The 72,089-nt window shown below is 43.2% G+C and overlaps 1 protein-coding gene across 1 annotated transcript; it reads left to right on the forward strand.

Moving 5' to 3' along the window:
* Nucleotides 1-16,349: 16,349 nt before the first annotated feature.
* LOC311226556 (uncharacterized protein) lies at nt 16,350-37,364 on the forward strand (the record flags this gene model as incomplete). The annotated part of the gene is made up of 9 exons (XM_084311976.1): nt 16,350-16,408; nt 17,891-17,917; nt 18,006-18,038; nt 24,068-24,103; nt 31,581-31,613; nt 32,234-32,269; nt 33,147-33,176; nt 36,989-37,024; nt 37,162-37,364. The coding sequence occupies exons 2-9, from the start codon at nt 17,908-17,910 to the stop codon at nt 37,362-37,364; spliced, it is 417 nt and encodes a 138-aa protein (XP_084168102.1). The 5' UTR covers nt 16,350-16,408; nt 17,891-17,907.
* Between the last annotated feature and the right edge of the window lie 34,725 nt (nt 37,365-72,089).

Here is a 72,089-nt window from a genome sequence, read left to right on the forward strand (position 1 = left end):
TGGCCATGTGTCCCCCGCCTGGGATAACCTGGACACAAAGAGAACAGGTTATCACGGTTCTGAGGGATCGGCTGTATTAGATGGGCACGCCCTAAAAAAACGTTGCCATCTAGCTGTGTCTAGCACGCTCTCCGGTCACTCCCCCCAGCTACACTACGGGACTCAAGGCTCTGATTTGTCGCCTCTGGCTGTGGGCCGCGTTCATCCAGTGAAGCGCAAGCGGCCCCACATATCACTTCTCATGGAGACATGGGCTGACACCCAGCTGCTAGCTAGGCCTGGGTCTGTCTATGAGAATGTTGTACTGTCAGGAGGCTCCCACACCACACGTCCTGCGTCTGTGTTTGATGAGCCTGGTGTTGTATCTGACGACGGAGCAGGGTTCCCTGTATCTAAAAAAAATTGTCAGAGGGGGAACCCTAGGCCCAGGAGGTCGCAGCGCGGGTTCCCCCAGCCCCGCCCTCACCAGGCTGGGTATTACGTTAGTGCCTCCCCCATCCGGACTTCCAATCCTAGCAGCAGTAGTGAGTCAGGCACGCGTAATTTGGGTGGTAATAATATCACTACAGGGCTACGGTGTGTAGGGACTCACCCTATCGGGCAGCGTGGGGACCACACCATGCATGTCCAGCTGCAGAGCAGGCTGTCCCCAGCAAGCTAAGCCGGGAAGATGCTTAGCGGGGGAGCCTCGTTCACCGGGGGTGATGGTCGCTCCCCCCGTATCAGACCGCCCCTTTTTGTCAGGGTCCCCCCTTGAGTGCGATTGCCTCGTTGGTAGAGTCAGGGTGCATTATCCCGGCTCCGCGAGACACCCTGCTCGCGCGGTTGGTGAGACCAGGGTTTGCAATGCACAGCGGGAGGGACCGGGCCACCTTTCTACAATTCCTAGCGGACCAGCGCCAGTCGCGGGCGCTTTGGGATTATCACCACGTATGGTTACAGAAGTGCCATATGTCGGCGTGGATGGAGAGAACGCTGAGGGCGGGGCTTGTGTTGCAGTTTGCACACCCCCACCCTCCGTTTTTGGGTTTGGTACAGACTCTATTGTCACGGTCCGCGGCAGTGACAGCCCTGGCCAAAGAGCTTCGTTCTCTGGTGGCGAAGCAGGCCATCGTCGTGGTCCCAAGGGAGGACGCGATGAGTGGCGTTTACTCCCGGTATTTTCTGGTGCCCAAGAAATCGGGAGGTGTCAGACCCATACTGGACCTGTCTGCATTCAATCAGTTGATTGTGGTAAGAAGGTTCAGAATGTTGTCCGTCAAACACCTGTTAAGCGCTGTCAGAGTGGGAGACTGGTTCACCTCCATAGACCTGAAGGATGCGTATTTTCACATCCCGATCTTCCCTCCTCACAGGAGATACCTACACTTCCTGTTTCAGGGCATAGCATACAAGTACCAGAGGCTGCCGTTCGGCTACTCTCTGGCTCCTCGCACCTTCACCAAGTGCGTGGAGACCGCCTTGGGACCTCTGCGTCGTCAGGGGATATGAATTTTATTCTACCTCGACGACATTCTGGTCCTCAGCCGGTCAGAGGAGATCGCCAGGTCTCATACCAGGCAGGTGGTGGAATTCCTCACCAGTCTGGGTTTTGCTGTGAACTGGAAGAAGAGTACCCCTCTTCCCAGTCAACAGGTGGAGTACTTGGGCTTAATTCTAAGCTCAAGGTCTATGAAGGCAACCCTCTCAGAGAGGCGGCGAGAGGATATTCTCGGCGCGCTCGGGAGGTTCCGTCCTGGCAGGACGGTTGCGGCGCTGTCCGTGATGCGCCTGCTCAGTATGATGGCATCTGCTCAAACTGTGGTCCCTCTTGGCCTCCTCTTCATGAGGAGGATACAGAGGTGGTTTTTCAGTATGAAAATAGACCCTGTGAGAGGCAAGTGAAAGCAGCTGATGGTTCCCGTGTCAGTACTGGGGGATCTCAACCACTGGGGGCGGCCTGGGGCCCTCACCAGCGGGGTCCCCATGGGCAGCAGGCTATCACACGTCACTGTCTTCACCGACGCCTCCCTCGTGGGATGGGGGGAGACGTGTCGGACCGACGCAGTAGGGGGCAGCTGGCAAGACCATGCTGCCCGGTCTGCACTACATATCAATGTGTTGGAATTGAAGGCAGTGCTTCTAGTCCTCAAGCAGCTTGGCCACCTTGTGGTGGGCGAGCATGTTTTGATCAGGACAGACAGCACAATGTCAGTGTCGTATATCAACAGACAGGGAGGAGTACACCGGGTGGCGGTCGAACTCTGGCTATGGGCGTCTCTCAATCTGCGCAGCCTGACTCCACATCCCCGGCAGGGAGAATGTGGGTGCAGATGTGATGTCGCGGGGCGGTCCTCACCCGGACGAGTGGGGACTACGTCCAGACATAGTCAGACAGGTCTGGGACCGATTCGGGGAGGCCGCTGTGGACCTGTTTGCGAGCAGTCAGTCCTACCAGTGCCCCTTGTGGTTCTCGGTCATCCGTGGCCGCCCGGGATTCTGTACGCGTTCCCCCCATACACCTGATAGCTCAGCTGTTGGAGCGGGTACGTCGGGAGCGCAGGACTTTGATCCTGGTCGCGCCGGACCGGGGCACGGCTGTGTGGTTCCCGGCCCTGATTCAGCTCTTGGTGGCCCCGCCGTGGCCTGTTCCGTGGTCCCCGCGAGCCCTCTCTCAGGCACGAGGAACACTGTTTCTGCCTTCTGTTCTGGGGCAGCCTTTGATGGTTTGGCTGCTGAAAGGGTGAATCTGGAGGGGATGCGTCTTAACCCTACTGTGGTTAACACCATCCAGAACGCGTGCACTCCGTCCACTACCGCGGTTTACGCAGGGAAGTGGCGTATGTTTCAAAAGTGGTGTGAGGTTGGGGGCCTGGACCCGGTGTCATGCCCCCTGGACTCTGTTCTTTCCTTCCTCCAGTCTATCCTGAATAGGCTGTCGGCCTCAACGGTGAAGGTATACGCCACAGCTATATCTTCTTGTCATGTGGGCTTCGTGAGACGTTTCCTGCTTGGCGCACGGCGGCTCAAGCCTGGAACGTGCTCTGTCTCCGAGTTGGGACCTCCAACTGGTCCTGGGATGGTTGTTGGGGGCCCCGTTTGAGCCTCTTGAGCAGGCGCCATTTTAAGACCACGTTCCTTTTGGCCATCACCTCCGCTAAGCGTGTGGGTGAGCTGTGTGCTCTCTCGGTGCGGTCAGAGTGCCTGTCTATTCGGGCCAATAGCAGTGCAACTCTGAGGCCTAATCCGGCCTTCGTGCCAAAGAATATCCGGAGCTCTTATCGCTCCAGGGATATTGTGCTTCAGGCGTTTCACCCTCCTCACGCTAGTGAGTTGGAGGCGAGCCTTCACCTGTTGCGTCCTGTCCGTGCGCTGAAGGTTTACCTTAGTCGCACGCAGGATCTCAGCGCTACCGATCAACTGTTTGTTTGTCACGGTGGCTCTCACGTGGGTAAGGCGCTGTCCAAGCAACGCCTGTCACATTGGTTGTGTGAGGGCATTGCCCTTTGCGACACTTTGGCTGGACAGGTTCCCCCGTGGGCATCAGGGCACACTCCACTCGTGGAGTGGCGGCCTCCGCTGCCCTGTTTGGGGGGGCCTCAGTGGAGGACATCTGCGCTGCGGCCTCCTGGTCCTCCCCGGGTCCTTTTGTTAGGTTTTACCCCATGGACATGACTGGGGGCTCTGTCTCCCAGGCAGTCCTGAGGTCCGGGACCTCTCCTGCATCCCGCCATCAGGTGGGCTAGCAGGTGTGTGTGGGTGTGGGTGTGGACCGTGGAGTGCTGTGTCACACGTGGTCCAGCTTGCACTGTGCGTTCTAGGGTGCCTGGTTCCCTTTTTCGCACATTGGTTGTAGTTGACTGCCTCCCCCCCTTCGTTAGGACGGGCGGGTGGACGGGACTCCCCTCCTCCCTGGCAGGGGCTTATGGGCCCTCAGGGGGTGCATTTGACGTGGCCACGCGTCCGCTCTGCCCCTTTTGATCTCATAATGGCAGAGCAAGACGCGATTGGCCAGTATGAGTATATAATGAAGGTTATCCTATAACCCTAGTTATATGAATACTGGCTGAGCGTCTCGCTCTTCAGCGCCCTGAGGTCCCTTGGATGTTTTTCACGTATGGAATTCAAACTTGGAAGGGCGTGGACGTGACCACTTCCTGTGTCTTGTAGGCAAGCACGGGAGTAGGCGTGGTCACGTGCAAGTGACGTGCATGTGCAATTTTTTCACGCGCACAGTAGGTGCAGGAGATAACATCTCATAATGGCAGAGCGAGACGCTCAGCCAGTATTCATATAACTAGGGTTATAGGATAACCTTCATTATTACATGGCGTTTTCACATTCGCCGAAATGCTTGCTTGTGATTGGTCAATAGCGCTCGTCAGAGGTCCGATATTACTCGATAACGGACCTCTGCCGAACAATAATGACCGCTGTGCGCAGCTGGACCAATCAAGCCCACTACACACACTGTATCAGTGCTGCTCAGCATATGCACAGCTGCACTCAGTCATGCAATCAGACCACAGACCTGCCGGCTGCCGATAATAATAATCACTTTATTTGGGCTGACAGAGCCACAGAACAACTGCGTCTGCATTTGATCTCGTCTTGTCGATGAATTAGGTATATTGTTAGTAAGTTAGCCATAATAAGCGGGATAATGTATAGCCTATACTCGGTCATTGTTGCAAAATAATTGACCTTCACTGACATTTAAAACACCTCGGCTGCGCCTCTGTGTTCTAAACTCCGTGTTGGTCAATTATTTTGCGACAATGACCTCGTACATTATCCCTTACTTATCTAGTGCTTCACCCTGAGTACTGTAGCCATTATCTGTATAGTTATCTAGTGCAGTGGTTCCCAGGGGGGTCGCGAGCCGCCGCGGGGGGGTCGCCAGATGATTTAAAAAAAATATATAATAATCTTTTTCTTTTTTTATGCAGTCAGGCCACTGAACTTAGAAGCAGGCCAGGCCAGTGTTTCTAGTTGCAGCAGCTCAATAGTTAGATAGCCTAGGTGGGGAGCAACCAGGAGATCACTGCAACTCACACAAGTTGGAGAACTATCTCTCTCTCTCTTGCTCTCACACACACACAAAGAGAGCCGCATGTGATTGGTGGAGGCGGGACCCTTACAAAAAACTGTTGTTGCTAATCATTGACACATGCTAGCCTGTAATAATCCCCCCCAGAAAAATCTACTTTGCATTTGATATATTGCAAATATATGCCATCACACACACTGGCATTTAAATGGTTAGAATTATAAAATGAATATGTGGTGTTATGATCAGGGCTGAAGTTGAATAAAAGATTGTATTTCTTTTCAATCTGACATTACAAAAAAACAGAAAATCCATCTAAATCAGTGTTGTTGCTAATCATACATATGCTAGCCTGTTTTCTTTTTTTCTTTTATCTTTTTCCCCCTCCTTTTTCCGATTTTTCTCCCATTCCACTGTTAGTCGTTATGCCAATTCCCAACCCCCTTCCTGGTTGTTGCGCACTTTCCCCTACTGTTGGTCCGAGAGGCCGGAGACTGTCGCATGCTTTCCTCCGACGCATGTGCAGCCAGCCGGCAGCCAGCCTGGACGCGCAGATTCTCACTGGGAGGGTGTAACGTGTGGGAGGCCTCACTACCTCTCTCCAGATCCTACCCTCGCTGAGCAGGCGCCCCAACCGAACTGTAGGGGTCGCTGTCCACAACGTCCAGGACCCACCCACCAGCTTTCCCCACCCCCTAATACTGCCAATTGTATTAGTGTGAACGGCCAGCCAAGCTGGTGACAACGCCGGGAGCTGGATTCGGACACGCGAACCCAGCGTCTCCAGCGTTGGTGACGAACGCAATCTCCGCTACGCCACCTGACCGCCCTGCTAGCCTGTTTTTTAACAATATTAACAATTAACAATGCCATCACAAACACTGGCATTTAAAGGGTACAAATAAAAAATATCCTGCACCAGAATGCAGGAAATTAAGTCTTTGTAACAAAAAAAGTCCTGGTGGGGGACCCCCAGACCCCCTGCTTAAAAAGTGGCCTGACTGGGGCTATATTGTGCACTATATTTCCTGGCCTGAATGATTTCCCCAGTCCGGCCCTGGTTAAAAGCCTCCAATGCTTATTAGTGTGTGTGCGTTTGAACGTTTGCATGTTTCAACCATACATTTCCATTTATAAAAAAAATAAATAAAAAATATTTTAATAAAACATTTTTTACCTCTTATAATAGTGGGGGTTGCGGCTATCTGACACCGTTATTTGTGGGTCGTGGCCTGAAAAGTTTGGGAACCCCTGATCTAGTGCTTCACCCTGAGTACTGTAGCCATTATCTGTATAGTTATCTAGTGCTTCACCCTGAGTACTGTAGCCATTATCTGTATAGTTATCTAGTGTGCTTCACCCTGAGTACTGTATATTATCTGTATAGTTATCTAGTGTGCTTCACCCTGAGTACTGTAGCCATTATCTGTATAGTTATCTAGTGCTTCACCCTGAGTACTGTAGCCATTATCTGTATAGTTATCTAGTGCTTCACCCTGAGTACTGTAGCCATTATCTGTATAGTTATCTAGTGCTTCACCCTGAGTACTGTAGCCATTATCTGTATAGTTATCTAGTGTGCTTCACCCTGAGTACTGTAGCCATTATCTGTATAGTTATTTAGTGCTTCATCCTGAGTACTGTAGCCATTATCTGTATAGTTATATAGACTCTAGAGGCAAAGCTGAAATGTGTATAAAGTTAGTGTATAGTTTTAATCGGACATACAGTATACAAGTTATGGCTTTTCAAAGTTGTACAATTAGAAATGTGATCATAGCGCCATCATCTGGCCGCTTGGTGGGACATTTGTTGTGAGGCATTGGCACATTAATATTTATCAGTATGGCAAATGTTCAAATATCATGTCTCTATCATATTGTAACGACATATTGTTAGCCCTTGGCTAACGGGTCGGACCCTTTAGTTGACTGGGTCTGGGTTGGTTAGCGCTGTGGTCTGGGTGACCCGGGTTTCATTCCCGGCTGCCCCCTGAATTCGCTACAATATTACTTTTGTAAATAGCGCCACCGTGTGACAGAATGACACCTCTTCCCTATCATGGAGCAAATAGAACAAAGTGTTCAGGAGTAACACTGCACTTCCTGTTTGGAGGTCATAAGGTTTGGGTTAGTCACTTTCTGAATTCACTGAATGCCACTCAATTAGTTTAGTGAGAATCAGGAAAACAGCTCAGGATGAGTAGGAAAAAGGTGATTTTCGAAAAATGCTGAATGGAAATACAATATGGCGGACATGAGTGTCCCAGTGGTTAAGTTGTAGAGTAAGGATATGTCTTATGTGTATAAGTTACAGTATGGCTTCTCAAAGGTTTTATAATAACACCATCACCAGGCCAATTAGTGTGATATTTAGTGATATTTATTTATCTATCATTGTGGCAAATCTCTAGCACTTACAATGTCATGGCAAACAACATATATTTTTTAAGGTTTTTGGGACAGACCTAAATAATAAACATATTCAATCTTCATTATCAAATAATGATGGAATCTGTGAGTGTGGTTGAGATTTAGAGAACGGTACTAATACTGCCATGGTTAGGGGTTCCATTCTCATTGAGAACACCATAAGATACTGAAAATAATTGTTTGCATTCACCAAAACACATAGTGTGTCGTGTCGTGTTATGTGAGTGGATATGACGTGATATGAAGTTCAAATACCTAGCCAATATGATATGTTACCCTTTAGGAATTCCAGAATCTCTCTCTCCCTCCCTCTCTCTCTCTGTACAGTATGTGTGTGTGTGTGTGTGTGTGTGTGTGTGTGTGTGTGTGTGTGTGTGTGTGTGTGTGTGTGCACGTGTGCGCATGTGACCGTAGCCCCTATTAGCGATGCAGAGTCCAGATGTCCCATATGCATGTTATTACTGTGACTGCCACACAACACCCTGCCTGTATCCACCCGCATACTATGCTACTACTCTCTAACCATAATACCATTAAAACCTGTGTCCTCTATCTCAAATACCATTAAACAACATACAAAGGCCAGTCTGGCCTGGTAATCCACACTACATTCAGAAGAACCCCATTAAACGGCCCTAATGGGTCCCTCCATTCACTCCATGTACGTTCATCTGTACCTGCCTTACATTAAGCAGCGGAAACCCAAAACCGCCTCACCTCCTCTCCTCTCCTCTTTTCCACTGTGTCTTTCAAAGGAAACTCCACAATAACACTCCCCTCCTTCCCTCCATCCCTCCTTCCCTCCATCCCTCCTCCCCTCCATCCCCGCCCGAGTGGCATTTAGAGGCGTATAAAAACACCTGGGGCCAAGTGGCGGAGAGAGAGAGAGATAGAGAGAGAGAGAGAGAGAGAGAGACTGAGGAACACCGCAAGTGCAATATTCCATTAAGTACTGTAAACTTCAACTGTACTACTCTACTCCATTATATTCTACTCTAGTCTTCTGTACTGATAAAGCAACCTGTAACTCTACCTGTCTACTGTTGACCAGTACCTCTGTCAGTCAGTCTCAGTATAATTGAAGCTAGGAGCGACTGTCTGACCTCACATCGCCATGCTGACCAGGTAAGTCCCTCTTCACCAACTTTGGTTTAATTAACCTGTTCAACTGTTGCTTTACTTCATTTAATCCTTATTACATTTATTTATTAAAGTTATTCTGCAGCAGGTTTATTGTTTATTGTTTATTTATCCCCATTAGCTGCCACCTAAGTGACGAGCTAGTCTTCCTGGGGTCCACACAGAAAGACAACACAAAACACAAAACATAACAATACATGAGATACATATGACAATCACAATTCACTTAATTAACAATGATAATCTAAAAACAGTAAAACATTGTAGACATCAATATAAACATCAGAATATTTTGCTCACATATTTAAGTAGTGCATTCTCAGGTAGTATTTGAAAGACACTTTGCTATTCAATTTACTTATGTTCAGTGTTCAGTGGGTTCAGGTTGAATGATGAATTAAAGGGGCACTTCGTAAAAAAAACCAATGCTGGTTTATTTTGCACATGATCTCACACACATCCCAAAAACTATAAATTTAGTTTGGCAGTTATTGAGAGTTGATGAGTTTGAATATATGGCCACCAGCAGTGATGTCATCGGGGACATTGAACGATTGTATTGTGTTAATTACAGCTCAATGAAATGATAAGGTAGCAGTCCCTATAAGACAAGGTATCGCTATTTCTTCATCTACATCATTTCATGGTACTGTAATTAACACAACACAGGGATTTGATATCCCAGATGACATCACTGGTCACTAATTTACTGTCAATAAACTGTTGAACTAAATGAATGTGTGCAAAACGGTTTACAGTTTTTGAATGTGTGAGCCTGTGTGCAAAATAAATCAGCATTGTTTTTTGGTGAAGTGCCCCTTTAACTATTTCCACCTGTATCCTAGGTCAATGCTATATGTACGCATTCAATATCTGGTTCTAACGTGTCACATGAGGTATAATGTCTGGAATGAGCAACATAATCACACCTTAGAGGCCATCTTGTTATGTCATTGTTACCTCACCTAAAAAACAAGGATGTCTCTTATTATTCCTTGTAATCAGGGGCTCACAATCAGGGGTTGTTTTAGAATAGAATAGAAATTGTATGTAGAATGTTCCAAGAAAAAAGACAAAAAAAAACTTCTTACTGTCTTTTACTATTATGTACTATGCTACTATTTCTGTAGTACTATCTACTATGTACTATGCTCTTATGCCCATACTACTACCTACTATGTTAATATGTCTATACTACTATACACTCAACAGCAGCACTGCTAGACGAACAATACCACATACCTTTAGCTGCCAGAGACGTACCTCTCCCGCTTACTTGTTGTACACAATTTGCAAGTCACTTTGGATAAAAACATCAGCTAAATGACTCAATGTAAATGTCGGATGCTCAATGGATCCTAAGTTTGTTTTTGAGACTTTTCTGTAGTGGCAAAAGTGATGAAGAGAAGTACCTGCTATGTGTAAACAAGCCTTTACATCTCCACTACTACTTTTTCATGAAAGAATAATAGCAAACTAAATCACACAGTTGGGCCAAGGTGTGCTGAACAAGAGAAACCCGTTTCTACATTGATGCATGGAATGATGAAATTGCCTATAAAGGTTATTTTATGACCAGTATGAATAGTATGACCAGTATGACTAGTGCCGCAAAATCCATAAAATGTCCCCTAATTGGACTTTCAAATTATTAAATAATAATACATACTAATACATATAAAGATGGGGCATTGATTGACAGCTTTTTGGACAGTTACCCACTTAAGTGTCCTGTTTGTACTGCCACTTTTCGATTGACAGCTGTATCTAGCCCTCATCAAATATATAGTTTTCACCTATTTTTATGTCTGTTTGGACTTTCATTTGGTTGTGATGGAATGTTAAGGTGGAATGTAAAATATAAAACAGTGTCCAAAGTTACATTGCTAGAAGAAACATATTTTTTGTTGCTATTTTCTCTTACACTCTGTTTAAACAAGGGTACCATGAGTTTCTCTTACACTCTGTTTACCTCTCGTGGCCACAGGGTACCAATCTTCCATAGTGCAGCAACACAGCTCTGAGTCTGCCTTCAGAATGCAACAGCCAGGTCCAACTAACACCATAGCATCAAGGTTGCTTTGAGATCCGTTAAATCATCATGTAGCTGTACAATCTGAAACAGAGGGTCACCTGAGTGGAGACAAAGCCCAACATAAAATTTATTTATAGTTTACACTTATACACTTGAAATATAAACTCCTTCAGTGTTAATTTTGGCAGCTATTTTCATTTTAGTCTTAGTCCTTTTTCGTTTTCATCATATTTAGTCATCTTCATTTATTTTTCGTTTAGTCAGTTTTAGTCAACTAAATGTCTGAGCATTTATTTTAGTCTTAGTCAGTTTTTGTCTCAATTTTGTCTTTTTTGTTTTAGTCTAGATTTAGTCGACGAAAACGGATGACATTTTTGTCTATTTTTAGTTAATGTACTAAAAATAAATTATATTATAAATTATAAAACTTTTTTTTTCTTTTCTTTTTTACAGCTACTGTTTTATATATACTGTTTTTAGTAATAACTAGAAAGTAATGGTATTTATTCAACAACAGGTGATTGTATAGATTAGTATTAGTATCATTAAAAGTTCTATGCTCAACTATGCTTCACCCACGGAAAGGTTGTTGGCACATTAGTTCCACATGGACATTATACGTTGTTGCTTGCTTCCAGAAGGCTCCGTTTAGGTTAGCTAGTAGCAGAGGCTCTGTTGTGATTTTTAATGCACAATAAATATTCAACATTCTCTTTTGAGACTCCGCCTCAAACTCTTATCATTTGGCACTAAAAGCTAAACATTGTCACCGGTATGGCTGTCCGCAACATGTCATTAATTGTGTGCGAGAGGTCGATCAGTTAGCCACATTAGCGTGAGCTAGGTTAGCCACTAGTTAACGCGAGATAGATGGAAATACAAACAATGTAACGTTACTGGTGAAAAGGTGATTTACCTTGGAATACTCCTTTGCCAACTTGCTGTACTTTGCTTGCAGGTCTGCAGCTGGATTATGAATAGTCCCAACTTTAGCCAAGGTAACGTTAAGCTAAAACTAGCTTTTCAAATAGCTCCTAAGCTAATGCTAATAACAGAGCTCCCCATCACACTGCTCTGTCGGGACGATGTCATTAAGAAAAGTTATAATTATTTTGTCTCGTCTTGTTTTAGTCAACAATATCAACATACATGAAGAGAAATTTCGTCCTGTTTTTTGTAAATTACATTTTTGTGTCCTCAGTTGTGGTCAACGATATTTAATAAACGATTTAGTCTTGTTAGTGTCACATGGTCTTCAATAACGTGACGTCACGTCTCGTTGTCGTCATGAAAAAAACCTTCGTTGACGAACATCTTTCGTCATCATTTTAGTTGACAAAATTAACACTAGAGGTGGAAAGTAATGTAACTACTGGTCCTTTTTCTCTCGTTAATGTAATTCTACAGTATCTTCTATTTCTTTTTAGTATTAAAAAAATTAATTAATAATAATAACAATAAATTCAAAACAAGGTTACAAAGTGCTTCATAGAACAGAATGAAACAGTTAAAAATGCACAAAAAAACATGCTAAGAGGAATAAAAAGAGATACAGATAAAACCAATACAATAAGAGCAAAAAAGAAAGAGAGAAATGTATTAACAGAAACAATAGCAAAATAATACTATGAAAAAGCTTTTAGGAGTGAGTTTTGAGAAGAGATTTAAAAGACATCACTGATTTTGCTAGTCTGACATTCTCAGGCAGGGGGTTCCACACTTGAGGGGCGCAGACAGCAAAAGCCTGGTCATATTTTGCGATAAGGTGTGTTTTAAGACCAACCAGGAGACCCCTACCTGAAGATCTCAGGCTCATAAGGGACTAACAGGTCTGACATGTAACTCAGAGCCTGACCTTGTAAAGCTTTAAAAGCTATCAGTAAAATCTTAAAATCAATTAAAGGCAACCAGTGAAGAGAGGCAAGGATGGGTGAAATATGGTCTTGTCTCTTAGAGTTAGTTCTGTGTCTAGCAGCAGCATTTTGTACCAGCTTGAGGCAGGACATGGCTTTAAGGAGTTACAGTCATCTAAATGTGAAATAATAAAAGCATGCACAACCTTTTCAAGATCTGTAAATGATAGGATGGACATAATTTTTGCGATGTTCTTCAGCTGGAGAAAATACGACTGTCTAGTTCCTTGACCATGGAAAGAGAGATTACCGGCAGCAGACTTAACACGGGTGCAGGCTGGCAAGATTAGACTGCAGGGAGCTGATAGCATTTGTTGGCCAAATAGAAACATCTCAGATTGTGGTTCATTAAGCTGGAGGAAGTTCTGACACATAATCGGACACATTAATATCAGTGAGACACAACATACAATGGGGCCATAGTCCGACCTGCCTCTCCAGGCTTAAAGGGACAGTTCACCCAAAATAAAAAAATAAACATACCCGGATTTCTATCTATCCATCCAGATGTACATACACTCAACGTACCAAAAATACACATTTGAAAAACTTGAAAGCAAAATGTCAAGCAATCATGAGTAGTATAGTTCAGTAGAAAATCCTCCCCTTCCCCTTCCCTACTTTCTCTCCGTCTCCTGTCCCCCCCCCCCCTTCCCCTCGGTTTCCTTACTTCCCTGATTGTTCCCCTACTGGGTTTTGTATTTGTTACTTGTGGTTTTATGTATTGTGTATTCATACTGTTGCTTATTCCCTGTGGTTCTATGTTTCTCTGTTTAATTTGTTTTCCTTATTGTCAGTGTCTTTGGGTTCTTGAAAAGCGCTATATGAATAAAATGTAAAAAACATAATTGTTCCTACATGAAACTGCTCTACTTTTTTACTCTTTTTCCAGACAAGTCTCACTCCTCTCTCTCACTCTCACTCCTAACAGAGTATGTCTACTTGAGTAATATATTTGACTGAAGTAACAGTACTTCTATTTGAGTAATAGATTTGACTGAAGTAACAGTACTTCTATTTGAGTACTATATTTCAGTACTATTCTTTCCACCTCTGCTTCTGGTGCTAAGAAACCTGCCTGGATAGAATGTAAAACGGAACCCAGACATAGATAGACAGAGGTATTGATACTGTTTGTGACCTTGTTTGATATAAGTGATATACTGAGTGATATACTGTCTGATATAATAACACATGATATACTGTCTAATATAATAAGTGATATAGTCTGATATAATAATAATAATAATAATAATAATAATAATAATAATAATAATAATAATAATAATAATAATAATATGTGATATACTGTCTGATATAATAAGTGATATACTGTCTGATATAATATGTGATATATTGTCTGATATAATAAGTGTTATACTGTCAAATATAATAAGTGATATACTGTCCGATATAATAACAAGTGATATACTGTCTGATATAATAATACATGATGTACTGTTTGATATAATATGTGATATACTGTCTGATATAATAAGTGTTATACTGTCAAATATAATAAGTGCTATTGTTATGCACCCCAGTAAGGGGATGCAACACAAGGCCACAGACACGTTAGGTGAGGGTGCAGTGACACAAAACCACGGAAAGATTAGCAAAATAATAGTATTTATTTCACAACCAAAAACAGCAACACAGAGATCAAGGAGGATTATCTAGTGGCACCAAATTAAATACAAAAGGAAATGAAATCCCACCCTCCCCTTTACAGGCGCTGAACGCCCAAAAGTACAGGTGGTGGTGCTCACTCTAAAGCTAGTGTCTTTAACATCAGGTCACCTATGTGATGCAAAATGTAGACCCAGGGTATCTTCCTGTCCTCAATGTCCCTGTGTGCGAAACAAAAGATTAATACACAAGAAAGAATCACCATAGGCTGGGTGACACAAGGGAAACAAATATACAAAGGGTTAATACAGAAATGTACAACAGACTATAAAGAACACCAAAACACAATGAAATGAACCAGAGCTTTCACCAGCTTTACCAAATGTACCATGAAGAACCAGAGCTTTTACTTCTGAAGAGCTACTGCTCTATATACCCAAGAACCAAAGCTTTTACCAGCTTTACCAAATGTACCATGAAGAACCAGAGCTTTTACCTCTGATGAGCCACTGCTCTATATACCCAAGAACCAGAGCTTTTACCAGCTTTACCAAATGTACCATGAATAACCAGAGCTTTTACCTCTGAAGAGCCACTGCTCTTTACCAAACGACACACAGAGAATTATCACCAAAGACACAGAGAGACACCCACCACCACAATGAGCCAAAAGAGCTAACTAACACTGCACAAAATGGGATATATAAAGGGAGAGTGGATGTTGATTGCAGATCAGCTTCAGCTGCCGTTGCACTGGGGTGAGTTGCTGATTGACCAGCTGGCTGCTGGAAGCTGGAACTGAGGCCATGTCCTCACGTATATGGATCTTTTGCCAAACGCACATTTTATTCCACGATTGGGCCTCTCATCCACACGTAAAGGGTGTTTTCAGAGACATAAACGGAGACTTTCTTAAACGCATTTTAAAGTGAAGATTTTCCAAAATATCCGTTCAGTGGATCCGTGCAGCCACTGTAAACGCATAGTCTAGATAAACGATGACGCCACAGCTCACTACGCATGCTCAGACTGTTGTTCCATCCATGGCAATACAATAGGCGCCCGTAGCCTTGAAGCGCACAGAGGCAATAAGATGGACAGCGCCTGGTGCTGAAATGTCATTCAAACTATCCTTACTTATATATGCGACGGCACGTGAACAGTACAATGCAATTAATGAATGTCTTGTTGTAATTAGTATATATAGTTTGTGATAAGGACTCGCCATATTTAGTTTCAGAATCCGTTGAATACATTGACATTGTATCTCTCCGTCGCCCAGTGCGCAGAAGTAAAGCATTAAATCGTGACATATCTAGATTGGTTGTTTCCTCTGGACTGCATCTAATCCATCGCTATATCTATCTATTTATTATCTACTGTATGTCAATATAGCCAATGGAAATGCTAGGAGTGGTGAAGTGGGCTGGGTGAACCAATAATTTCTCTGTCGTCCTGACCGCTCGTACCACCAATGGTATTAGGGATATTGCTTATCGCCACCTGCTGGCCCGCATGCTTGTTGGAGCAATTCATATGCGTTTATGTGTTTGTGTCTGGATGGGGATTTTTTTTTAAACACTGTGGTGTGGACGGGGATTTTACTTTAAACGGAGCCTGAGAATATCCGTTTGGCAAAAGATCCATGTACGTGAGGACATGGCCTGAGAGACACCTGAGAAATAGATATGTAGGGACAAGAGGGAGACAAAAGACAACAACCCAAAACATGCCTATATACACAACAAATAACATACATAACTCCCTATATATATACACACATAAGGACACCGTCCGTAACAGATATAATAACATATATATACTGTCTGATATAATAAGTGGTATACTGTCAGATATAATAATAAGTGATATACTGTCTGATATAATAAGTGATATACAGTCTAATATACTAATAAGTGATATACTGTGTGATATAATAAGTGATATACTGTCTGATATAATAAGTGATAAACTGTCTGATATATTAAGTGGTATATTGTCTGATATAATAATACATGATGTACTGTCTGATATAATAATAGGTGATATACTGTCTGATATAATAATACATTATATATTGTCTAATATAATATGTGATATATTGTCTGATATAATAATAATAAGTGATATTGTCTGATATAAAAATAAATTGTACATTTCTGTTGCAGGAATATTCTCATTATCTGCACGCTGGCAGTTCTACTAGTGGAGGGTGAGCTTGATGCCAATGGTAAGGGATGTTTATATATACTTTAAATGTACTGTAATACAATATATAAATACTACATATTTTAACTATATTGTAATACAATATATACATACTACTGTACATAATCCTACTGTACTGTAATACAATATATAAATACTACATATTCTTACTGTCCTGTAATTCATTATATAGATACTACATACGCTATACAGTAATAATATATAAATACTACTTACACTTTTTTTTGGTTCATTTCAACCTTTATTTAAAATCGTAAGCATCTGAGGTTTCCCTCATTTACAGAAACGACGATTGTACAAAATGTAAACAGTACATAATACAAACAATATTCACATAAATTTAAACACCAGTAAAAATAAAAAACGTTTAAAATAATTAAAAAAGATCAGCTAAAACAGTTACAGGTACACAATGGTCTGAAATCATACGTTTAAATATTCCAAGGGAAGGGAGAATCTCCAACTTCAGAGAGAGTTGAAGGACATTCCATGAGTTAGAGGCATCAAAGGAAAAGGCTGACTTCCCTAGATCAGAACATACTTGAGGAACCCTAAGAACCATCCAGTCATTCCATCGAGTTGAATAGGTTCCAATATTCCAATCTAACAGTGACGAGATATACTTACTATACTGTAATAGAATATACAAATACTACAAACTATAAATGCACTGTAATACAAAATACAAATACTACATTCTCAACTCTGTTTGACACAGTGTTCTGTCTTCTCTCCCATGCCCTACAAACACATTTTGCCACAAAAAACATCTTCTCTGAAACACAGCTAAAGTCTTACTCTATATATTTTAACTAAAATAAAAAATCTGAAGATATGTGTTGTCTGATGTGACTTATTCCTGACCCATAGCTGTCTATACTGTAGGTGGGGAGAGTGGAGACACCATTGGAGAGTGAAACCTATGGTTAGAGCAATCACTCTTAGTCAAAGTCAAAGTCAACTTTATTGTACATTTTCAAGACAAACAGAAATGAGAAATTGTGTTCTCCCATTTCCACGGTGTACTGTATATAAAAAAAAAGATATAGACAATATAAACACAAAAGTATTTTATGGTAACATACAGTATATGACACACAATATACAACACACAATATACAGGACTGCGAGATATGTACAATATAAACAGTAATTAATTTAAATGAGCTAAAATGAGCTTACTGCAAATATATTCTAGCAGCAGTAGTACACAGTAAAATAAAGTGGCAGTGAGTGACGTAAAGTGGCAGTATGTGTATGTGGGATGGTGTGTGTGTGTATCAGTGGGGGGGGGGGGGTCCTAGTCCAGAGTAAGAGGGGGGGGGGGGCTGGGAGATATAGTTCATCTTATATACTGGGCTAAGGGCTTAACTTCCAATGAATGGAATTGTGAAATTAAACTATTCCCAATTGTTCTGGGTGTCCCCTGGAACCACTGCTTTACTGTAAGATGCAAACATGTGTTTGTCTGTTTGTTCTTCAGATGGGGGTGTCCAAGCCATGTCCACAGGTAAATACTATTTGGAGTTTCTATCCAATCAGATACTGAATGGAGAAAATGTTCTGAACCTCTCTCCCCCCTCTTCCCTTCCCACCAGATAAGGACTCCACCTCTGACGAAGCTCCCACAGGTGAGACGTGTTTTATTAATTTATTCATGACCTCTAAAGTATCTTCTATTGAGGATCTTTTGAACCTTCATTATTCCAATTATTTTTTTGTATTGATCTTTTTCCCCCCTCCATTTTCCTCCGATTTTCTCCCATCCCAATGTTAGTCGTTATGCCAATTCCCAATCCCCTTCCTGGTCGCTGCGCACTTACCCCCCACAGTCGTCTGGGAGAGTGGAGGCTATCACGTGCTTCCTCCGACACACGTCCAGCCAATCACCGCTTCTTTTCACCTGGCAGCGCGGATTCTCATTGAGAGGGCGTAGCGTGTGGAAGGATCACACTATCCCACTCAAGTCCTATCCGCGCTTAGCAGGCGCCCCGACCGAACTGTAGGAGTCGCTGTTTACAACGACCCGGACCCACCCCGCCAGCTTCTCCCACCCTCTAATACAGCCAATTGTATTAGTGTGAACGGCCAGCCAAGCTGGTGACAACCCCGGAGCTGTGAGCTGGATTCGAACAGGCGAATCTAGCCACTCCGGTGTTTGGTGACGAACGCAATCTCCGTTACGCCACCTGACCGCCCTATCATTATTCCAATCTTAAAAATATACATGATGTGCAGACCTCCAGTTAGAAAAATCTTAAAAAGATACATGATGTGCAGACTTCTAGTTGGATGACAAAAAAGTTTAGATGATAGATTAATAAACACGTTTTTGGGGTAGAGATATTGTATCCAACAAGGCTTGATTAACACAACACTCTTATAAATTGTATATTTTAAATACTATTGCCACGCCCATTTGGGGTTCAAAACGTGCACCCGTTGCAATTGCTTGGCTCCCAGTATTGCTGGCTGTTCAGAACATGTACACGTTGGGAGTGGGGTGATTGCTTGGCCCCTGGGAGTGCTGCTCACAGCGTTATAGAGGTATACCATATCAGCAATACACCCGCCAAGTGTGAAGTTGATCAAATTACCGATCCTGGAGATATGTGTAAACCCGCCAAGTGTGAAGTTGATCAAATGACCGATCCTGGAGATAATGTGTAAAGCTTGTAAAGGCCACCATCTGGCCACATTCGATACTGCACTCCCCTGAGTCCTCAGCAATACACCTGTTGCGCGTGACGTCAATCAGATGAACGTTCTCAAGATATCAAAGACCACCATCTGGCCAAATGGCACCTAATTCGACACCAGACCCTCCTGGGTGATCAGCAATACACCTGCCAAGCCTAAAGCCAATTGGAGGAGTGGTTCTCGAGATATGCGACAGAGAGAGACAGACGGACAGACAGACAGACAGACAGACAGACAGACAGACAGACAGACAGACAGACAGACAGACAGACAGACAGACAGACAGACAGACAGACAGACAGACAGACAGACAGACAGACAGACAGACAGACAGACAGACAGACAGACAGACAGACAGACAGACAGACAGACAGACTTAGGCTTCAAGTTTTTCATCCACACCATGTATCAAAAAGTATTACTGTGGTATTGATATAGTAGGCCTATGTAAGGTACAGGTATTGATATTGGTATCTGAATTGGTATTGATATTGGTATCTGAATTGGTATTGGTAAGGATATTGGTATCTGTATCTGTATTGGTATCCAAATTGGTATTGGTATTCTTATCAGTATCTGTATTGGTAGTGATATTGGTATCTGTATTGATATTGGTATTGTTAGCAGTATCTGTATTGGTATCTGTATTGGGTATCTGTATAGATGTGTTTCTCGTCCACGTCAGACTGAGTGTGCGTGCACATCAAGGCGGCAAAAAGGAACGTAATCCTGGTCAGAACAACGGGGCGGACTACAATATATTTGCATTTGTTAGCCATGCTAGCGACCTAAACAATCAATCCATGCCAAAGCTAGACGTGTAAATGGTGAAAGACTCACACTCACAGCCATGCTGATTTTGGCAAAATGACATCCAGCCGTTTTCGCTTGAAACAATTTTTTAGTCAGGTGAGTGTCATGGTTTCTCCATAGAGCCCAGTTGTACTTCATTTGTCGCAGCAGCTCGCGCAGGTCCGAGGAGGCTTAGTCACGTGACTCAGTTGGTATTGCTGATTGGCTCGACGACGGTATGTTTATAAACAAGAAACAGGTCTATTGGTATTGGTATTGGTATTTGTATTGGTATTGATATTGGTATTGGTATTTGTATTGGTATCGGCATTGATATTGGTATCTGTACTGGTATTGGTATCTGCATTGATATTGGTATATGTACTGGTAGCTGTATTGGTATTGTCATTGGTATCTGTATTGGTATCGACATTGATATTGGTATCTGTATTGGTATTGGTAATGAAAATGATCGAACAATACCCAGCCCTACTGGCTACTCATATGTATTGTATCACCACTTGTCCTCAAATCAACAACCTTCTGCTCTCCAGCACCATGTAGCCAATGTCTTATCTCGCATCCATCACCTCAACAGGATCCTATTCAGAGAACAAAGCAGGGCATTGTAACATAGCAGTGAGTTTCCAAGGGATTATTATCATGTGGTATGAAAAACCATGTCACATTAACATTGTGGTGTCCATGATATTGATCAACCTGTGTTCTATTCCTCCTAGCTCTACAGTGTGCCTGTGCTACCTCTGTGTGTTCTATTCCTCCTAGCTCTACAGTGTGCCTGTGCTACCTGTGTGTTCTATTCCTCCTAGCTCTACAGTGTGCCTGTGCTACCTCTGTGTGTTCTATTCCTCCTAGCTCTACAGTGTGCCTGTGCTACCTGTGTGTTCTATTCCTCCTAGCTCTACAGTGTACCTGTGCACCTCTATGTTCTATTCCTCCTAGCTCTACAGTGTGCCTGTGCTACCTGTATGTTCTATTCCTCGTAGCTCTACAGTGTGCCTGTGCTACCTCTGTGTGTTCTATTCCTCCTAGCTCTACAGTGTGCCTGTGCTACCTGTGTGTTCTATGCCTCCTAGCTCTACAGTGTACCTGTGCACCTGTATGTTCTATTCCTCCTAGCTCTACGGTGTGCCTGTGCTACCTCTGTGTGTTCTATTCCCCCTAGCTCTAGTGTGTGCCTGTGCTACCTGTATGTTTTTATTTATTTTTATTTATTTGTTTTTGTAGATTTGTATTGGTTTGTACTACCGGGCAGTCCGGTAGAGAGAGAGGGAGAGGAGGAAATGGGAGACAGGGCAGGGGAAGACGCGCAATTTTTTTTTCGTAGCCGCATTTTGCGGAGACGCTCTCTGATTGGCCACTGACTGACGCTCTCTGATTGGCCACTGACATGTGCGCCCAATCGCGTGACGAGCTGTGTCTTTGCCCATTTCCGGGTCTAACAGCCTGCAAACTACCTAACGCTTAGTTTATCACTGGTTAAGCTTAGTTTATCGAAGTTGGTTAAGGTTAGAGTTTGGAATCAGGGCTGGTGTTCTATCGCCCTGCTCTAAGACAAACTCTAACCTTAACACATTAACTGCCACGCTTATATCCATCAATGTTTGATCACTGCCACCAGTCTAAGTCTATGGAGATGTTTACCTTCTTTGCAGGGCTATAACTTTTTAAATTGTATTGCTAAATTGACATTACTATGGCCCATTCAACATCGATTATCTATCGTTCAGGATGTAGGAACGTTTTACTTTTTCATTCACACATTCATACAAAAATACCGTCTAGAATATAAATATGTTTTTATCGTTTTCTGCAGTAATTCCTAGAATGTGAGATATAGGCATAAATGCATTATATAGATTATCAAATGCCGTTTGATACCGATCCAAGCTATATAAAAAATGTCAACTGTACATGGTCCTAAACGTTATGACTGATCATGCGCGGGTGAACGGGCGGGTGGGGGGGGTCGTTTATAATTCCGTGATCGTCGTTAAATGCTTCATGTAGTATGGGTGATATATTGATCAGAGCAGTTTGCATCGATAATGATAAACAAAAACGCTGAAAGTCACGGCAGCCTCCTCTTACCGTTGGGCGATGATACTGGAGCAAACAGATCCCAGTTATTTGATGGGGATCGAGGCGATCCATTTCCGGTTTGTATAATACTAATACACGCCCAAATCATGTGGATTATTGAGTTATGGCAGCGATCCATATCCACGGTGTGTGGCTAGAGTCCTGGGATGATATGCGAGTGGCCGGACGGATTTAGGAAACGCACCGATATGCAACTGGCATATCCGGTTTGGCAACTCGCCGATCATCCACCAGGTGGCAGTGTTGAAGCGTTGCAGAGTTGTGCTGAGTCCCACATCATCATACAAGGCTCCGTGAGTGAAATATGAATACCATGGCGAAAATATGAAATATGATCACAATAACGTCGTACGCCGTGATCTGGCAGAATTCGCATGAACTTGAAACCCGTTGTACGACGTGAATGGCGCACAAAGTGTTAACCAAATTCGAAAGAGTGCCTAAGCTTAACCGGTGTAGAAACAGGCGTCACACGATTGGGCGCACATGTCACATGAAGTGGCCAATCAGAGAGCGTCTCCGCAAAATGCGGCTACGGAAAAAAATAGCACGGGGAAGACATTCGGCAGAGGACGCCGGGTCCGGGAATCGAACCCGGGTCGGCCGTTTCGCGACACAGCGCGTTACATGGTGTGCTACTAGAGCGCCGCGCTACCTGTATGTTATATTCCTCCTAGCTCTACAGTGTGCCTGTGCACCTCTATGTTCTATTCCTCCTAGCTCTACACTGTGCCTGTGCTACCTCTGTGTGTTCTATTCCTCCTAGCTCTTAGTGTGCCTGTGCACCTCTATGTTCTATTCCTTCTAGCTCTACAGTGTGCCTGTGCTACCTGTGTGTTATATTCCTCCTAGCTCTACAGTGTGCCTATACCTCTGTGTGTTCTATTCCTCCTAGCTCTACAGTGTGCCTATACCTCTGTGTGTTATATTCCTCCTAGCTCTAAACCTAATCTGATTTTCTCGACCACCCAAAATAATCCTGTGACCCCCTGAGGGGTCCTGAGCCCAGTTTGAGAACTGTTGCTCTCTGACACTGATCTCAGAATGCTACTGTTCATCAGTAATGTGGTGTTTTTTCAAAGGAGTATATAACTCCTAAAGTGAGAAATGTAACGTTACACTCTCAAACAAGAAATGTAACGTTATGCTGACAAGAAATGTAACGTTACGCTCTCAAACAAGAAATGTAACGTTACGCTCTCAAACAAGAAATGTAACGTTACGCTCTCAAACAAGAAATGTAACGTTACGCTCTCAAACAAGAAATGTAACGTTGCGCTCTCAAACAAGAAATGTAACGTTACGCTCTCAGACAAGAAATGTAACGTTACACTCTCAGACAAGAAAAGTAACGTTACGCTCTCAGACAACATGTATGTAAATGTAACGTTGGTGTAAACACACCCCTAAATTAAATACCCCCTTGGTGTGAACTCACTCCTAAATTAAATACCCCCTTGGTGTGAACTCACTCCTAAATTAAATACCCCCTTGGTGTGACCTCACTCCTAAATTAAATACCCCCTTCGTGTGAACTCACTATAAGTTAAATACCCCCACATCGCCAATCGGATCCTTTTCAGGTGGCAGAATGATCATGACATAGGTGGTCACATGGTGCTGGTGAGCGGAGAGTTCGTGGTTTGATACAGCCGGAGGATGTGTGCCTGCTGGTACCTAGTGGAATGGAATAATACTATGATTATTAGGCCTGTATGGAATGAAGAGATCCTGTGACCACTGTGGAATGGAGAGTGCTGTTATGACTATTAGGCCTGTACAGGATATTGTTTTAAAAGGAAGTTAAACAACCCAGTCAAAACTGACGAGGATTATGGTTTGCAGCATGTGTGTGTTTGTCATGTACACGTACGTGTAAGGTGGACTGGCCTGGGTGGGCAATAACTCCTGTGCCTGAATTATGGACCCAGTCCAGTCCTGGAGAGAGAATGAAAATACGTCCTTTTGTTTACATTTGGATCATGGAGTGGGTCTTTATGGATGCGTGGCGCTGATGTTGTATATCTTACTGTTTCCCCTACAGAAAGTATGAATGCCATCTCCCCAGACCTACCCAACGGTGAGCACATTACACTCTATATCATCTGGAGGGGTCTGATCTGGGTTCATGATGCAGTGATGTAGTGATTGATTAAAACACATGGGTAAACGATGAACTCCAGTTGAAGATCACTTTCAAATGAACTTTAAGATGATCAACCACCAATATAATCAATCAAACAAACAAACAAAAAACGAGTACATTAATATAACAGTATTAGCCTTTGTTTTGTTTTCTTGAAAATATCATATTTAGTAGTAGTAGTTTTTATTCAGTCATCACACACAATAATAATAATAATAATAATAATAATAATAATAATAATAATAATAATAATAATAATAATAATAATAATAATAATAATAATAATAATAATAATAATAATAATAATGGATTGGATTTATATAGCGCTCTTCTCTGACTCAGAGCGCTTCAGAGTCCATTATTCGTTCATACACATACCGGTGGTGGTAAGCTACAATTGCAGCCAGAGCTGCCCTGAGGCAGACTCACGAAATCGTGGCGAATAATCATCGCCTACGGCCCCTCCGACCACCACCAACATTCATTCACATGCATACAATACAATACAATATGTACAATCATTCCAGACTGGAAATAAGGTCAACATCTTTGTTTTGGCACTGGCAGTGACTGAAAGGGTACAGGCTGAGTCATAATGCACATGCCTGTCCTATATTCTTATCAAACCTGTTCCACCTGACGGGGTCGGTACCGACCCCAAAATGGCATCTGGTCATAAATCTATATTTTTCAGAGTGTTGCATATTTTTAACAATCTTTTTTATGAAACGTTTTCAAGTATTAACATCACTAACATTTCACAACAGCATGTAGAATGTATATTATCATCAATACGTTAGTTTAGCAATAGGTTAAAAGTGCCATTAGATAGTTTTAACTTCTCGATTTGCTGAAGTCTATTGCAAAACGGCGACCATTTTGGAAAATGTAAATCATGGGAATTGTAGTTTTTTTGCGGCCATTTTGTCGAGGGCATACATAGCTGTGGATCAGCGTTGGAATTATTCCGAACTACACTTCCTGGCAGATACTGTGGGGGTTCAAAGTTCAGCGTTCTGAATAAATTATTTCAATAACTGTTATTATTCGGGATAATAAGCCACAAAAGGTAACGTTTTTGACAAATATTGAAACGCAGTTAGTTTCTCCTCCCTATTGTTAGCATGTAGCAACAATTAGATCTGAAATTCGTTTAAAAATGGTTGCACTGTAGTGAAAATAAAAAGGTACAGTAAATTACAGTAGATATCATTATCTGTTCTTATGCACGCCTGGTGATACTAAATCCAAATTGAACTCTGGCATTTGAAAGATAATATATGTATATATATATTATATATATATAAATGTGCGAATTGGCTATAATAAGGTAATTTATAACCATCATATTCTATATTCTATAATAATATTTCAACTTGCATTGGTCCGGATGGGAGAATTCAGTACTGTATCTACAGAACCTTCTGTTTAATCATCTTCCCTTTATTAATTTCCTTAGATTTTTTGTACACATGATCTCAAGAAGGTACTGAACAAGATCAGTGGCAGTTTTTTAAAGTTTGGTCATTATTATCATGGTGTTATTCACTGTCAAAGATTCAAAGAAAAATCATAATTCATATTCTCCTTTGTTTCATCACAATTTAAGCAAGCCTAGTAATAGACACAATATTTCTGACACTGTGAATACATTCCCTGAGGTCCATAGACACCAAGAATATGCAAATGGCCTTGTAGAACCTATGTTATATCATAAACTAAACATTGATAGCATCCATGCATATACTAATGCTTTCCATTGCAGTCATACACCTGTATAGGAGCGATCAAGGTTTGAAAATAGCAAATAATGTATGTGTTAGGTTGAAATGCACTCAGACTCTTCATGTTGACTCAATAGTCTTGAGTGTGAGACTACAGGACTGTCCTCAGTGAGACTCTGTGCTTTTATTAACATGGTGTAACTGTGTTGTATAGCTCTAGAATCTATAGAACTGTCCTGGCTGGGGACTCACTGTCTGACATATTTACATAGGTGTTCGACAGTGTGGGAGGTGGCTATTTTCTGGACACAGACAGGGACAGTGTGGCAGATGGCTATTCTCTTGACTCAGACAGGGAAAGTGTGGGATGTGGCTATTCTCTTGACTCACACAGGACCACTAGGGGAGCAGGCTATTCTTTGGAACATTGAGAGCATAGCAGTTGAAATATACAAGTCAAACCTTCAAACAGTGTTGGTTTCAAATAAATGTCAGTTTAAAACTCTGACTAGACACCCCTCCTCACAGAGGTAGACAGTATCAGATCGGTGTCAACTCTGTCTCATGATGCACCCTAGTGGTTATTATAAGATATTACAGCAAAACATGGAATTAATTTACAGGTGCAGCTCGATAAATTAGAATATCGTGGAAGTTATTTTATTTCAGTAATTCAATTCAAAAGGCGAAACTCTTGTAGATTATAGATTCATTACACACAAAGTGAAATATTTCAAGCCTTTATTTGTTTTAATTTGGATGATTATGTCTTACAGCTCATGAAAGCCCAAAATTCTGTATCACCAATAAAAAATAGAAAATAGAAATAGAAAAGTATGTCCATATGTTCACTCAATACTTGGTTGGGGCTCCTTTTGCACAAATGACTGCATCAATACAGCTAAATATATAGACTTTTCCACGATATTCTAATTTATTGAGCTGCACCTGTATATATAACACAGAATCAGTATCCTTTTCCTTAATCATTAAGATCACATGTTAAGGTTACTGGGAACTGCATGACCTCTAACCCCTTACATATAATACACAGTATGCTGAACCTTTAAAGATAATAATAATACACATGAGTAGCCCATAATAATAATAATAATAATAATAATAATAATAATAATAATAATAATAATAATAATAATAATAATACAGAGTATGAGTAGCCCAAACTTTAAAGATAATAATAATACACAGTATGAGTAGCCCAACCTTTAAATATAATAATAATACACATAATATAACAGTGGATTGGGAGGTAGAGCAGTCGTTTGGTAATCCGGAGGTTCCCGGTTAGATTCCCCCTCCTTTGAGCAAGACACTTAACCCCTAACTGTTCTTGATGAGCATGTTGGCACCTTGCATGGTTGCCTCCGCCGTCGGTGTGTGAATGTGTGAGTGAATGGGTCAAATGTGAGGAACAAATTGTAAAGCGCTTTGGATAAAAGCGCTATATATATAAATGCAGCCATTTACCATTTAAAGATAATAATACTACAGTATGAGTAACCCAACCTTTAAAGATAATAATACTACAGTATGAGTAGCCCAGCCTTTAAAGATAATAATACTACAGTAAGAGTAGCCCAGCCTTTAAAGATAATAATAATAACTTAACCTAACCCTCCTACTCCTGCAGGCCCATTTAGAAAATCCCTGAACATGAACTTGCATCGGTTTGTGATAGATTATTAGTTACTGGGTATTTCAAACCTCATATTTGGTAGAAATTTGAAGCTAACAACTAGGGCTTTCCAATGATATAAAATATGTGTATGATTATCATCATTATTATTGTTATTATTCTTCATAGTTGCACTTGAACTTGTTGAAATTGAACTTGAAGATAATTTTCAAGCACTTTCCTTACTTGGTAGGAAAATAATTGGATGGAATGTAGACAATCTTGTTGGCAATATAGAACAGCTGACAGATTAGAAATAGCATCTATTGTTCAAAAGTTATGAATTAATTAATGAAACTAGATCATACATTTTAAATATTTTTTTTACATATTAGATATTATTCATAAAAAACGTTCATGTGTGTGTTACAATTTTTCTTTAAACTTACCCCGTTCTCTTCATAGAGCCTTGTCTTCCTCTATGCCAGGGGTGGCCAACCCGCGGCTTGTGAGCCGCATGTGGCTCTTTGCCCGTCAATGTGTGGCTCTTCCATCCATAAAAAAAATAATAATAATTTATCATTTTTTTTTCTTTATAATTTTCTTTTTTGTATGTCACTCATTCCATAAGGACGTAGAATAAACATTCACAGATTTTTTTTAAATGGTCCATTTGCATGTTCTTGGTATCTGAATCTAGGGACATATGGATCTCAGGGAATGTATTCCCAGTGTCAGAAATAGTGTGTCTGTTACTAGGCTTGAGTAAATTGTAATGAACCAAATGAGAATATCAATTATATTTAAAAGATATTTTTTTTTATCTTTGACTGTGAATAACACCATGCTAAAATTTACCAGACCTGAAAAATCTAAGCAAATGAATAAAGGGAAGATGATTAATTAAACAGGTTTTGTAGATACAGTATACTGAATTCTGCCATCTTTTTTATAATGTAAATTTCTCCACAATTTTTCATCATATTGCAACACAGTTTTTTGCTAGACGTTCACAGAAAGGTAGAGAAACTAAATGCGTTCTGTTTTATGGCAATAATGTTCAGGTTTGTGGGAGATAATCCCAAAAAATAAGAGAAATAAAAAAGTAAATCCAGGAGTCAGATGATTGACAGGGGCTGGCGTGAGCTGGGTAGGGTAGTTTTTCTAAATTCAAAAGCCCAGAGTCTCTTCCTTCAAAAGACTACACTCACTTTTGGCTGCTCCACTTCCTCCTGTCAATATGCGCCGATTTCCGACTCAATGCCCTGAGATTTCTATAATCTTATATTTCACTAATAACAGTTAAAATCATTGGTAAACAAACGTAATGCTGAAAATATACACTTTTACTGTATATTTCGGGCATAAGAGGTTAACCCTGTGAGGCCCAAATTAAAAAGACATTAACTTCAGAGGGTGGGACATATAAACACATTTACACATTTACAACAGGACCAATTGACTATACATGTTCTTAACATTTTATAAATAAACATTTACAGACTTTTTTTCTTCTTAACACTATGGCGTCCGTTCACGAGTATATACATGTTTCGATTCCATGCGTTGTGGTCCAGAGCCACAAGTATACTCGTGACGAGTTGTTATTGTTTTATTCCATATTTATAACGCTTATTAGGTCCCCGATCCACTAGCAGGATCTTTCCACATATTTGATTTTCGAAACATGCAGTACCGGCCAGATCCGCTTAGGGGCGCCATCACTCCACTGCAGTATCATTGAGGGGAGTTAAAAAAAAATGCTTTTACAGTCCTGTGGGCGGATCATAGAGCCTTGATTCCAAACGAAGACCCTCCATCTTTGATCAGCTTGCCGAACGTTTTTTTCAGCGTGGAATAATGGGATTTATGATTAGCCAATGTGCATATCAATCTACCAGAATCCGATGACTGGTGAGGAAATGCTGCCGGCGATCACATGGCCTGACGGTAGGATAATATTACCCCAAATTACAGCTGGATTGGACATTGTTTTATAACCTAACGTGATAGACTACTGACATTGGCTACCGGAACGCACACTCTATTGCTAATCAATAATACTGATCGGCGTTCCCCGCCGCCCCCATTTCATCCATAGATGCTCTGTAATAGTCCGGATGCTACGCAGTTTGTTTTATTTCATTCGTATATATACAGCAGAAATGGCGTTTGATATAACGGCGCCAACGTTTAGCCTTTTTTGCAGCCTCCTGCAGAAAAGCCTAGACGAAAAGCGCGATATACCTTATATTCACGAGGCTTTTATTTTCTTTAAGCCATTATGAAGGCACGGTTTATGCACTCAAGTGACAATAAGAATGGACAGATAGCAATACTATAAATGATATATAAAGCTCTTAGAAAGTACATCGGTTTGTTTACAATCCTCTGTCCTCTGAGGCCTAAATCGCTGCGGGGCTCCGGTCGCCATAGTGTTAAATGGCTAAACATGATTTTGTAATTTTGCAACCGGGGGTCTCACAGGGTACTTTTAACCCTGTGAGGCCCAAATAAAAAAGACATTAGCAACTTCAGAGGCCAGAGGGTGAGATCTATAAACACATGAAAGTTTGCTGTGACTGAAAATAAAAGGTTGAGAAACGCTGGTATATGGTGTGGCTCTTTGGTACCACAGTAATTTTTGTGGCTCTTAATCTCTGACTGGTTGGCCACCCCTGCTCTATGCCCTCTGCCTCCCTACAAGCATCTTTCCTGGGGGCGGGGGGTGGCCAGAACCCTCTGGGTCTCGGCTTGCTTGTTGTTAGCCAGCGCTAGCATGGGAGCTAGCTGAACTAATGGCTATGTTGGTTGCTTGAGGAAGACCGGTAAAATCGAAACGTTGCATCTACTGCCTGTTTTGTTTATTAAAATCACCCTGGAACTACAAGTGAGTTGCGAGCCCCGCTTTGTTCTTATGTATTACTGTTTTTACAGTTTGGCTCAGCACCAACAAACGGAGGATGTGCGTTATATTTTTCTGTATGTTGGTCACACACTCATCCTCCATTCTGTGTTGATACAAAGAAATATATTATATATAGAATATGACCCAGTAATGAATAAACTAAATACAGCAATGTGGCTATTTGAAAACATTGCATTCGCTAAATAAATACGTTGTCCCTCAGGCACTAGCGTGGGCGAGGGCGCGTGGACGTGCAGCATGACCAACGTTAGCCCTCAGCTAAAATAAAATATATTATATAGAATATGACTCAGTAATGAATAAACTAAATACAGCAATGTGGCTATTTGAAAACATTGCATTCGCTAAATAAATACGTCAATTGTAGCTTCACGTTAGCCAACTTAGCCCACAGCTATCGTCTAGGCTTTGGACACACTCAAACAAAGTGATGTTTTCTGGGTGTTTTTCTTACATCACATTGGTACTTTTAGAAACACGCTTTTTGAGTGGAAAATATTACCAAAATCTCTGGAGAAACATCTCACAAACACTATAGACTGTCATAAACTGAACAAATGCTATAATATGGCCAATACGGCCTATAAACAGTACTTACAGTACAGTACTTTTCAAACTGCGCGCAGGACCTTATTTTCCTGGGAAGAAGTAATTCCATGCTCGCTTTCGGCAAAAGACACAAACAATTTTCAGTTTTTTTATACTCCCTGTGATGAGTGATATTACCGTCGATTTACCACATAGGGCATAGGGACAAGCCCATGCACAAATGTTGTCCCTCCGCCCTAAACTGTCCGAATGGGAGGAGATCGCCTGACAACAGGCTCTAGATGGCGTCAACGCCAGTTAGCGCCAGGAGAGTTGTATAATAATAATAATAATAATAATAATAATAATAATCATAATAATAATACATAGTATAAATAGCCTAATCTTTAAAGATAATAATAATAATAATAATAATAATAATAATAATAATAATAATAATAATAATAATAATAATAATAATAATAATAATAATAATAATAATAATAATAATAATAATAATAATAATAATACACAGTATGAGTAGCTCAACCTTTACAGATAATAATATGTCAAAATGATTTATTTATTTTTCAGATGAACCACAGTATTATGCAGGAGCACCTGCAGGTAAGGAAGGGTTCAGTGTCCTACCATACAGCTTAGATTACCATACATTACCATGTTAGTTTAGCTTAGATGACCACATAATATGTTAATTTATTTGAGATTGACACACATTGCATGTTATCTTAGATGACCACACATTGCATGTTATCTTAGATGACCACACATTACTATGTTAGCTTAGATGACCACACATTGCCATGTTAGCTTAGATTACCACACATTGCCATGTTAGTTTAGATGACCACACATTACTATGTTATCTTAGATTACCACACATTACTATGTTCGCTTAGATGACCACACATTACTATGTTATCTTAGATTAGCACACATTACTATGTTCGCTTAGATGACCACACATTGCCATGTTAGCTTAGCACTATATAAAATAGATGTATTATTATTATTATTATTATTACTATGTTACTTTAGATTACCACACATTGCCATGTTAGCTTAGATTACCACACGATACCATGTTAGCTTCGAGATGTTGTTCTAGAACTGTCTGTCTGATACTAAACTCTGTGATGTTGTTCTAGAACAGTCTGTCTGATACTAAACTCTGTGATGCTGTTCTAGAACTGTCTGTCTGACACTAAACTCTGATGTTGTTGCAGACACCAGCAGTACCAGTGTAGAGGCCAGCCCTGGTGGTGAGAATAACTCTCAACTTTAGTTATAATACACAATACATTCATTCAAAGGCCCTACCCACAGTCGTAAAAAGATGTGAATCCCTACCCACATTCAAAACCGCTCTTAAAGAGCACCTACGGGAGGCTGCAATTAGAAACTGGCCACCGTAAATGTCCAACCCCCCCCCACCCCCTCCTAATAGACAGTCTCCTCCCCACCGTATGTATATATTCTCTCCCCACCGTATGTATATTTTTTCCCTCACCAACCCACCCCCTCCTAATGTACAGTCTCCTCCCCATCAAATGTATATATTCTCTGTTAGGATCTATGGGTTAACAGTACTGTATATTTGCATATCGTATATATCACAAATGTAACAGTACTATATACCTGTATGTCATGTATGTCCCTATGCCATAAATGTCATGTATGTTGTGTATGTCATAAATGTCACTATGAATTGAAAATGGGGGACCCTGATGTAAACAAGACAAACGTCTTTCTCTGGTCTGCATCCCCTGAACAATTGTGTCTGTGTATTGAGCCGTACTCTATTGTACCCATTCTGCAATCTGTTAAATACAGTTTTCATTCATTCATTCATTCATTCACTAACACTCTGAATCATTATCTATCTATTAATTAATTCATTAATAACTCACACACACACACACACACACACACACACACACACACACACACACACACACACACACACACACACACACACACACGCACGCACGCACGCACACACACACACACACACACACACACACACACACACACACACACACACACACACACACACACACACACACACACACACACACACACACACTAATCCATCCATCCACCCATTCCTTTACCAATTAATATTTTTTCCCCCTGTAGCCGCTGCAGCCAATGGGGTGACTGGACCTGGTATGTACTACTATGTATCCATCACTCTGTGTGTGTGTGTTTGTAGTTTAAAGTAGATGGTTGTAGATTAAAGTAGATGGATGTAGGTTAAAGTAGATGTAGCCTATATAGTTTAAAGTAGATGGACGTAGTTTAAAGTAGATGTAGCCTATATAGTTTAAAGTAGATGGATGTAGTTTAAAGTAGATGGACGTAGTTTAAAGTAGATGTAGCCTATATAGTTTAAAGTAGATGGATGTAGTTTAAAGTAGATGGACGTAGTTTAAAGTAGATGGATGTAGTTTAAAGTAGATGGATGTAGGTTAAAGTAGATGGATGTTGTTTAAACTAAATTGATGTAGTTTAAAGTAGATGTATAAATTGCAGGGAGATATTGGTCCAACATTTATATATTTGCAACACCAACATTTATATATTTTCACATTGTCAAATATTGTATGCTCACACAAAGGTCCACGGAGGACGCCATAGCCCATGTGCTGCACACAGCAGCATCACACCTGGACAAGAGGCAGGGGAACTATGTGAGAATGCTGTTCATCGACTACAGCTCAGCATTCAATACCATAGTCCCCTCCAAACTCATAGCCAAGCTCAGGGACCTGGGCTTGAACTATGACCTCTGCCAGTGGGTCTTGGACTTCCTGACGGGCAGACCCCAGGTGGTGAGAGCAGGCAACTGCACCTCCTCATCCATCACTCTCAACATAGGGGCCCCCCAGGGCTGTGCAGGGGCGACATGGCTCAGGAGGTAGAGCAGTCGTCTGGCAATCCGGAGGTTCCCGGTTCGATTCCCGCTCTTCCTGGGCAGCGTGTCGATGTGTCCTTGAGCAAGACACTTAACTCCTAATTGCTCCCGATGAGCAGGTTGGCACCTTGCATGGTCGCCTCCGCCGTCGGTGTGTGAGTGGGTAATATGTAAGTAACAAATTGTAAAGCGCTTTGGATAAAAGCGCTATATAAAAAAAAAAAAAAGCAGCCATTTACTGTGAGTCCCCTCCTCTACTCCCTGTACACACATGACTGTGTGGCACAGCGGAACAACAACACAATCATCAAATTTGCTGACGACACAGTAGTGGTGGTCCTGCTCTCTGCAAACGACGAGAGGGCCTACCTGGAAGAGGTCAAGGTCCTAGCGGGATGGTGTCAAGAGAACAGCCTCTCCCTGAATGTCAGCAAAACAAAGGAGATGATTGTGGACTTTAGGAGGTCAGGGGTCAGGTAGGGCTGGGCGATATGACGATATTATATAAATATCGGGTACAGTTCATTAACGATACACTTTTTTAACGTATCGTGGATATCGTGATGTTTTGACCAAGAGGATTGTGTCGCGTCAATCTGGTCCACCCCGTTCAAACTTTTGAACAACGCCGCTCCCACACACACACTACTGCATCAAAGTTAGTACTTATGATTAACAAAGGCATTCGTTTTGTGGCATCAACATTATATAGTTACACGTTATATAGTTACACATCAGCGTATTTACCCAAACATAGCAACGTCCGATGACGACATAGATAGCAAGCGTTACTGTTCATATCTCAGTCCGTGCCGAGTTGTGCGTGCCCATTCTGCGGTCTGTTAATAAAGTTTTGAATCAGACAGATGTATGGAAAGGCTTTTATTATAACATTTGTTGCAGTAAAATCATTATGCCTCGTTGTCATGCTGCGGTGCGCTAGTAATCACTCGTCGGCTGCGGTGAGCTGTTGTTGTTGTCGTTGAGCTGAGCTCTCGTTAAAATCAATGGAGGGCATTCAGGAATGTAAAAAAAGAATAGCGCTGCTTGCCGATTGGTGCTAAGAACAGCAGGGCGGGTACAAGCGGTGTGACGTAATTGGCAGACTCGACTGTCAATCAAAATTATTCTGTTGCCGGCTGAATGATTGAATGAATGAACGTTATTAACGATTGCAGAATGGGTACAATACAGTACAGCTCAATACAACAACAGTGGACTGACTGGAGGATGAAGACCAGAAAAAGACTTTCGGCTTTTTTACATAAGGGTCCTCCATTTTCAATTCATCAAAACATTTAGAGACATACAAATATACAGTAGTTTCATAAAAATGCTAAAATCCTATTGATTGATTGATTGATTTAAAACTTTATTAACATATTGCAGAATGGGTACAGTACAGCTCAATACATACAATTGTTAAGGGGATGCAGACCAGAGAAAGACTTTCGTCTTGTTTACATCAGGGTCCCCCATTTTCAATTCATCATATTTCATATCTAAATCATATAATATCTCATTGCTAAATATATGCAATATATAATCTAATAATCCAATAATCTAAATCTAATATATAATATAAAAATGCTAAATGCATGGGTATTTTATTTTGTCTTTAATGTTAGCTTGCAAACTCAAATACTGTCTTGGTAAGCCTCATAATGAATTGTTTGGGGAAAAAAAGAAAAACATCGTGATGCGTATCGTGTATCGCCGAAAGGTCAGAAAATATCGTGATATCATATTTAGGCCATATCGCCCAGCCCTAGGGTCAGGGACTACAGCCCCCTCAGCATCGACGGGGCACCGGTTGAGAGAGTGAACAGTTTTAAGTACCTCGGAGTCCACATATCCGAGGACTTGACATGGACCACACACATTGACAGTGTTGTGAAGAAGGCACGGCAACGCCTCTACTTCCTCAGGCGCCTAAGGAAGTTCCAAGTCAGTCAGAAGATTCTTAAGAACTTCTACTCATGTACAATAGAGAGCATCCTGACTGGCAATATCACCTCCTGGTTTGGGAATAGCACCGCACAAGACCGTAGCAGACTACAGAGAGTGGCCCGTTCAGCCAAACGCACAATTGGAGGGGGGCTTCCCACTCTCCAGAACATTTACAACAAGCGGTGCATGGGTAAAGCTAAGAGAATTATCAAAGACTCCAGCCACCCAAACAACTGCCTCTTTGAACTGCTGCGGTCAGGCAAGCGATACCGGAGTCTCATGGCAAGCACAGAAAGACTCAGAAGAAGCTTCTATCCCCAGGCCATCAGGATGCTCAACGAACAATAACACTATGTAACAACCATCAAATGCACTCACAGCACACACATCCACACGCACACACTCACTTTAAACAAACATCTCACTGCAGCACCCACTTTACACACTTTAGAACACCTAAACACACTTTATATTTATTGGTAAAGAATTTGCACTACAACCCATACCTCATTACACCTTACAGTAAATTGTACCTAAATTGTACCTCATCCCATTTCTGCTTTGCACTGTATAGTATATTGTATATTAGTATATTGTATAGTATATTGTATGGTAACTCAGTTACTTCTACTCTGCATTGAACATTGTACATACTGAACACTTGTGTCTACGTACGTGACTTCTATTTTATACTTGCTATACTTATTTTATTTGATACTTATCTATTTTTGTCTAGCACAGTCTCTGGAGCGTAACAGAAAGAAGCATTTTGTATAAAAGTATTCTGTACTTCTGTATGACAACTATAAAGAAACTTGAAACTTGAAAGGTAATGTATGATGGTGACTTTACACTGCCCCAGAAATAAAGGGATAGGTACCTGTGAATCATTAAAGGTACAGTAGTCTTGATACTGACTCAAGGAATTAGCTCAGAATTGGCAGAAATATAACACTATGTCCAGACGAACCTTTGTCTATGTAGGCTTTTTAGAGGGTTAAAGTACAGTAAGTGGCTGTAGTTTAAACTAAATTGATGTTGTTTAAAGTAGATGGTTGTAGTTTCACAGTCTCTGGATTCTTCTTAAAACTAGGATTGTTCTGCTCTTCATCAGGTGCAGCTGCTGCCAACAGTGTTGAGGATGACGATGGTGAGAGAAACACACAGAATGATCAGATACTGTAGTTGTTGCGACATACAATCACCGTTATCTACTGTTAACTAAATATATAACATACAATCACATCAAATATCTGTTGTAATTCTCACCACATTTCACTCTAGCAGACGATGATGACTCAGATGAAGGTGGGCGCAAAAAGGCCGCTCCTCGAGCCTCCAAACCTCAGCCCCCCCCACCCCAGCAGCCCCGCCCACCTCAGCCTCCAGCCCCGCCCCCACAGCCAATAGTCCCCCAGCCCAAGGCAGTGTCGACACGCAGCAAGACACCTTCTAAGAGGAGATCCCGGACCAACCGCAGACACATCTGAACACAAGCATGCCAACACACACACACACACACACACACACACACACACACACACACACACACCTGAACACAAGCATGCCAACACACACACACACACACACATCTGAACACAAGCATGCCAACACACACACATACACATCTGAACACAAGCATGCCAACACACACACACACACACACCTGAACACAAGCATGCCAACACACACACATACACATCTGAACACAAGCATACCAACACACACACACACACACACACCTGAACACAAGCATGCCAACACACACCTGAACACAAGCATGCCAACACACACACCTGAACACAAGCATGCCAACACACACACACACACACACACACACACACACCCACACACACACCTGAACACAAGCATGCCAACACACACCTGAACACAAGCATGCCAACACACACACCTGAACACAAGCATGCCAACACGCACACACACACACACACACACACACACACACACACACACACACACACACACACACACACACACACACACACACACACACACACACACACACACACACACACACACACACACACACACACACACACACACACACACACACACACACCTGAACACAAGCATGCCAACACACACCTGAATACAAGCAGGCCAACACACACACATACACATCTGAACACAAGCATGCCAACACACACACACACACACACATACACACCTGAACACAAGCGTGCCAACACACACACACACATATGAACACACAGAGAAACACAATCATGCAGCAAACACACACATGTACGTCCACACACTGACACATGCAAGTTTACAGACACACACACACACACACACACACACACACATGGATGGTGCTCACACCCACAGACACACATGATCATGCATGCAAGTACTCAAACACACATTAACGCACAAACACCCTCTCACACAGATACTGAAAGCAGACATGTTTCAGATCATCCAGATATTGAAGTTGGTTTCAGCTTGATATACAGTAATATACCATAAAGTAAGTGGTTGATATACAGTAATATACTATAAAGTAAATGGTTGATATACAGTAATATACTGTATAGTAAGTGCTTAAAATACAGTAATATACCATAAAGTAAGTAGCTGATATATAGTAATAATACTTGATGTGCACTTGATGGAGGTGGTCTGACACATGTCCCAAACTCTTCAGTTGTTAATCACATTGTAACACCATCTGAACGTATCGTAGACTAATTATATCGTCAGATCACTTCTCACACAACAAAAGGCACTGGTGGATGATCCATGACAACTCCAGGGCATTATGTTTCCTCTGTGAATGAATATTACATTGTTGATAATGTACTTGTATTGTAAAACACGTGAATTAATTGATATGAAATACCATAGTAGCTGGTGTTTTACAACACTGAGTCATAGCCTGCAGGTCTTGTCAGATGTGATTGGCTGAGCTGTGTTGTTCTTAGCCAGGGTTTGGTCAGTCATACATCCATTTCAACCAATTCACAATTTAATAAAAACTCAAATGACACGTCTTCAAATTATTCTAATGATAAGAGCCTTGATCCCTGAACTTCGACCTCACTTCCTTTCTCTTATCAACCCCAGGTGTGTCTAGGAGGCCTCACTACTTATAAAAGCTTTCATGTGTCTCACCTTTAACAGAATATACAAGAATTACCACCAAAACCCCCCAAATATCTTAGCAGTATGATCCGTGTGTTGAGTGTGAAAGGTAACCAGGGGTGATGGTGCCCCCCCCCCCTCCTAGTCATCGTAGTGTTGAAACTCAGAGGTCAATGACTGAAGTCAGAGGTCATGGACTGAGGTCAGAGGATGGGGTATCGGACACCATGTGCTTGCTCCTCTCCTCCCTGAACTCTTGGTGGCGATGTTGAGCTAAGAACTTAACTCATCACACCGTCACCACTAGGAAGGAAAGTCACAGCGTTGTCACAAACACCAACTAGGATGCATGAAACCAGCTTTCCAACTAAAATAGATCTTTAATCCAGATAGTCTCTTACAGTGTCTCTCCGTCCTTTACAGGCACACGCTAGTCAGAGCTGTGACTGAAGACTGGCGTCATATACTGTAGAGACAGATATATTATGCTAATCTATCCTGTACTCAGTGTTCCCCTCTCGTAACTCTATGTCTCCTAATCAAACATGTTTATACACACAGTATTTAACTAAATGTATAAAAGAGAGACTTTTTTTTTTTTTTTATGGAAATGTCAAAGTGTGTTGTTGTTAATTCTGTCCTATTATCTTTTCCGAATAATAAACTTTCCTCTGAGCAAAGTGACAGCAGAGCCTCCGCGGTCTGTTTTCAACACATGACATGACATAAATTATTATTATTATTATTATTATTATTATTATTATTATTATTATTATTATTATTATTATTATTATTATTATTATTATTATTATTATTATTATTATGACACCTTCCATAAAGGTCATCTTACATGTTACTGCTCAGTATTCCTTGAGATGGTCACTGACAATAAATGTGCGAAGGTGCCAGAAGACCAAAGAACAACTAGACAGCAGGTTTATCGCTGAATGGCCTGAATTCTCAATCCACCTTTTGTTTTGACCACACCCTGAATGAATGAATGAATGAAAACTTTATTTAACAGATTGCAGAATGGGTACAATACAGTACGGCTCAATACATACAATTGTTAAGGGGATGCAGACCTGAGAAAGACGTTTGTCTTGTTTCCATCAGGGTCCCCCATTTTCAATTCATATAGACATTTATGACATACACAACATACATGACATTTATGGCATAGGGACATATAGGTATTTAGTACTGATACATTTGTGACATAGGCGGTATTCAAATATACAGTACTGTTACCCCTAGATCCTGACAGAGTATATACATATGATGGGGAGGGGACTGTACATTAGGAGGGGGTGGGTGGGTGGGAGGGAAATATACATACGGCGGGGAGGGAATATATACATGCGGTGGGGAGGAGACTGTCTATTAGGAGGTGGTGGGGGTTTTGGGCATTTACGGTGGCCAGTTTCGAATTGCAGCCTCCCGTAGGTGCTCTTTAAGGGCGGTTTTGAATGTGGGAAGGGATTCACATTCCTTTACAGCTTTGGGTAGGGCGTTCCACATTGTTGTGGCATAATTGCGAAACGTGTTTAGTCCCTTGTTTGAGCCGAATCTGGGTTTAACATGATTTGTTGAGCTTCCTCTGGTGTAGTGGTTGTGGTATTCACTGACCTTTGGGAAGTATTTTGACATGTACATGGGCACCCCGGTCGTATAGTGTATCTTGTAGACCAGGCCCATTGCAAGTTGCTCTACTCTGTCGTCTACTCTAAGCCATCCTAGGTTGGCAAAGTGGGCAGGGGTGAGGTGGGTTCTGGGGTTCAGGTCAAGTAGTAGTCTGACCAGTTTGTTTTGTGATGTTTGTAATTTTGTTTTAAGCGCCTTTGAGGTGCTTTGGTACCATGAGGTGCACGCATAGTCATAGTACCCTTGAATGAGTGCTCCTGCCAGAGTCTTCAGGGTATTCTTGTTTACCAGAGAGGAGATCCGGTACAAGAATCTAGTTCGTTGGTTGACTTTTTTTATTACATTGGATGCCATTTTGTCACAGGAAAGATTTGCCTCTAGGATGGAACCCAGGTAGGTAATTTCGTCTTTTCTTGTGACAATATTGTCACCCACTGTAACTGAGAATCCGTCGGTCTTGCTGAGTTTGTTATTTGAACCGAAGAGAATGGACTCTGTTTTGCCCATGTGTAATGATAGTTTGTTATCAGCGAGCCATATGCAGATTTTGCCTAGTTCCGTGCTGAGGGTTTTTTCAACCTGCAATTTGTTCTTGTCAGAGACCAGCAGGGCTGAGTCGTCCGCAAACAGGAACAAGTTGCAGTCACAGGCTGACGACATGTCATTTGCATAAATTAGGAAGAGTAGCGGTCCTAGTATGCTTCCTTGTGGAACACCACAGCTCACTGTGAGGGGGGGGGATAGAGTACCGTTTACCTCTACCATCTGTTCTCTCCCCTCCAGGTAGGATTGCATCCAGCTCACTGATAGGCTATCAAAACCAATTGCTTTTAGCTTGTCCATTAGAATGGAGTGATTGACAGTGTCGAAGGCCTTTTGTAGGTCCAGCATGACCATGCCGCAGTATTTGCCAGCGTCCACCTCTTGTTTGATGTGGTCGTTCAAATAGAGGAGGCATGTGTCAGTGGAGTGGGACGTTCTGAAGCCAGATTGGAATTCGTAGATTAGGTTTTTTTCCGCCAGGTACTTTTCGACCTGTTCGTAGACTATTTTCTCCATGACTTTCGAGATGGAGGTAAGAATAGAAACAGGGCGGTAGTTGCCTGGGTCTAATTTGCTGCCCTTTTTGTGTAGAGGGGTCACTCTCGCAATTTTGAAGTCCTTGGGGACGTGCCCCTGTCTTATAGAGAGGTTTATTATGTGTGTGATGACTGGGGTGATGGCGGCTGCTGCGTCTCTGAGGAATTTGGAGGGGATGTTGTCATGGCCAGTGGCCTTGTTAGGTTGGAGGGCGCTCAATTTTTTGAGTACCTCATCGGTTGTTACCATTTCAAGTTTGAAGTCGTCTTTGTGGACCCCTAGGTTTTTGTAGTATGCTACTATGTGTTCTACCCCATAATGCCCTGAGTGGGAGGGTAGTTTGTTTACCAGTGTTGTGGCTATGTTTGTGAAGAAGATGTTTAAGTAATTGGCTACATCCAGCTTGTCTGTGATGAGCGTGTTGTCCGTCTTTATGTTTATGTTTGAGAATCTGGTTTTAAGTTTTTTACTGCAGCCTAGTTGATTATTGAGTAATTTCCAAAGTTCGCAGGGTTTGTTTTTGTTTTCCTCAGTTTTGTCGTTGATGAAATTTCTTTTTGCGGTTCTGATCATGGTGTTTACGTCATTTCTTAGTCTGTTTCTTTGGATTTTTAGTTCAACCACGTGGGCTTGGAGTTCACTGTTTGAGCTTTTGGAAAGCTTTGTCTGACTTTTATGAAGTTCAGAGCATTTTTTGTCTCTGGTTTTCATAGCGGCCAGTATTTCAGTGTGCATCCATGCCTCAGCGCGATTTTTAACCCTGGTGGTTCAATCAATTCAATTCAATTTATTTAATGACCACCCAGCCAGGCTGGTGGAATTTAGTTTCAGTGCAGATTTCATAGCAGTTCCAACATAAAAACATAAAAACATAGAACATATAACATCACTTACAGCGTACATAAAAGAAAACACAATTACATAGATATAGTTCAGAGTTTGTCCATGTCCATGTCAGCAGAGGTAAGGGGGGTTGCGGGGGGTACTACAGGGGGGGGGGGGGGGGGGGTGCTACAGGGAGTTCAGTGTTCTTATCGGTGCCATGTTGTTGAGTATTGCTGTGAATTTGGTTTTGAATCCAAGCCATGTTTCTTCAACCTGTGTACCACTGAGCTCATCTGACCAGTCCAAGCTCCCCAGTTCTAGGTTAAAGGCCTCTCTAGAGTAAGTTTTGAGGTCTCTAGATGTGACTGTTTTGTGACAGCCGGCCTTCTGTTTTAGCTTTTTGCGGGTACAGAAAATCATGTAATGATCACTTAACCCGCATGCTATCACCCCTTTACTGGAGATCATGGACTTGTCAGAGGTCCAACGCCCTAATCTGAGGCGTTGAGGAGTAGTTCATGTTTTTAGTTTTAGGAGAATAGCGCCGCCATGAGGCAAGATGATTCAGAGCTACACAGGCCTGAGGCCTCCTTGCTATTGTAAGACAAATGTATGTGTTTAATATGCGTTTTTCAGAAAATGTATTGGATCTGGTTTGGCTTATCAATTATCTAAATCAGGGGTTCCCAAAGTGGGGGTCGCGATCCGCCGCAGGGGGGTCGCCAGATGATTAAAAGAAAAGAAGCAGTCAGGCCACTGAATTTAGAAGCAGGCCAGGCCAGTGTTTCTAGTTGCAGCAGCGCAATAGTTAGATAACCTAGGTGGGGAACAACCAGGAGATCACTGCAACTCACACAAGTTGGGGAACTATCTCTCTCTCTCTCTTTCTCTTGCTCTCACACACACAAAGGGAGCCGCATGTGATTGGTGGAGGCGGGACCCTTACAAAAAACTGTTGTTGCTAATCATTGACACATGCTAGCCTGCAGGGCCGGACTGGGGAAATAATTCATACCGGGAGATATAGCGCGAAATATAGCCCCAATCAGGCCACTTTTTAAGCGGGGGGTCTGGGGGGCGTGTAGCTTTATGCCAAGCAAGCAGTGCAAAAATTTACCGTAGTGGCATGCAGTAATGCGCCTTTCATTTTCGCGGAAATAGGCTGTCTATTGCCATTCTCTTTGACAAACTCTAACCTTAACCAGCTCCTTAACAACGCCTAAACTTAACCGTTCTAACCTTAACCAACTCCGAAACAATGCCTAACCTTAACCTTAACCTTAACCATGCCTAACCTTAACCATAGAAATTATATTGCCATTCTCTTTGACAAACTCTAACCTTAACCAGCTCCTTAACAGCGCCTAAACTTAACCGTTCTAACCTTAACCAACTCCGAAACAATGCCTAACCTTAATCGGCGAAAGAATACACGTTAAAAAAAATCACGTTAAAAAATATTTTCGATGGGATTCGAACTCGCCAGCAAACAAGCCATAGGATCCACAGCCATGTGTCCTTGCCAATTGAGCTATTTGTTGGATACTGAATAAGGGGCGGTGACTTATATATATTGAGCTCCGCTCGTGTCGCATGCGCGGGCACCTCGCGCGAGCACGCCGGCGCACGCACGCACCTGAGCGAGCACGCCGCCGCCGGTGCACGCACGGTAGCATTTGTCTGAAAAGAAGGGCGCTTTACCGCACTAGCGTGCGGTGACGAATGCGGAAGCATTTTTGCACTGCTTGCTTGGCATTAACGTACAGGCGTCTGGGGGTTCCCCACCAGGATTTTTTTTGTTACAAAGACTTAATTTCCTGCATTCTGGTGAATTTTAGTGCATGTGAATCACAAACTAATGAGCCAACAATTGCTTAGTACAATGTACTGTTATGAACCTCAAATAAAACTGTTGTGGCACTAGCAATGCTACTCTCTCCACCTTCAAAAAGAAAAAAGCAAGAGCACAACATATTTTTCTATTTACTATTATAATTAGAGGTGGGCATAGATTAATTTTTTTAATCTAGATTAATCTATCTGCAATCCTGGATTTAATCTAGATTAATCTAGATTAAAATGACTCAAAAAAAATTAAAAAACTGCCGAAGGCATTCAAAATATGTGTGTTCTACCCAAATAATGACCAAATTTCTTTCCTCCTTATGTTTCTCAGGCCAGGTGGCCCATTACACCATGAGCCAATCTCCCGTTTCAAAAGCTGTTTTGCTATGATAATTGGTAATGAAATATCAAAATAATGTTCAATAAGATGTACTTGTGTTTAATAAGTAGTTTTATTCAGAAGTTAACACAAATAAATAATATTACCAGTACAGTACAGTATCTAGCACACTATCAGGAGCAAAACAGAAAGAATCATTTCAAACTTGAACTATGTGACATGGCTTGAATCAACTGCTCCAGTGGCGTTGCTCAGTGGCCAATGGTGTCAACTGTGGTTGTACTGGGCAGCTCCCAGGTGTGAATGGAACTGTGTGAATGTGAAGCAGGGCGTTCCTGAAAAAGGGCATCTGTGCTCAGCGAACCTACCCTGGGTAAATAAAGGTAAAAAAAAAAATTTTTTTTTTTAGATTAATGCGTTAATTATATTATCGCGCGATACTAGTATAGCGTTAACGCAGCACGTTAACACCGTTAACGGCCCAGCTCTAATTATAATACAGTTAACCACTCTCTCCACCTATTCAAACAGAGCAAGAGCACAATACCATATTCACTTTACTGATGCACTACCCATCAACAGTTAAAATAGCCCTTTACACAAACATTAAATAACAGATCTTTCATTACAATACTATAATAACAGTAGCCACTGCCAGAATAGTGACACATGTATCGCGTGTGGTGAGGACACGCATGCATGCACAACGAAGACAGAAGATTGCGTTGTCTCAAATTGATCACATTAACTAGACTAGATGTTTTTGAGGAAATTAGAAAGGGAACAACAACTTAACCGTTGTGTCTGATCAGATTCTTATTTTTTGATAACTTTGCAGTGATTATGTTTGTAGCCATGTGGCAAAGGTGTGTAATCTTTGAATTAGCTTGGAATTATTTTGACTTTCTCTTTCATAAATTGTTTATTCAACTTCAGCCCCAATCATAACCACCACATGTTGTTTTTTGTAATGTCAGATTTAACAACTCCTTTCAGAAAAGTGGGAGTATTTCATTTTTAATCTGAAGTTGAATAAAATATTTATGGAAAAGAAAGTGGGAAATTATTTCAACATAATCTTTTTATGGGGTTTTTCAATTTAGTCCCCTAATATGGTAAGAGTATAACACTTTAGTTTTCAGACACAAGGGTTAAATTATTTATTTGTTTCTTGGCAGATTTAACATTGGGCTTTTGACAGGGGAGATGATGCATTGCATGGTAACGTTAGCTAGCTAACATCCACATGTTTATTTTTATCACTGACTAACCTGCTGGTTCCTTGACCTTGGTGCAAGAAAACATTTGATAAATGTTGCCGGATTTAGCAGAATCTCCTGTAAGGGCCTTTCTTTTTCTTGTCTGTTTTATCCCTCTTTCCTCCACCCTTTCTCTTTCTTCCACTGTCCATCTTGATATCAACGTTAATTGACTTTCGCTCTACTGTATCTCTCCCGAGTCCCTCACTACCTAGCGCATTGCCTGGCTGTTATTCTGCATCTGAGTGCCATCTGCCATTCCATTCGCCACCTCCGCTGTCAATCAGTTGTATCGCCTGGTCCCGCCTCCACCAATCACAAGCGGCAGCACGGCTCCATTGTGTGTGTGTGATCCGCGTGTGGGAGAGAGAGTCATATAGTTCTCCAACTCTGTGGCAGACAGTGAAATGCTGGTTGTTCCCCACCCACCTAGGTTATCTAACAATCGCGCCGCGCCGCCGCCACAACTAGAAACAATGGCCTGGCAAAAAAAATTAAATAAAATTATAATAAAAAAAAAAAAAAAATTGCAAGCCAGGCCACCGGGAAAACTCCCGGTGCTCCCAATGGCCAGTCCGGGCCTGCTAGCCTGTAATAATCCCCCCCCAGAAAAATTTACTTTGCATTTGATATATTGCAAATATATGCCATCACACACACTGGCATTTAAAGGGTTAGAATTATAAAATGAATATGTGGTGTTATGATCAGGGCTGAAGTTGAATAAAAGATTGTATTCTTTTCAATCTGACATTACAAAAAAACTGAAAATCCATCAAAATCAGTGTTGTTGCTAATCATACATATGCTAGCCTGTTTTTTAACAATCATTTGTGATGCCATCACAAACACTGGAATTTAAAGGGTACAAATAAAAAAAAGTCTGCACCAGAATGCAGGCAATGAAGTCTTTGTAACAAAACATTTCCTGGTGGGGGACCCCGGGCCCCAGACCCCCTGCTTAAAAAGTGGCCTGACTGGGGCTATATTTTGCACTATATATTTCCTGGCCTGAATGATTTCCCCAGTCCAGCCCTGGTTAAAAGCCTCCAATGCTTATTAGTGTGTGTGTGTTTGAACGTTTGCATGTTTCAACCATACATTTCCATTTATAAAAAAATAAATAAATATATATATATATATATATATATTTTTTTTTTACCTCCTATAATAGTGGGGGTAAAAAGCATGTGAACAGGACATTCAAGGTGGCAAGGTTGTTGTCCATGAGTTGATGTATCTCTGGATACCAGCTCCATGACTAATGTATAATGAGATAAACACATTTGAAAATTGAAAGTTCGGCCTGATGGTGGCGCTAGAGGAAAGGGCTTGGGGTCACCAAAATCAATAGAGTTCATCCTACAGGGGTCACGAATGTACCCAGCAAAGTTGAAAAGACTTTGGAGATACACTCATTTGAAAATGGATGGTTTGGCCTGATGGAGGTGCTATAGGGGGAAAGGTCATGGGGTCACCAAAATCAATAGGCCTTTTCCAATAAGGGTCATGAATCTGCACCACAAATTGGAATGAAAACTATTGGAGCTATTGGAATCACACGCATGGCAAAAGTCTGAAGCAGGAGGAAGCAGTGGTGGCGGTCGGAGTAAATCCATAATATCCCAACACTGTTGTTCGGGGATGTATAATAATATATGATATAATAAGGTTCTGCTCACTGAGGCCCATGCAAGTTCCTTTAATTATACAAAAGCCTTCGGGGTTGTTCGGTCAGAAGACCTTCGGGGTTGTTCGGTCAGAAGACCTTCGGGGTTGTTCGGTCAGAAGACCTTCAGGGTTGTTCGGTCAGAAGACCTTCGGGGTTGTTCGGTCAGAAGACCTTCGGGGTTGTTCGGTCAAAAGACTTTCAGGGTTGTTCGGTCAGAAGCCCTTCAGGATTGTTCGGTCAGACGACACCATACCTAAGGCGATGCTGTCCCTGGATGCAATGAAAGCTTTTGACAGGCTGGAATGGTCGTATCTATGGGCAGTATTAGAGAAGATGGGGTTAGTTAAAGGTTTCATTGATATGATTAAAGTAGTATACAAAGACCCATCGGCCATGATTACTACAGGTATAATCACCTCCGGAATATTTCCGGTATCACGCTCAGCTAGACAGGGTTGCCCTCTTAGTCCCGGACTATTCGATCTATCATTAGAACCTTTAGCACAATATATAAGACAATCCCAATCCATACAACCAATCGTAATCAAGGGCACACAACATAAAATTAGTTTATATGCGGACGACGTAATACTGTTCATGCAAAACCCCAACACCACACTGCCTCATCTGCTCAAGTTGATTGAGAACTTTGGAGATTTATCGGGATTCAAGATAAATTGGCCGAAGTCGGCTTTCCTTCCACTTAACACCCCTGCAAAAAAAGATATAACCCTCCCAGGAGAGATACCTATGGTAAAACATTTTAGATGCTTGGGAGTGGAAATATTCCCCACCATAAGACAAACGGTGAAGCACAATTACACAAAAATCCAAAACAAAACCAAAGACGAAGGTGGGCAAAACTTAAAAACTCAGTGCAGGCACGGATATCAATAATTAAGATGGACGTACTACCTAGAATCAACTTCTTCAGTTCAATGCTACCGTTACCCCCTCCAGAGGGTTACTGGAAAAGATTACACTCCTCCACATACAAATTTATTTGGAATAACAAACCACCACGTATAAAAAGATCCACCGCACAGAGAAATAAAGCAGACGGTGGCATGGCATTTCCAGATTTTTTCCACTATTTTAAGGCGTACACATTAAGACCATTGACAACATGGTTTGATCCCCAAGCATTAGTATCCTGGAGAAAATTAGAAGAAAACATAGTAGCCCCACATAGACTGAAGGACATAGCATACACTAAACTACCAATCAAGCATTGTGAACGGAAATTTGGCCCCATAATTACTCATGCGATCCGGATATGGCATGAAACACAAAAAAAATATCCTAACCCACATAAATGGCACAATCATACTCCCTTATTCAATAATAATGCACTCTTGATTGGAAAACGACCTATAAGATTCCCTATATGGGGAAAAGCAAGGCATACACTCATTAGGGGATGTTTTTAACAAACAGGGTTTCTGTAGTTATGAAGAAATACAGAAGAAATTTAATCTCACCAAGTCCACATATCTTTTTTACTTACAGTTATTGTTATGTTTGAAGACTCAAGGTGTTCCATTAACGAAACCAATTGAACACCACAGATACCACAAATTCTTCTATGAAAGAGAGACATCAAGAGGTTTTGTTTCAGATTTTTATCATCAATTACTAACGTCCTCATATGAAACCCTCCACCTAGACTCCGTCTGGAGGAGGGATATACCAGACCTGGAAAGTGATTTTGATTGGCAAGAAGCCTAGGCAAATGTTCGACTCACATCAAGGAACCCGGACCATCAACAAATCAATCTTAACTATATTCACAGGACATACTTGACTCCTATAAGACTGAAAAAAAATGGGTCTTATACAAGACTCTAAATGCTCTTTATGTACAAATGGGGACGAGGGGACATTTATGCACATGTACTGGGACTGCCCACCAGTTAAGATATTCTGGAAAGAGGTGACCCAGCAATTATCAAATCTCGTAACTTGGAATATACCTGTACACCCCTCTGTATTACTGCTGAATGATGTTTTTGAGTGTGCAGTACATCCACAGCTAAAGAGATTGGTTTTATCGGGTATCACAGTGGCTAAAAAGCTGATAGCATCACGATGGTTCCAACCGGAAAAAATGTGCCGAAAGGTCTGGATTATTACATATCTCGATGTGATCTATCAAGAAATATCTACAGCAAGAATTTTGGGTCTCAATGAATCCAAAATGACATTGTGGTTAGAAGTGGTGGAGAAAATAAAAGCTAGCATATAATGGTAATGTCTGGTTAGGAGCGAGGGAAAATGGATGGATTATCCAATGGGGGGTCCGGGAGGGGGGGGTACGAGCTGGAGCATATGTGTGTAGGTTTTTAGATAACAGGTATTAAGGGTATATCCTATATATGACAATTAACTAAAATGTGATTTCATTGGATGTGCACTGTCAAATAATGCTTGTGTATCTTATCGTGTGTTGTCATGTTTGTTTATATGTTTATTTAAAAAATAATAAAAAAATAAAATACAACATAAAAAAAAAAAAAAAAAAAAAAAAAGGATTGTTCGGTCAAAAGACCTTGTTCTGACCAGGATTACGTTCCTTTTTCCCCACTGATGCGTGCGCACACTGAGTCTGACGTATACAGCAAACAGGTCTATTTACTATGTTGGAGTTGAATGAGTGGAGTACTTGCCGCTCATTGGACACGCGTCTGTGAAGCACTGATTTCATTGATAAAAGTGTTCTCCGTCGTCGGATAAGAATCAAGAAACAAATTGTATGGAATGAAGTCAAAGTATCAGTCGATGAAGATGTTTGAATTCAATTCAAAAGCATGTGCAAAAAGTACACCATTTCAGTTATTTGTTGTAACCAAATCAACATTAAAGGGATAAACATTTAGAGTTTGGAGGATGAGATTGACACTGCACATGCTGATAGGATAAAACAGCTGAGAGGATCTAGAAGCGCCAAATTGGGTGTCTTAACCAGAAAGAAAAATGAAATCTCTCATTTAATGAAGGATGCATGTAATGTGGAAATGGTTAAGTCAAAAGTGGAAAATGAGTTCAACAAAGCATATCAAGAACTGACTTTGAATGATTCTGTCAAAACGTTATTGTCAGTAGTGTCAGAGGATGATGTTAAATTGGATCAAAGTGAGTGGTACATCCCTAAAATAACACCGGTGGATGAATTCAAAAACAGTGTATTACAATGGATTGATCAAAATGAAATAATGATCATAATGATGCTACAATGGGTGATGCAATTACGGTGGATGATATTGCTCCAAAGGACAGTGTTTCATCATCACAACGCTCATCAAAGTCCTCAAGATCATCCATAGCATCTCTTAAAATGCAACTGGAAAGTGAACAAGCTGAACTAGCAGTCAAGGCCGAAGGGCTTAAACAAAAGCAATAGCTTGAGAGAAAAGAAGCCGCGCTTCAAGCCGTGATGGAAAACCTTGAGATGGAAACTCAGATGCTAACAAAGCAAAGTTGGGCATTATCAAGGAATATGAATTATCACAGATTGTGCCTAAAAAAATGCACCAAGTGGATGGAATGAATGAATACTGGGAAGTATACTTGGAAGAAGAAATGGATCAACAACCAGACAAGCTGTCCTGGACAGCTGGTTTGGACAGCACCACAGTGGAGGATGTTCCTCCTGCAACTGCAAGGACCACTCACAAGGAACCTGTGGAAAGAGCAACACATGTAACTCTGTGCGTAAAAGGATACCATCACATCCAACATATCAAATGCATCAAGAATATGACCCTTTGACCTCAGTGTATGACACGCATACAATTATACCTCCTGTAGGTGGCACCAAAGATTACAGGCCACAGGCTACATCATATGAAAGGACCTCGACCATCAGACCATATGAACTCTCTGCCTTTCCAGGTACACACCACTTCATGCCACATGGTACAGATGCACGAGGAAGTGTAAGAACATCAACACAATCACAAAGTAAAGGACCTACAACAAATACACAGGACACACGTAAAAAGCATGAATTTGGTGAACCTAATGGAAGGTCAAAACAGGATAACAGAAACTCTCATTAACCTTTTTTTTAATAACATTTTTATTTTCCATTTTAAACAAAACACAACACAATACATCAACAACAATAATACACAAGACATCACAGGACAGTACTTCACCAATAATAATTACAATAACGACAAGACAATTCGAAATAATAAAAGTAATAAATACAGAATATAGAAATCTAATTATATTATCACAGACACCACAAAAGACATTTCCTCCCCCACTCCCACCCCAGGACCTCTCAGGACCAACACCCCAATCCCGCTTCGCCTCTAGATCATGGCTTTTACTTTCTCTGCCGCTGAGACCGATAGTTCAATGTTGGACTGCCCAACTCCAATCACCCGGGCAGTGGAGATCTCCATATAAATGACATCCAAAAGTGTCAGAGACCAAATGATCATTGTAAGTTGCTCAGGTTGTTTCCACCATCAGTTTCTTGGCTGCTGTAACGCCCGCCAGGATGATTTATTTTTGCTGTATGGAGCCCGGCAGTAGTGATATATCATTTAGGAGAAGTGTTGCTGCTGCAAGTGGAATTGTCAGGTTACATATGTTTGAAAGTTTAGTTGTTATAGATTTCCATAAACCAGCTACCGGTGGGCATTCCCAAAACATGTGCATATACTGTAAGTGCCAATGGCCCTCAGAGAGTCAGCCACCAACCCCATAGCGGAGTTTCCTAGGTATGAGATACGTCCTATGCATATAATAAAAATGTAGGCGTTTGCCTCCGGCCTCTGCGCCTTCGTCTGGGTTCCATCCGCAGACGAACGGGCAGTCGGAGCGCGTCAACCAGGATCTGGAGGGTGTCCTGAGGTGCTACGTTGCTGGGTGTCCGGCGATGTGGAGTAGGAGGTTGGCCTGGGCAGAGTACGCGCATAATACCCTCCTCTCCACCTCTACTGGTATGTCTCCCTTTCAATGTCAATATGGTTTTCAACCTCCTCTGTTTCCCGAACAGGAGCAGGAGGCTGAGGTGCCGTCAGCCCAGGCACATGTGGCTCATTGTGGCAGGACGTGGAACAGGGTACGGGCGGCGCTGCAGAAGGCCTCGGTTAAGGCTCAGCGGCAGTCTAAACGTAAGTGTCGTCCAGCTCCGGTTTTCCGTCCTGTACAGCGGGTTTGGCTTTCCACTCATGATCTCCCTCTCCGGGTGGAATCCAGGAAGCTGGCTCCTCGCTTTATAGGGCCCTTTAAAGTGGTTCATCGGGTGAATCCTATGGCTTACAGGCTACGCCTTCCGGCCTCTATGAGGGTTCATCCGACGTTTCATGTGTCCCTGTTGAAGCCGTTCCTCTCATCGCCCTTGTCCCCGCCACTTCCGGCGGTCCCTCCTCCCCGCATTATTGATGGTCAGCCTGTCTATATGGTGCAGAGGATCCTGAGTTGTAGGCGGAGGGGTAGGGGGTTTCAGTTCTTGGTGGATTGGGGGGGGTACGGGGTAGAAGACCGTTCTTGGGTGCCTCAAAGGGATATTTTAGATCCCAGCCTGATCGATGATTTCCGGCGGCTGCATCCCGAGGCCCCTAGGTGAACGTCAAGTGCCGTTCGTCGGGGGGAGGTACTGTAACGTTCAGGGTTCTGTCCTACCTTAGGATGGTATCCTACTGTCTGTCTGGTGTACTTCACTTTGTTGTTTGGGTTGCACTAATTGTATGTCACTTCTGATTTGCTGTCTCGCACTGATTGTCTGTCACATCTGGAAGCTGTCACTGGCTGTCATTCTGGCTGTCACTAATTGACACGTTGGAATGTTAGAATGTGGCCTTATAATGAATTCTCTGTTCTCTTGTTCCCTGCTAGAGCTTCACTATTATCTACGAGCAGTACCGCCTGAACGAGTGCTGACCCGACTCTCTTGTCTGTGCTCTGTTGACGCTAGGCGTCTGTGTATTCCGCTACGGCTTGTTCTCTTAATAAAGAGAATACCTTTGTTTTGAAGAGCAAACACTTCTCCGTCTCTTTCCTCGACCATTGGAACTCCCACTTACCTGCTATCGTAACATGCCGGTATTTGAGGCTTGTGCAAAGTACACGGTATTGCGCAAAATACCACTCCCGACTCTTGGGGCTCTAGTTCCGTCAATCTGATCCGATCTCGAAAATGATTGTGGAGGGTTGTAGCCAATGAGTGTGGCTTTCCAATGATACCCCACCTGGGGATGTATGAATCAGGGAACTGGTGAGAAACGAACAAGCGAAAACAGGAAGAGAAAAACTGCCGAATTAATTGAAGTCTATGAGAAAACTGAATGGATATGAAATTTGGACATGTACTACATAAGGCTTAAGGCTATGGGTCCGTATGAATTTGTAAGCCATACCACCTTCTGGGGAAATACTACCTCTGGACTACTAACTACTACAGAAAAACTTGAGTAACAAGTTTTTCTACAACTCAAGTTCAGACCTGTTACTCTATTACGTTAGCACTACAATTGAATTTCCTTTCTGGAATCAGAAACTTCAGAATGTCATCTTTCAAAAGAGACCAGGCTCATGCATGTGCTATAAGTATAAAGTATGTTGTTTTGGTTTGCAAAAAAAGTCAGTCCTCAAAAATGAAAACTAAAAAGGCCACTTTTGGGGGCGCAGGTTAAGAGGTGTTAAGAGTGTATAGAAATCTGAGACAAAACCCCTTGAAGTTAAGCTTATAGATTAATAAAGTATCTATCTATCTATCTATCTATCTATCTATCTATCTATCTATCTATCTATCTATCTATCTATCTATCTATCTATCTATCTATCTATCTATCTATCTATCTATCTATCTATAAGAAAAGGGTGCTTAGCTGTAAGTAGAACAAAAGGGATATGCCGGAGAGGTCATAAAAATATCTTAAGTCTTAAAATGCGTGAATACCGGTCTTATCATAAACATCCCCCAGAGTGTGGACTCCTTTCCTTTCCCACTGAGTGTTGTTACTGTAATTAGTCTATTTGCCATCCCATAGAGCCCCATTGTGAACCCGGAAATTTCGGAACCACCAAAGTTTTATGATGGATATGGATAGTACGGATCCCCAGCACTCAGAAACTGCCAGATGCTAAATTGTAAATGTTGGGAATTTTTTTTATTTGCATAATTAGCATTCATTTGCATAATCGCCTAAATGGGAAAATCTCAGAAACTACTTGATCAATTTCAACAATGTTGGAGTTGTTTTGTGGGTTATTCGGGATGCTGAATCCATTTATGATACTTAAGAGAAGAAAAAAGTTTCAAAATTGCAATATTTACTGGAATTTACCAAATTTCTACTCATTTTAGTGCCATTTTTTATGAATTTTCAGTTTATAAATGTTTCAGAAGATGCAGAATTTATAGATAATTTTCATGGAATGTTCAATTGTAAACAGAATGATAATAATAATAATAACTTTAATTTGTAGAGCACCTAATGGGGTACTCTAGGCGCTTATGCTTGGTTACTGGGGTAACTGCTGCAGTTGAGCTCTGCCATGAGTCCACGTTGTAACGTTTGGGGTTTCTCCTCCTTCTTCCTTTCTACTATTGGACTCAACATTCCTACCTTGAATCATAACAGAAGATCCGACCATCATGAGTTGCACAGAAGGATTCCCGGAGGAGCTGGAGGCCCAAAGAAGACAGCTGGGTGTCCTCACCAATCGTCAGCGGGAAGTAGGTACCAAACTTGCTCGTCTCGGAGGCCTAACCATCGAGTTCCAAGTAGCAGTAGCCACGGCTATCTCCACAGCCGACTCAGCGTTAGCTGTGGCTAACAACGCTACCACAGTAGCCGCTGTTGCAGTAACAGCGGTTGGAGCTGCGTCTGGAGGCCCGTCTGCCAATCGGTCCGTGAGGAGGTTCGGGAACCACGTCTGCCACCGCCAGATCGTTACGGAGGAGCTCCGGAAGGTTGTCAGGAGTTCGTCACCCAATGCTCTCTTGTTTTTCAATTACAGCCACGTACTTTCACTACTGAAATGTCCAAAGTTGCATATATAATAACTTTACTTACAGGCCGTGCTCTTTCTTGGGCTTCACGGGAGCTGCCAGAACAACTGGATAACATCATCAACTTGGCAATACGGATGGACAACCGACATCGGGAGAGGGAATGTGAGAGGGAGGCTTTGTCACAGGTACTCTTCCGCCCTTCTTTCTGCATCGAGACAGCTGTGCAATATACAAGAGAGAGCTTGGGTGACGAACCAATGCAACTGGGGGCCTTGCGACTTTCGGACGCAGAAAGGCAGAGACGCATTGAAGAGAAGTGCTGTTTTCGTTGCGGTTGCACCGGACATCGCTTCGGTATTTGTCCTGGCCTGGAGTTATAGCGGGTGGGCATTCTACCTCTGTCACTGATGAGTCACGCACCTTTTTTAATGGCACTGTTGGGTGGGGGGATTCTCTCAAGCAGACCAGGGCATTAATTGATTCGGGGGCGGCGGGTAATTTAATTCATGTAGGGTTAGCACACATGTAGGGTTAGTAGGGGGGTTCCTCTAGAGACGCTGGAGGTGGCTATCCAGGTGCAGTTGCTGGACGGTCAACCACTGGGTAGTGGGCTCATTACCCAGCACACGGCGCAGCTATGTCTCCAGGACACCGGGGGTGAGTGGGAATGATTGCAATTTTATGTTGTCATGTCTCGTAATTCACCCATTGTGTTAGGCCATCCGTGGCTAGCAGAGCATAATCCTTGTATTAATTGGGCCACGGGTGAACTTTCACTGGAAAGCGGCGTTAAGTCGGTTTCCGGCGAGGGTTCACCCACCCCTTTTTCTTCTTCTCATTTGTCTCCCTCCAGGATGGTGGTAAGCGTTGCAGACTCTAGTCCATCTCCTAATCCCGATTTAGCAGGTGTACCTGAGATTTATTGGGACCTGGCGGAGGTCTTTAGTAAGACTTGTGGTAAAGCACTACTGCCTCATAGATCTTACGACTGTCCCATTAATCTTCTACCTGGTACCTCTCCACCCCGTGGTCGTATGTTTTCTCTCTCTCGCCCTGTGACAGTGTCCATGAATACCTATATTCAGGAGGCACTGGCCGCGGGGCACATACGTCCGTCCACATCCCCTGCAGGCGCTGGGTTCTTTTTTGTAGCCAAGAAGGATGGTAGCCAGCAGCCGTGCATTGATTATAGGGGGTTGAATGACGTTTCCATCAAAAACCGTTACCCCCTGCCTCTCGCGGACACCGCCTTTTAGTGTCTACAGGGGGCGCAGGTCTTCTCTAAGCTTGATTTACGTAATGCATACAACTTAATCAGGATTAGAGAGGGAGACGAGTGGAAAACTGCATTTAATACACCTAATGGGCATTATGAATATTTGGTTATGCCTTTTGGCTTAGCTAATGCGCCTGTAGTCTTTCAAGCCCTAGTCAACGACATGCTGCAGGATTTAATCGGGGTGTCAGTCTTCGTCTATTTAGATAACATTCAAATTTTTTCTCGCGATATGGAGCAACACCAACAGCACGTTTGTCAGGTTCTCCAACGTCTCCTTCACCATCAGCTGTTTGTTAAAGCAGAGAAGTGTGTGTTTCACACCGACACCATTTCTTTCCTGGGGTTTGTATTGACTAAGGGCGATCTACATATGGATCCGGCCAAGGTGAGTCCTGTACTGGACTGGCCACGCCCTTCGTCGTGCAAGGAATTGCAAAGTTTTTTGGGCTTTGCAAATTTTTATAGGCGTTTAATTCACAACTTTAGCGCATTAGCCACTCCTCTGACAGCTCTCACTAAGGCCTCTCTCCCTGGCTTTGAATGGTCGCCTCTGGCAGAGTCAGCCTTTCGCGACCTCAAATGTTGGTTTACCTCCACCCCTGTACTGATCCGTCACGATTCGGAGGCTCCGTTTATTGTGGAGGTGGATGCTTCCGATATCGCGGTGGGGGGGGATGATCTTTCAGAGATGCTTAAAGGACGGGAAGGTGCATCCCTGCGCTTTTTCCTCGCGCCGGCTGTCTCCGGCCAAGCGTAACTACAACGTGGGTAATCTGGAGTTATTGGCAATCAAATTGGCACTGGAAGAATGGAGACATTGGTTGGCGGGTGCGGCACACCCTTTCATTGTTTTGACCGATCATAAGAACTTGGCTTACATCCAGGGGGCTAAACGCCTTAACGCTCGCCAGGCCAGGTGGGCATTATTCTTCACTCGATTTCGATTTTCCATCTCCAACCGGCCCGGTTCCAAGAACATCAAGCCTGATGCTCTGTCACGCCAGTCTGACCCTCCGGACTGGGAGGAGAAGCCCTACCCTATTATTCCACAGGCCCTTATTCTGGCTCCCGTGTCATGGGGCATAGACAGGGTGGAAAGATCGGCTCTAGCACGGGAGCCCGATCTCGGTGGGGGTCCTCCGGGGTGGATGTATGTGCCGAAGGCTGCGCGCTCGCGACTGCTGCAGTGGGCACATACCTCCTCTCTCACCGGCCACCCTGGGGCCGCCAGAACCCTGGAGTTTATCCGTAAGAGGTTCTGGTGGCCTACAGAGGAAGGGGCTACACGCTCCTTTGTGGCGGCTTGTCCGGTGTGCGCGCATAGTAAGACCTCTCGCCGTGCACCGGCGGGTCTCCTTCACCCGCTTCCTATTCCCAAACGTCCCTGGTCGCACATATCCCTGGATTTTATTTCTGGCCTTCCCCCGTCCGATGAATTTCACTACCATTTTGGTGGTAGTGGACCGCTTTTCCAAGGCGGCCCACTTCATTCCCCTTCCCAAGCTTCCCCCGGCTAGAGAGACGGCTGACCTGGTGGTGCAGCACGTCTTTCGGGTCCACGGGCTTCCAGTGGATATGGTGTCCGACCGGGGCCCTCAGTTCGCCTCCAGGTTCTGGAAGGCATTTGCTTCCAGCCTCGGTGCCTCCAGCCTGTCGTCTGGGTTCCACCCGCAGTCCAACGGGCAGACGGAGCGCATCAACCAGGATCTGGAGGGTGTTCTGAGGTGCTACGTTGCCGGTAGTCCGGCGACCTGGAGTAGGAGGCTGGCGTGAGTAATACCCTCCTCTCCTCCTCTACAGGTATGTCTTCCTTTCAGTGCCAGTATGGTTTTCAACCTCCCATTTTTCCCGAACAGGTGGGAGGCTGAGGTGCCTTCGGTGCAGGCCCACGTGGCTCACTGTTGCGGGACGTGGAACCAGGTAGGGCTCAGCGGCAGGCTAACCGCAAGCGCCGTCCGGCTCCGGTTTTCCGTCCTGGGCAGAGGGTTTGGCTTTCCACCCGTGATCTCCCTCTCTGGGTGGAATCCAGGAAGCTGGCCCTTCGCTTTATAGGAGCCTTTAAAGTGGTTCGTCGGGTAAACCCTGTGGCTTATAGGTTGCTACTTCCAGCTTCCATGTGGGTTCATCCGACATTTCACGTGTCCCTGTTGAAACCATTCCTCTCATCGCCCTTGTCCCCGCCACTTCCTGCGGTTCCTCTGCCCCGTATCCTTGATGGTCAAGCCTTATTTTCGTCGGCTGCATCCTAGGTGAACGTCAGGTGCCGTTTGTCGGGGGGAGGTACTGTAACGTTTGGGGTTTCTATCCTCTCTCTGGAGTGGAAACCCTACTGCCATACTGGAGTACTTCACCCTGTCATCTGCAATTAGCTCTGATTGATTGTCACCTGTGATTTGTCACTGATTACTGCGTGTGGGTTGCTGGGTATTTTTCCTTTATAGTAATCCTTTGTTCTCCTGTCTGTTGTCGGATCTTCAACAGAAGTACTGCGAGCAGTCGGCCACGGACAGAAGTAGGACATCTGGTCTGGTTTTGTTATATTGTTGTGTTAATCTTTTTCTCCGTCTTGTGTACGGTTTTCGCTATTATAAATTATCTCATTTTTAGAAGAGCAACACCATCTCTGCCTCCTTCTTCCTTTCTATTATTGGACTCAACATTCCTACCTTGAATCATAACACACGTGGCCGCAGAGCAGTTTGCTGCCACAACTAGAAACTATTCTATTGGTGGAGAATTATCCAGCGCCCTTCCTACAGAAATATTATTATTATTATCATTATTATAGAGGCACTTATTATACAAGTATTATTTATCATCTGGTGCCACCTAGTGGGCGTTTACTGCAACTGTGGGACGCCAGGGGACTGAGATGTGGACAGGTGAGACTGAATCAGCGTCTGTGTGACGCACTATTTAAGAGACACTCTTGACCAGCTGTAAGGTGACTCTGACTGGCCAACATTGTTTTGTATTGTATGCACCGTTAATATCCGCATTTATCCTTTGATTTATATATCTAGTTACTAATTGATGCCGTTTATTTCCTTTCCTTTGTATAGGTAAATAATCGGACTACTGACCGATGCTAAATGCTACTGACTGTATCGACTCTGCTGGCTAAGTGCTACTACTACTGGCTAAATGCTACTACTGCTGGCTAACTGCTAAACAAGTACTACTATCTACAGACTTAAGCTGCTACCAGCTACCAGCTAACCGCTTGGTTGATTGACCACCTGGTGATGATGGCATGACAGTTATCCAAATAACGGAATGTTTGGACATGGAGTCCCAATAAATGAACATTCTTGCAAAGTCTGAATTGTTTCTTTTGGTTCAATTTATAAGTCGTTCGCCTACACCCTTCCAATGGGGACATTTAGTTGACTCATTGACTGAGACCGCTAGATAATTGGACAATTATTTACCGTACGCGCCCCGCTACGAGACGGGACGGACGGTACGCAGAAGGAAGTGCCCGCGTGAGATACCATCTCAGCGTCAAGGTGGAACCAGGACGGAGTGGATACACACGACGGGGCACTTCGAGAGGACGCAGTCAGCTCAAGGGAAGTGATAACGTTGATGTTGACTGCTTACTGGGTTGGAATCGCCGTATTCCGCCCACATGCTGACTGCTTGAAGTGGTGGAGTCGCCGAATTCCATCCAATGCTAACTGCTGACACCGCTAGCCATCCAAATGCTAACTGCTAAGACCGCTAGCCATCCAAATGCTAACTGCTAGCCATTAGCCAACCAATGCTAATGCTGTTAGCCAACCAATGCTAACACTGCTAGCCAACCAATGCTAACACTGCTAGCCAACCAATGCTAACGCTGTTAGCCAACCAATGCTAATGCTGTTAGCCAACCAATGCTAGTGCTGTTAGCCAACCAATGCTAATGCTGTTAGCCAACCAATGCTAACGCTGTTAGCCAACCAATGCTAACATTGCTAGCCAACCAATGCTAATGCTGCTAGCCAACCAATGCTAACGCGCTTAGCCAACCAATGCTAATGCTGTTAGCCAACCAATGCTAACACTGTTAGCCAACCAATGCTAACACTGCTAGCCAACCAATGCTAACGCTGCTAGCCAACCAATGCTAACGCTGCTAGCCATCCAATGCTAGCTAAGTGACTTTATCATTGACACACCTATGCCTTGGCTGTGTTGAACCTAGCAATTATATTATTGCTCCAAACGCCGTGAACATTATCATTGAAACACCTATGCCTTGGCTGTGTTGAACCTAAACAATTATATTATTGCTCCAAACGCTGTGAACATTATCATTGACACACCTATGCCTTGGCTGTGTTGAACCTAGCAATTATATTATTGCTCCAAACGTCGTGAACATTATCATTGACACACCTATGCCTTGGCTGTGTTGAACCTTGCAATTATATTATTGCTACAAACGTTGTGAACATTATCATTGACACACCTATGCCTTGGCTGTGTTGAACCTTGCAATTATATTATTGCTCCAAACGCTGTGAACATTATCATTGACACACCTATGCCTTGGCTATGCTGAAACCTAGCAATTATATTATTGCTCCAAACGCCGTAAACATTATCATTGAAACACCTATGCCTTGGCTATGCTTCAAAGTACCACTATGAGATAGTAACTTTGAATCACCTCTTCATGTCGTGAACTGTACTATTGATGAATTAACCAAGAACTGTAACGGTGCTCACCAACTCTTTCCTACTTGCTCACTCACATTGTGGACTGTACCTCAAGTTTCAAGTGAGTTAAGCAAACTACGTTTGACCCATATGGTCCTGTCATTAACCCCTGCTGGGGAAAGTGTCATTGTAATTATACTGCTACATCCCAACTGTACAACTGCTGAAGCTGGCCCCTCCCCGTCCGCTGACGATAAAGGTGTGGTCGCTCATGCCCATTCACCTCCCCAGTGTAACAGCGGTCAAGCAGAGGGCGCTTATGGAAGCCCTCCCTTGCCTCCTGGCAGCCATGAGGAGGCCTCCAACGCCGCCCATCTCCAGTATGGAGTAGGGACCGCAGGAAGTGGGCCTCTCCATCATGTTGGAAGGCAATCACCCCCATGGGTAAGACAACCCGGCAGGGAACCCCGTTACAGTTCATCCGTCACCATCTATACTCATGCCAACCCCACTGACACGCCTCAGTCACGAGGTGACCGTGCCACGCCACCAGGTGATGAGGGCGCAACGCAGGAAGGTCTCGCTCACCACAGAGGCTACCAGGGGGCCAGACCTAGAATCAAGCTTGCAGCCATAAGTCTGCCCAAATTCTGTGGAGACAGAAGGACCTATTGGCGCTGGCGGGATAACAGGGAGAGCATCCAGGCGCTGGCAGAACCCTCAGGTTTACCAGTGTGTAAACTGTATCACCTACTGGACAGTGTGGAAGAGCCACTGAGGAAGAAGCTTGGGCTGGATCGCTGCAGAACCGCGGATGACATCTTCAGGCTCCTAGACAACCGTTTTGGGGACAGGAGCGTGACCGCAAGCCTGATCCTCAAGGACCTGGAAGAAGTGCCTGCAGTGCGAAGCAACCAGCCTAGGCCGATGATAGACCTGGTCCAGGCAGTGGAAACCGCACTGTATGACCTGAAGGACCTTGGAATGGAGGATGTTATCAAGAACCACTTAACTGTCGCCGCCATAGAGAGGAAGCTGCCTATAGGCATGAGAGAGAAGTGGATCTCCTACGAGCGTGACCCCGCAAATGGCGTCACGCCCAGAAGCTACTTCGACAGGCTCTTGGCATTCCTGAAAGGACAGGAAAGGATCCTCGAGAGGCTAGCACAGCTGGAGATCGGAACCACCCACGCTGGCGATAGACCAACCCAGCATGAGAGGCTGAGCGACAGAGGTAGTGAAAGACAGTCATTCACCAGAACAACAGTGAGTGATGTCAGGAGGGAATCCCAGAGGGACCCGTGCACCATGTGTGGAGACAAAGCACATGGAGGGAGACTTTATTTCTGCCCGGCCTTCAAGAAGGCTTCATTGACGGAGAAGAGAGCCCAGGTGAAAAAGGCAGGGATGTGTGCCAAATGTCTCGATTATCACGGGGTTGACGGCGGGTGCATGAAGAGATTCTTCTGCCAAGAGGAAGAGTGTGTGGAAGAGGACGGCCCTGTCGAGCATCATTTCCTCCTCTGCCCCAAGATGCAAGGGAGGAGTGAAGCAACTGAGGAGCCTAGAGCTAGGAGAGGACCCCAAGGCCTGACAGGGAAGCAGGAGGAAGTCATCGCTGGGTTGGCGACTCAAATGGAGGCGGTCAGAAAGGCCTTCACAAACAAAGTGACCTCTAAAGTGTGCACCGGCAAGAGCCTGGTGGACAAAAGTGGCTTAAGAGAATACCCAGTCCTGATGATGCTCATGGATGTCACCACAAGGGGAGGAGGCTGTGTGGGGGCCTTGATCGACCTCGCCTCCGACACAAACTATATCACACACAAAGCCGCCAAAAGTCTCGGGCTGACCGGCGAGCCAATCACACTGGTCGTGTACGGTGTGGGGAAAATGGAAGTCAAAGTTGACACAAAGCGATATGTGGTGGCGATCAAGGTATGGACCCCAAAGGGGACCTTAAGGTGCCATGAGATGATCTGCTATGGCCTTGAGGACATTGCCAAGGTGGACCGAGTGGTGGACGCTGAGCAGCTGGAGCTGTTCTTCCCACGTGTCCAGCCAGGAGAACTGACCCGGCCCGAGACCATCGACCTGCTCATCAGCGCCCGGGAAGGTCGCTTAGTCCCACAAAGAGTGGGGAGAGTCTGCGATCTGGTGCTGTGGGACGGCCCGCTGGGCAAGACTGTGAGTGGTGCACATCCGGACCTCTTTGAGGAGGTAAAGTTGATGGCACGCCAGTCATTGACCCACTTCGCGCACTCCATGGGGACGATGGCCGTCGGAGTGAAGAAGCAACCAGCGTCACTCCCTAATGACCACAGGTTCTCACAATCAGCACTCCCGAGAACGGAGAAAGCCTCAGGAGGGACCTCGCATGGCGTTGAGCCTACACCAGACAGGCCCGGTCTGGTCAAGGTGGGAGGCGTAACGCCACAGAAGCCAAACCAAAGACACTGGTCCAAAAACGCCCCAAGAGGGACCCCGAGTGGAAAGGAGCCTACACCAGGCAGACCCGGTCTGGTCAAGGTGGGAGGCGTAGCGCCACAGAGGCGAGACAAAAGACACTCGTCCAAAAGCGCCTCGAGAGGGACCCCAAGTGGAAAGGAGCCTACACCAGGCAGACCCGGTCTGGTCAAGGTGGGAGGCACAACGCCACGGAGGCGAGACCAAAGACACTGGCCCAAAAGTACCTCAAGAGGGGCCTCAAGTGGAAGGAAGCCCACACCAGGCAGGCCCGGTCCTGCAAAATGGGATGCATTGACGGGCAAGGAACGCCAAAACACGTCCGATGAACTATGCCTGGCTGGGCAGGAAGGAGAAGCCCACAGGGCCAACCACGAGGGCGTTGCTGAAACCCTCTCACAATTGAGGAACAATGACCGAATCAAGGATGTCGAAAGTCGCCTGTTTCTGGCACAATGAAGGACGTCGAAAGTCGCCTGTTTCTGGCACAAAGAAGGACGTCGAAAGTCACCTGTTTTTGTGGCGCAATTGAGGACGCAGAGGATTTCCTGTTTCTGGCACGATTGAGGACGTTGTGGATTGCCTGTTTCTGGCACAACTGAGGACGTCGAGAATCGCCCGTTGCCAACATAACTTACGTAGTTTTCACGGACGCCGTTGAGCTACCACTGTAGATAGAACGAGAGTTGTATCTTTTGTTTCCTTTTAAATATAAGTCCATTTGTATGGGTAGAACAATTTGTATGGTTTGGGTAGTTTTCTGAGCCCTTACGGCCAGAATACTAGGTGGGAGGTGGAGAATTATCCAGCGCCCTTCCTACAGAGATATTATTATTATTATCATTATTATAGAGGCACTTATTATACAAGTAGTATTTATCATCTGGTGCCACCTAGTGGGCGTTTACTGCAACTGTGGGACGCCAGGGGACTGAGATGTGGACAGGTGAGACTGAATCAGCGTCTGTGTGACGCACTATTTGACCATAGGCTGTAAGGTGAAAAGCCCTGTGGGCAAACTCTGACTGGCCAACGGTACGTTGCATTGTATGCGCCGTTAATATCCGCATTTATCCTTTGATTCATATATCTAGTTACTAATTGATGCTGTTTATTTCCTTTCCTTTGTATAGGTAAATAATCTGACTACTGACCGATGCTAAATGCTACTATGGTATATTGACTTGAGCAGACTGTTAGATCAACCCTGAAACTGAAAATATCTGTTATAATAGTTAATTCAAAATAATGCTTTAAATATTGAACTGTAGCATTACATGGAGGCTACTGGAATGATTGGATCCCTCTACGGTGGTGTGGGGATCTGTTGACAGTGGACTCTCAGGGTAACAACACAATGAAGATGCAAATATGGTCAGTGTTAGAACAAAGGGAGTAAAAGGTATCCTTGACTGGTACTTCATAACAAATCCATGTATGTATAAATTAGTGGAACAAACAGTTGCAGGCGTCAGTGTTGTGTGACATTCTGTGGAGCCTTTAGGCAACCCCCCTCATGTTAAGACTTTTTTCTCAACTGTATTTAGAAGAAGAGTTGGAGACACAGGGGGCAGGTCATAAAAGCCCCCGCATGCTAAAACTGTTTGGGACACAATCAAGGAACTATTAATTCAGTATACTTTATATAGGAAATCTGGTATTAAAATATAGACAACGCCACATTGGTTTAATGCTGAATATAGATGTAACTCATTACATTAAAACTACAAATTAGAAAAGGTTCTAGTGTTCAACTGCCAATTCATTCTCTCTTGGGGGGAGAAGATGCCAACTCATCAACATGCCACGGCCCCCCCTCCCTGTTGCTGCAGGCAACCACACGACAAGGAGATGTTGGGGCAGACAGCCCCAACAGAAGACTGCCTGTTTTTAGATACTTGTGATTGGTTGAACCAGTTTAAAAATAGTGAGGTCATTTAGCCTATAAATATTGGATCAGTAAAGTTAGTTGGGAGGCCAGCCAGATGCACCCAACCACCCCCAGGGGGTCTGCTGGTCTCCACCGCTGCCACAGACTGTACTTTGCCGCTACGTGAGTAAAACTGTATAGAATAATCACTGTAACTGAGGGGTACAATTCCCTGACTGTATTGATAAGTATGGTATCATTAAACCACTACCGCTTTATGTACTTTAACTACTGGCCATACAGTACACAATATATGAATATGATGAACACTTCCCACAATGAAATCGGTTCCAGTCAAAGGTATTAATCAAGTATTTAATGGAGCAAAAGGTACATATGATACTTATATTACATTTGATTGCACTTGTAAGGCAAATGAGTATTCGTAGGCAAATCAACACTGAATGTCCATTCTCTGGTTACGCAGGAGGCAAGTATACAACCTGGCTCTTAGGGAATTATATCTATGGTACACTTAATGATATAGCGGGATATACTGGAAGGGGTCCTCCCGGTTGTAAGCCGGCAGGGGGGGTAGGAGAGCTGTCGGTAGTAGAACGTCTGGTCAACGATATCTAGGGAGACTTCGAGTACAGAAGACAGTGCGATAGACTCTTGATCCGCAGACGAATACAGCTTGGTTCTCTTGTAGGCTGTAGCTCCACAGTGAAGAAAGCTAGGCGGCCTCAGGCTCTCTGAGCGCCGACTCGACCTTGACTCCTCTCGGGGGTAAATCCAACACTCACAGGCGTCGGCGATTATCCGCTCCACAAATCACAGTACCAAAGCAAATATATATTCCAGCCGCACAGGGCTATGCAGACGTCGGGTAGGTAATCCAGTGTACATGTCCATTCGGTCCTCGCCTAGATCTCCTCGGATGAAAGCGCCATGTGGTTGGCCCAGCCTGGATAAGAATCTAGCTAACACGAGGAAGCGTTGGAGATGCTGGTCACTTTAGAACTCTAACCGCACGATGCACCTTACACAATAGACTATTATTAACTCAATAGAAATACGTCGCACTCGACGGTACAGTGCCAAACTCTGACAATTCAGTTATTAATTCGCACGCGGTCTCAATGCTATTCTGGGGCCAAACAGGCCATACTTCACCGCACGTCGTATCGTGGGTGAGGCTTCACGTTGGTTACTAAGTTTCTGACTAAGTGCCTCTGTATTCACTTACGCCATATTTATATGCACGGTGAACAAATAGTGCCACTCTCATTTCTGTCGCCGTATCCCTGGGCAGGGCCGGGGCTAGTACAGACATGTCTTGTCGGTAACTTTGAACTTGACTCCGGGGGCTGGTCCCCTGGCGCCTGGTCCTTTGTCCAATAGGAGAATGAACTATTATGGGCTATAGTAGGCTAAAGGGATATTCCGTGTATATGTACAAGGAATATACAAGGGATATCAAACGATATACAAATACTATTCAATATATATCAACAAATAAATATATATACTCGGTTTAATCTGATCCTTCGTAACAATCACTGTTTGTGATAAATAGAAATGCCTATCTTAGACCAGGTTTAATCATGTGGTGGCAAAGAGTACTATAGTCTATTCCATTGATAAACATGACTACTTTTATGTGCAAACTTGTCTTTGATGTGAAGAGCCATCGTGAATGGGCTATATGATTATGTAAACCTCATCAATCCTTTTGTACAATCATTTCTTATGAAAAATGATGAATAATCCCTGTATGTACCTGATGTATTTTCACCTTTGGCCTCTCGGCAAATAAATACATGAGTTTGAATTCGAACTCTGTGGTCTGGACTGCACGTTTATTCCTTGCTGGCTATATTGGAAGTCAGATGAGGAGACCAAATTCTATCACTTATGATATTTTCCTCCTTCCAGATAACAACCTCATTGTACTGTGATTAATCTAATGTATTGATTTAAGAATATACCACAAAGTGGTGCTCGTGACCCGTTCTGCGCTGCCCCCCCAAAAAGATGTGCGGTGGGTTTGGTGTGGCCAGCTGCTCAGCGCCGCACGGCCCCTGCCTGCACGTTGGGGGCATGCAGAATAAAGCCGGGGTTGGTACGTTCATTACAAGGGGTTTACAGTGCAGAGTTTGCTGTCTGGATGGAGGAACGAGGGATGGATAGAAAGTTGGTCGTGTGGCCACAAGTTGGGGCCCAGGGTGAATATAGTCTTTGCGTACAGGAATGGTGGAGTGGTGATTAGATTAGACTGTCCAAAGGTAAAGGGGGTGCGCTTGTTGTTCAGTAAATATGCAGTCATGAGCTTTAATGAATGTGTGATTATTCAGAGACAGGAGGCCGCTTTCGGCCCGCTTGCTTGGGGTTTAGGGCAGTAAATACGGGCAGCGTGTTTATGCCAAGCCTTTGTGAGCAGGGGGATAGAACCTTTTTAATTTTTTGTTGTTGTTGTTTAGAAGTGGCGGCCAGACGATTAGTTATTAGTCATATTTAGGGACAGGCTAGGGCTGATGTTAGGAGGCGCTGAGGATATATATGGTGTCACAGGGTGTCACGGGTAGGAGGTTGCGTCGGATTGAGCAGACCTAAGATGAGGGAAAGTACACGAATTTGTATGATTGACTGGTGAACGTAATAGCTGAAGGTGATCCAAGCACATAATGTAGGGACAGGTAATTACTTAAGAGGGGTAAGGCGTGGAGCGGTAGAACGTGGATAAGAGGGGACTCTGGGGAAAGAATTGGGCTATTTTGATTAGTTTAGTGTTAGTGCTAGGTATGCGGGAATTTGGACCGAGAGGCCAACTAGGACGGCGAGATGATTAGCTTGAAGAATGTTGTCAGGGTCTGGAAGTTTTGATAGTCACAAAAAGGCAGGAAGACTGGGATTGTGAAGGACTATGGACAGTAATGGTAAATGCAGAGTAGTCAAAGATCTTAAAGAGAAGATTATAGGGTTAGGTAAAAAGTATGAGGAGAGTGTGAAAGTGGGAAACTATACCCGGTTAGTGGGTCGAAATTTTATTATTTAAATATATGACTGGGTTTGCCGCGATGAGGACTGTGTATGGCGCGGTAGTTTAGGAGAAATATGGCTTGTGAACACCAGAGGATGTTCTGAGAATAAATTTGAGATACTGGTTTTGTTCTATAACTCCAGGGCGGACGACGGTCGGTCATGGGGAAGGATGGTCAATATACACTTAGGAAGTCGGCATACACAGGGTCTTGAAGGTTATAAGTGTTGCGCCATATGTAATCGACGCCTCGTACGGGGGGTTGGTTTGTTTGTATAAATGTATTTGTATAAATGTATGTGATCATAGCAAGCTTGGCCGGTTTGTTATGTTGTTAAACATGGATCAGAACGGTATACGAGTCTGTGGCAAGTCATATTGGAAGTTGGGGCTAGCTAGGATTAGCTCTGTGGGGGTAGCCACGGTAATCTATGGACGATGTTAAAGATTTGACGGAAGGTGGTGTGAGCGATGGGTGTTGAGAAGCGAGTCGAGTGGTACGCTGATGTAATTGTGGCCGTATTAATGTTTATATTTAATGCTGTGATAATTGTGTACGGTGTTGTTGTGGAAACGGGTGTCGCCGGTTGATGACGTGGTTGTGTTGAGAGGAGTGTTTGGACATCCTGGCACTGTGGGGCCAGGCGGAGAAAGGGTAGGAGCAGTGGTTTATGATTCATTTTGGACTGTGGTACGGCACTTGTTATCATAGGATGTGTTCATTTCTTTTAATATAGTTTGTTGTTTGAACATGTGTAAGTTGTTTAGAGTTAGATTAGAAGATTAGTACTGAGCGGACTGAATGTGCGGATCTCGAACGCGTGTGGAACATCACATAACGCGCGGATCTTGGAGTGTTGAACCATCACATTAGGCTGGCTAGGCTATTAGCTTGCATGCGGCTGTTTTGTGAAATTACGGGCAGCATGTATGTGTGGCAGAGTTTTGGAAGTGACGGGTAGGAAGTGTTAGAGTGTGCGGTGGATGTCGTTGCATTGTATTAGGACGAAACGGAGTGTTTTGTGATGATAGTTGTACTTTGTCGCGATACACATTGTTTGCTCTGTGGGCACCGTTTGCTCTAGTGCGCATGCGTGTTGGTACAATGTGTGGGGCGCGACACCGCTGTTCATTCATTCGCTCAAGGGAAAAAGGGTCAAAGTGGTATCAGTAAAGGATGGATACATTGCCTGTAAAAAGTTAGAATTCACAAGCTAGCTGTTATGGGTAAATGTATCATTTAAAAAGGGCAACAATGTATGCACATAACATATGTGTACAGAGTGTCCTTCAGGGGCAGATCTGGCTTGTAATTTATGAGTCTTGACCAGTGTTGGGACTTACAAAGTAACGCGTTACAGAAACGAAGTTACTTTTTGCCGCAACTAGTACTCTAACGCATTACTTTTGAAATTCAGTAACGCTACTTACGTTACTGAATGGTTCGTCACTGCGTTATTTGCGTTATATACGGCGTAGATTGATAGCGAGCGGTAGTGATTATTATTATTATTATTATTATTATCCTCATATCCTGTCTGCCTGGCTGCGGGGAACGCTATGCTGGGGGCGTGTTTTGTTTACTATTCCTGAGATTCCTGACTGATAATCGCAGCGCCCAGGCAGAGCACTCGCGTATTTCTCTTTTGTCGAGCGAAAAGAAAATAACGTTTTAGTTATGTCATTTGTGTTTTGGCTCAAAGATACTGGAGTCTAACGTTAACTACGAGGACTGTCACTCATCCAAATCCACTCGCCACCCGCGTAGAATGATACGAGGCGAGTCTGGCCACTGGCCAATCAGAAATGCGCAAACCAGAAATGCGGCTACGGAAAGAAATAGACCCTCTCTATTGTAAACAAAACAAACGCTCGCTATGAATCTACATAAAAAGAACGCAGTAACAAACTAACAAACCATTTAGCAACTACTTGGAGAGATAATTAATATACAACATGGAAACGAGATAAAGAACATGTTTGAGGCGCTGCTGGAGTCAACTGGACTAACGTAACGTTACTACATCTCGACCACCGCAGACTTTGGTGAGTGCAATGTGTTCACTGAAACTCAAGTTGATCAACGGATTTTGACTGTACGAAATCTGCCAGGGAATCTCATAATACTAATCAAACAATATAAATATAGTCCTTTCATGCACAATTGATATCCTAACTATTCTAACGTTGCAATGCTTTGATTGATATCTTAAACAACGTTGCAACTTGCAAGATGGTGAATGAATGAATGAATGAAAACTTTATTTAACAGATTGCAGAATGGGTACAATACAGTACGGCTCAATACATACAATTGTTAAGGGGATGCAGACCTGAGAAAGACGTTTGTCTTGTTTCCATCAGGGTCCCCCATTTTCAATTTATATAGACATTTATGACATACACAACATACATGACATTTATGGCATAGGGACATATAGGTATTTAGTACTGATACATTTGTGACATAAACGGTATTCAAATATACAGTACTGTTACCCCTAGCTTTGGGTAGGGCGTTCCACATTGTTGTGGCATAATTGCGAAACGTGTTTAGTCCCTTGTTTGAGCCGAATCTGGGTTTTACATGATTTGTTGAGCTTCCTCTGGTGTAGTGGTTGTGGTATTCACTGACCTTTGGGAAGTATTTTGACATGTACATGGGTACCCCGGTCGTATAGTGTATCTTGTAGACCAGGCCCATTGCAAGTTGCTGTACTCTGTCGTCTACTCTAAGCCATCCTAGGTTGTCAAAGTGGGCAGGGGTGAGGTGGGTTCTGGGGTTCAGGTCAAGTAGTAGTCTGACCAGTTTGTTTTGTGATGTTTGTAATTTTGTTTTAAGCGCCTTTGAGGTGCTTTGGTACCATGAGTTGCACGCATAGTCGTAGTACCCTTGAATTATAATGGTTATAATGAAACGCTCCGGCGACATCAAGGCTGTTCCTTCAACCGGCGCACTTCTTATTATATTGACTCGGGACAACATTTGTTTGTGTCAGATTTGTGTTTGTATCTAGACCACATTGCTTAGCAGAGTTCGGTGATGTGAATGGAAACTGTCAAGTTGATCAACCGATTTTGAGTACTATCTGGGGCATGGGACTCGGGAGCAATCTTTTTTTTTTATAATTTTTTTAAATAACTAAATAGTTACTTTTCACAGTA

The sequence above is a fragment of the Notolepis coatsorum genome, assembly GCF_963971535.1.
Source record: "Notolepis coatsorum genome assembly, chromosome: 4".
Lineage (NCBI taxonomy): Eukaryota > Metazoa > Chordata > Actinopteri > Aulopiformes > Paralepididae > Notolepis > Notolepis coatsorum.